This window comes from Pleurodeles waltl, unplaced genomic scaffold (genome assembly GCF_031143425.1).
Source record: "Pleurodeles waltl isolate 20211129_DDA unplaced genomic scaffold, aPleWal1.hap1.20221129 scaffold_70, whole genome shotgun sequence".
NCBI lineage: Eukaryota > Metazoa > Chordata > Amphibia > Caudata > Salamandridae > Pleurodeles > Pleurodeles waltl.
Window position 1 is genome coordinate 697,266 of NW_027150391.1, and position 72,089 is coordinate 769,354.

Here is a 72,089-nt window from a genome sequence, read left to right on the forward strand (position 1 = left end):
GGAGTGTGAGAAAACACCAAGGGTGTAAAGGAGACCCCACCCCAAGGCCCTGGAAAGTAGAAGTAAAGTACTTCTATTACCCCAAGAACACACTAAAGTAGTGATAAAGGATTTTGCGAGGACCACAACAGACTGCACAGCACTGAAGACAGATTCCTGATTCTGAAGACCTGCAAAGGAAGGGGACCAAGTACAAGAGTCGCTAAAGTGTCCAGGGGGCAGGAGCCCACTAAACCCAGGATGAAGGTGCAAAATCGCTGCCTCCGGTTGGAAGAAGCTGCAGGTTTTGCAACAACGAAAGGAGGTAGGAAGTTCTTCTTCATGCAGAAGATGTTCCATGGTGTGCTGGAGAATGCAGAGTTGTTTCCTTGGCAAAATACCACAAACAAGCCTTGCTACCTGCAAGAGTTGCAGTTGGAGAAAAAGGGTGCTGCCCGGGCCCAGGAAGGACCAGGATGTCGCCACTTGGGAGAGGAGACAGAGGGAGCCCTCACCAATGTGAAGAGCTCATGGACAGAAAGGAAGCACCCACAGAAGTTCTTGAATACGGGTACAAGAAGTCTGAACATGGTGGTCATCTCAACACTGCAAAGAGAGGTCCCACGACACTGGAGGTCAACTCAGGGAGCTGAGCATCACAGGACAGACTTCTGGGGACCTAGGCTCAGCTGTGCATGCAGGATTTCTTGGAAATGAGCACAGAAGCCCTTGTAACTGCAAATCACACAGTGCACAGGATTACTGTCTTCGGAGGGGAGGCAAGGACTTACCTCCTCCAAATTCAGACAGGTGGACCACTGGACAGTCTGGATCACTTGGGTCCACCACCTGTGTTCCAGGGGCCACGCTCGTCAGGATAAGAGGGGACCCAGAGTACCAGTGAAGCTGAAGTTTGGTGCCTGCTGGAGCAGGGGGAAGATTCCGTTGACCCACAGGAGATTTCTTTGTGGCTTCCAGTGCAGGGGGAAGGCAGACAGCCCCCAGAGCATGCACCACCAGTAAACAGTCGAGAAAGCCGGCAGGATTAGGCGCTACAATGTCGCTGGTATCTTTTGGCTACTTTACTGCAGTTTTGCAGGCATCCTGGAGCAGTCAGCGGTCGATCCTTGGCAGAAGTCAAAGGTAGAAGTGCAGTGGAACCCTGATGAATTCTTGCAAGTCGTAATCTGAGGAAAAGCCCACTGAAGAGACCCTAAATAGCCCTCAGAGGAGGATTGGCCACCTAGTCAGGTATGCGCTATCAGGAGGGGTCTCTGGAGTCACCTGCTGTCACTGGTGACTCAGTGGCCTCCCGAGTGCCCCCACACCTCTGAAAACAAGATGGCAGAGGTCTGAGACACACTGGAGGATCTCTGGGTACCACCCCTAGGGTGGTGATGGACAGAGGAGTGGTCACTCCCCTTTCCTTTGCCCAGTTTCGCGCCAGAGCAGGGACTGGGGGTTCCCTAAACCGGTGCAGACTGGCTTATGCAAGGAGGGCACAATCTGTGCCCTTCAAAGCATTTCATGAGGCTGGGAGAGGCTATCCCTCCCCAGCCTTTCACACCTATTTCCAAAGGGAGAGGGTGTAACACCCTGTTCCCAAAGGACATGCTTTGTTCTGCATTCCTGGGACTGGGCTGCCCAGACCCCAGGAGGACAGAACCCTGTCTGTGGGGTGGCAGCAACTGTAGCTGCAGAGAAAACCCCAGATAGCTGGCTTGGCTGTACTGGGGGTCCATAGTGGATCCCCCAGTGTGCATGGAATTGGCTCCCCAATACCAGATTTGGAATGGAGGGACAATTCCATTATCTTAGACATGTTACATGACCATATTCGGAGTTACCACTGTGAAGCTACATATAGGTATTGACCTATATGTAGTGCACACGTGTAATGGTGTACCCGCAATCACAAAGTCTGGGGAAATTGGCCCTGAACTATGTGGGGGCACCTTTGCTAGTGCAAGGGTGCCCTCACACTTAGTAACTTTGCACCTAACCTTCTGCAAGTGAAGGTTAGACATATAGGTGACTTATAAGTTACTTAAGTGCAGGGAAAATGGCTGTGAAATAATGTGCACGTTATTTCACTCAGGCTGCAATGGCAGTCCTGTGTAAAGGTTTGTCTGAGCTCCCTATGGGTGGCAAAAGAAATGCTGCAGCCCATATGGAGCTCCTGGAACCCCAATGCCCTGGGTACCTAGGTACCCTATACTAAGGACTTATAAGGGGGGGGTCCAGTATGCCAATTGAAATTGGTAAATGTAGTCACTAGTCTATAGTGACAAATTTACAGACAGAGAGAGCATGAGCACTGAGGTTCTGATTAGCATATCCTCAGTGACACAGTTAGGCACTACACAGGCATACACATTTAGGCCACAGACTATGAGCACTGGGGTCCTGGCTAGCAGGATCCCAGTGAGGCAGGCAAAAACATACTGACATACATGTAAAATTGGGGGTAACATGCCAAGAAAGATGGTACTTTCCTACAACAATGTAGTTAGGTTCAGATTTTACATGCAGAAAACCATAGTAATTCAACAGTTTAATTATACTTATCTCAAGAAGCTATAACTCGTGCCATAAGGCAACTATAACTCACACCCTTGCCATGCACTGCTAATTACCCTGCATATTACATCAGTAATTACCTCTTTTATGACATCATTCATAATATAACTGCAGCATTTGCAATAAAATCATTGATGCGAAAATTGTGAATGTCGGGGATGCGAGTTATTGTTACCTTAGTGCACGAGTAATAGTATAACTATTACTGTTGAATATATATATAATATATATCAAAACAAAACCCTTTCAGGTTTAGAGTGATGCATAAATTATACAAAAGAGAAGAGATTTAGGTGGAGAGCTGCTCCAGTATGGAGCACCCTACAACACCAGCGACACTCTACGTTTGCTCACCTCAAATGTCTGTTTTTGTAGCAAAGTTTTTTAAGCATGGGATTAGCACAGTGCCATCCATGCCGAGCTAGCAAATGACAAAATCTTTTGCCATTGATACAGCAAAGTCTTTAAGCATAGGATTAGCACAGTGCCATCCTTGCCGAGCTGTAAATGACAAAAGTCTTTCACCACTCCAGTCACAGTATTACAGCTTTGAATTGGTAAAAAACTATTCCATCCAACCTGGAATGTGCAAAAGCAACCCCTGACATGTGTTTCGCTAGCACTATAACTCTTCAGAGAGGTTTAGCTGAGCTCCACCTAAACCGGGAACTACCCAGAGTGCTCTCTTCTCTTTTGTGTGTGTATATATATCTATATGTATATGTACATATATATATATATATATATATATATGGAGAGAGAGAGAGAGAGAGAGAGAGAGAGAGAGAGAGAGAGCGAGAGAGAGAAAGAGATCTAGCACCCATTTGTTTCTGGTAGGTGAAACAAATTGTATGAAATTGTCAGGAGTCTTGTGTAAAATGAAAATTATACATTTTTTTCCTATACTAATAATTTTAAAAATATTTAGACAGCATTTAAACACTTTTTAACTTGATTTTTTCATGCGTTTGGCATTTTAAGTGCATGTTTTGAAATGGAAGAAATATCAGATATCACTGCTTTTCACATTGTTTTTACCAGCCTGGTCTTAGAAACACAGTGCAGGCTAATGAAATAAGAATTTTCAATGCATTAGGTCTTGCATTTTTAGGTCGAGCGTGCAAGTGCTCTGACGTGTTGTAATCTATCTGTGGGCTTTTAACCACGCCCACCGCATGCCCATCAATATCACTCATTCATGGTCTTGCCTTTCAAAAATCCTTTGTTATCATTGATAAATGCTTTAAGTTTGTCCCACCTTGGGGCAGTTTTGTTACCGTCTTGGCCATTGACCCTGTTACATGGATAATTGCACATTTGCCAATACGTTTGACTGCAAGCAAACGTCTTTTTCCTTTTGTGTCTCTCCTTTGCAGTCATGCTCATGGCAGCCGTGGCACTTTGAATCGGCTTGCTTATGTCAACTGTTTTACTTTTCATTTTCAATTTATGTGGCAAGAAAAGTCCTGTTTAGAATTTACAACACTAATAGCTCTAACTCAAGCAAACGCCTGCTTAAGGTTATGGCTATTGTCGTTGTAAATGACAATGTCTGTTACCATGAGTTTTAGTTTGGAGTGGATAATGCTTTAATTATACCACTGGCACAATCAGTCTCACATATATGCTTCAGTTTAAGTTAAAAAAAAAAAAAATTGCTTAGCAAAGCAAACACAGTAAACTTAATCAGACAATTAGTGACGTGGCCAAACTACATGTAAAAACAAGCATTTACAAAGCAACAGATCTCGCGTTTCATCAAGTTAGAGCTATTAGCGTTGGAAACTCCCAACCAGACTTTTCATGCCACATTAATTGGAAGGGAAAAAAAAACAAGCACGATCAGGCTGTGTATAACCCAGCACGACCGTGCTGCGAAATAAAGAGAAAAAGAAGTTCAGAAACCATATGGAAAACATGGAGCCTCGAATGTTTTCAGTAGTTGGTCGGTGCACTCGAGGAGGGCTAAACACCGGAAAAGGCATGACATATGCATTCCTTCCGCTAATGAAAGCAAGTGGATTTTAAAAGGTAAGCCCACGAACCAATGAAAGTGGCTGACATAACATGGGCACGGTTAGAAGCCCAAAGAGAGATTACAGCAGGGGGAGCGCTTTGCGCTCTACACTAAAAAAGATAGCAGCATTCCTATTAAAGACTGACCTCACCACCGCACTATTAACGTATTTCACAATCACGCCCAGGACATCAGATATCGGGAGCAACCTGATTTTATAGTGAATGATGATGATTTGATATCCCTGCTACTGCGAAAATACTTGTGAAGACTTCAGGCCTGCAACACACTAAAATGCTAAGCTCAAAACACCCAGCAGCAAAATAAAATATGACCAAAACCCTTTAAATACTCATTTTTGGAGCGTGCTTCAAATAAGCGATAATTCCAAACCTACTGCCAGAGCCTTCTTTTTATTCGCCTGCCTATAAAGAGTACTCCATGCCAGTGCTTCCCAATCTGTGGTCCAGGGTCCCCTGGGGGTCGCCGAAGCCTCGTCAGAGGGTCCGCGACTGCTTAGAAAATTAAATAATATTAACAGATTAGGTCTCCAGCTTTCAGTAATGACTCAGTAGGGCATCCCCGGATTCCAATAATGGATCAATGGGGAGTCCCCCGGTTCCAGTAATCATAAAGTGGGGGTCCACAGATGTCAAAGGGTTGGGAACCATTGCTTCATGCTATTCAGAAAGAGTTCTGTCATAAACACAGAAGCAGGGATCTGACAATTCCAGCTCAGGGAGAGAGCACAATTGTGTTACTTCCAAATCAGACAGCCGCTACTTCCACTGAAGCCATCATAGTAGCAACCTTAAAAGAGAACAGGGGCTCTAAAGAACATGCTGTGGGACTTAAAGTGGCAGGCACAGTTACAGAGAAGGATGAACGTGGATACTATAAACACTGGTTTAGTGGAAACCCATAAACCCTCACCATTTTGCCAGCAACAGCGGACCAAAGAGGACGAGACTAGCCCGGAAATGGATGTATATGTGCTTTCGAAAAGTGGCCTAGAAAAATAAATGAATCTGAGAAAAATAATATTGTAGAAACAGGAAATGCGAGTGAACAACAACGCGTAAGAACGCTAGACCAAACAAAATCACTGTGGACGGCACGATTTATACACATTTCACATAAAATGAATATTTATTGAGCTCACGCTTGTGCCACGTCCCCAATAAACAAATGTGATCTTGAGGGGTGGTTTAGATTGGAAAATATGCTGCATATAGTTCTCTATTCAAAACAAAATTTTGTGCACAACAATTTCTTAAAAGGAACATCTCTGCTGGAGTAAAATTCAAAAAATAGTTTTGGGAGATAATACAGTCTTAGCATAGCTGTTAATGAAAATGTACCTCTGCAACATGGCCTTCCTTTTAGGATTGTCTTAGTGACACCTAAAAACAGGGCTCAACTGTTAAAAAAAAACCACATACCTTCAAACATAAAGCACGGCATCGAGCCAAGATGAGAAAGGATTGCGGCTCGGAATAAAGGAAAAACTAAAACCAGGAGGAGGGGCCATCACATGCTGGAACAGGAGGAAGCCTGACGTAGTGTGATGGCCAAAATAATGTTCTCTTAGTGAATGCTCCCTGGATGGGAACTTAGCACGCAAAGGAGGGACATTTAGCACAATGCACCAATGAAAGTGAAGCATTTAAGACAAACACAACAAAGAACAAAAGGCGAGACTGTGCATGATTAAAAGCCCTTATTGAATACAACACGTCTTGCAGACAGCGCTGCACGCTGCCAAGCTCGCCCTAAAGCCGGCATGTGATAAGCAGTCACTGCACGCAGTGTTTGGGTCCATGACATGCCACCCACTGGGATGCAGAAGCACTTACAGAGTAACAACCTTACCCCAGCACCGGAAGAGCAGGGACAGCACAGTGCCACCATGCACTTCTGTTACCCACAGCTGTCATCATAAAGGGTGCAGAGCTGAAGAGACTCTAGTGCCAGTTTCGCTTTGATAGCTCTTATTGCAGACAAAATTAAAATTAAAAAAAGGCTTGTATCCTATGAGAAATTGGGTTGTTGGTTGAGGGGGTGAAATTCTACTCTACCAACAGCTACAATCCTTGTCAGAGTGAGCCCCAAAACAGACACTATATTAACCTGGGATTGACCCTCTGGTAGCTTGGCAAAAAAGGCAATCAGGCTTAACTTAGAGGCAATTAGTAAAATATTTGTGCAGCACGTGAACAGTAATAATGTGAAAACATGTCACCAGAAAAATCCCACACCAGTTTAGAAAAACAAACTTTTAATAAATCATTTGACAGCAAAATGACAAAAATCCAATCAGTAGAATCAGTTATGATTTTTTAAAGTTTCAAGTGAAAAATAGCACGTAAGAGATCAACAGCTAACATTTAGTCGCACAAGATCGGGGCTAAGTTGAAAGTTATTGCTGATCGCAATGGAGCACGGTTCAAATACACAAAGTGGATTGGGCCCGGTCTCCGCTTACCTTTGTACTTAGAAGAAATTTCAGAAAATGTCTGAGGAGGTAAAGTTCAGCTGGACAAGGCAGCCGGTGTTGTCCGAGGATGAGGTATCATTGTCGGGGAGTGTATGGAGGAGGTTGCAGTGAAGGTTCCTATGTTCTGACTTATTCTCTTGTACGGAAGTCATAAATGTCTAGCGGGATGAAGATGCAGGCTGTGTCCTACGAGGGCTCCGGGAGGTAGAATACCCTTCCAGAGAGAAGCCACTGAACAGGATGTGCTGCTGCAGAAAGGAACTCAGTGGGTGCTACTATGAAGTCAAGGTGACTGGCAATGCACCTTGGGAGGGCTCATGGACAGATTGGTTCCGGTTTCCTCTCGGTTCTTATAGCACGTTTTGGCAGAAAAGTTTTTTACGTCCCAGGTCTTGGATTTGGGCTATCTGGGCACGTTTAGCACCACTTCCAAGGCCCCAGGACTGAGGGGGCACCACTTGGAGGGTTGGGACTTACTCAGGCTGGTTCCTGGTGCAAGTTCAAGATGGTTACAGCCTTTCATGTCCCTGGGGTTCAGATCAGGAGGTCAGCCAACTAGGCCTTAGAGTCACTTTGATAGCCCTGGGTTCAAGCAGAAGAGTAGATCTCAAGAAGCAGGACAGTCCTCGGAGCGCACGGCGAATACTTCAGGCAGCAGGGCAGTTCTCTTGGTGTAAGAGGGCAGTTCTCTGAAGTACACAGCCATCCACAGGCAGCACAGCAGTTCTCTGAGAGTCCTCCCACGTCCAGAAGTGAACTGAAGAGTTGATTTGAGGGTCCTACTTTTATACCTCGTGCCAGCTTTGAAGTAGGAAAAAACTTCTGGAGTGTCTCCCCACAGAAGTGTCTGGAATTTCCTGACTCTTTACTCTTGTCCCAGGATGTCTGGGGTCACAAACGGCTAGTGTGAGTTCTTTGTGCTTGTGCTGAGGAAGTACATTTTAAGTGCAAGTGGTGATCTGCTCAACTGCACCGCTCTTCCTGTCAGCATGGTCCATCCTGCCAACACCCAGTCCTCTTTTGATGTGGCTGTATGGAAGGGATAAACGAAGACTAAATGCCAACTACACCTAGTCCTGTGACCCAGGAAGCAGGGTGCAGGTACCAAATGATTAGGAGAAGAAAATACTAACTTTCTAAAAGCATACAAAAATTGATGGATGAAATGCATGTCAGGGGGAGATAAAGTGGCAGGGAGTGCCTGTCAGTTATTTAAAGAGGCAGAAGGTGTTTTTAGAAGACCAGCCTTGGTATTTGGTGGCAGAAAGCTGTGTGTGTTCCCTCAGGGCAGGGGGCCAAGATATAAAAACAGCCCCTACCCTGAGGATACTGAGAGACATTTCTGTATTCAGTATGACCAGACCTGACGCAAACATTACCCTTTTAATAAGTACTGGCAGACACCTAGAGCAACCCCACTCCCTCATGGGGTTTGTTCTACTTCAGGACACCCTCCAGCTGTTTTTCTAAGTGTAACATCACAACAGCATACTATTTTCTATAAACTTTGGGGCATATGTACAAGCCCCGTAGCGCAGGGCAGCGCAGGGAGTAACCGTGCTGTGCTTCCCTGAGCCACAGGGGAATGGCAGACATGCACTTAATTTACGAAATACTGTGCATTTCTGTGGTGTCCCCCTGCGCTGGCACCCTTTTGGCTGCATAGTGCTATCGCAGGCACCCACTCACCATGATGCATGGGTGTCTGCGTTGTGAAAAGGACTCTTCCTGCACAAAAACAGTCCATTGAGCAGAGTGCAGCGCAAATAGAAAGAGGAAAAAACGAGGAGAAATAAAGATATTTTGTCTTGTTACGCCTTCCCTGGGAGGCATACGGTTTTGACGCATTCCCATGTTTACAAGTCCTTGTAAATCTGAGAACGTGTCAAAACCCATGTGTGTTGCATGAGAAAACCCAACGCAACACCCATGGACCGGCCTCCAGATGCAGAATAAGGCAACGCAGCGACTTGCGTGCCTTGCCTTACTCCATATCTATGAGGTCATGAAAAGCCATGCAACGTGGCCTCACGTTGCCTCGTAGGTATGGGTCTACAGTCTGCGCCACGAGCGCATCACAAGAAGGGACGCTTCGGGGGCACCCGGGGCTTGTGTATAAGGCCCCATTGTCTGTTCCTTGAGACCACACGGCAGAGGCTACTGGGCTCCGCCTGTGCCCCCTGGAGTTGCTGTCACTGCTGCCCGGGACCTGTTACTAAGGGACCTTTACCTGGTCACTAGGATAGCGCCCTGGGTGTAAAGGAATGAGACGCCCCCTCTGGTGAATTCAGTGAGGCAGCGGGGGACACAGCGGTGACTGGGCTCTGAACCCCCACATCTCAACCCCCCAAAGCCTCCCCCCACCAGATCCCTGAGTCACTCACAGCTCTGCCACTGCTGACAAGTTATTGTTTGGGGGGTGATGTGTGGCGGGAGGGAGTGAGAGGGAGATGGGAGGGTAAAGAAAGGGCCTCATGGTGTGTTAGAAGCAGGACCTGTGGCATATGGAAAAATGATGAAACGCTTTAAAAATGGAATCACTCACAGCTATGTCAGTGCTGACAAGTTATTGTTTGGGGGGTGATGTGTGGCGGGAGGGGGTGAGAGGGAGATGGGAGGGTAAAGAAAGGGCCTCATGGTGTGTTAGAAGCAGGACCTGTGGCATATCGAAAAATGATGAAAGCGCTTTAAAAATGGAATCACTCACAGCTCTGTCAGTGCTGACAAGTTGCCGGGTGGGAGGTTGTTGACTGTGACAGGGGTGAGGGAGATGAGAGGGTGAGGGGAGAGTCTGATAGGGTGTTAGAAGCAGAGACAGGTTAAAAGTGATTACATGACTTTAAACTGAACCCCCGCACCGAGGGAGAGGGCTGCTGTGCACTGAGCTCCGCAGAGATGGACAACCGCTCTTATTTCTAGACTCAGAATCCCGGCTCCGCTGTGACAAGCGCCGCGCACAGCACATGGACAGAGGGTCTGATGGTGGAAGTTAGATGGAGGGAATGTCTCTCTCACGCCCGAGACCTCAGATGGTTTTAGATGACGAGTTTCCTCGGCAGCCGCAGCACCTGTTCCCGTCTCTAAAAATGCATTAAAACCTCAGATCGGTGAACGCGCAGGTTACACTGAAAACAGAAACTGTTCTGAGCATTAAAGACACTGACGAAGAGGAGGAGTCCGCAGGGGGGATGAGGAAGGGATGAGGTGAGGAAGGAGGGTGGACAAGCGACAGGGGGTGGAATAAGAAGAATGATGGTTTGGAAGCGGAGAGGGAGGGGCAGGAGGGACGATGCAAAACCAGAGGGGAAATAAATGAGGGAAGTGTGGAGGAAATTATATATAAATACCAAAAAAGTCACAAAAGTGTCCCTGCTGCCGAAACCCGGGATCGAACCAGGGACCTTTAGATCTTCAGTCTAACGCTCTCCCAACTGAGCTATTTCGGCAGATGGGATAACACTATAGATGCAGCCCTTGTAGCACTAAGCAATGAGTGATGTGATGTATTCTGTGAGGTGTCACTGAGGGGTGATCTGCTCCCCTGTAAATCGCTGTTAAATCCTTTTCATTGCGGTTATTAAGGGGGCTCCGGGTCTGCCCAGGATCAACCAGCGCCGGATGCAGCGCTCTGTACCAGCACCTGGCACCTGAAGCGGCTACACAAAGACTCCTTTTCCGCCCAAATTACATGAGAGAGACGAGAAATTGCAGGAGAGAGAGCGCAACACAGAAACAGAAAGGAAAGAGACAGAGAGAGCAGCACAGAAAGAGAAAGAGCAGAGGAAAGCGGACGAGAGAGATAGAGAGAGAGAGAGAGAGATAGAGAGAGAGAGAGCAGCGGTCTCTGATGAGACACTCCGCAGCTTCCTTCTCCGTGACCCCCGCGGGGGTGAGAGCGGGGGGGGGGGGGATTGATAATAAATGCGTTTTCGCGTCAGACGGATAATAACGATAACATAACGCGCAGCTCCAGACCCCGCTTAGGAGAATCATTGGAAAAAGTCTTCAGTGGGGCGGAAATATGAGTGAGTGGAATAACTGACGCCCCAGGAGACAGTCATTGAACCGCGAATAATCTTTATAAAATAATAACAAATACACCCGGCAGTGGTGCCCTTGTCACCGATGCCAGACACCAGCAAACCACAGACATCCTGCGGCCCCGTGGCCCTGTGGATAACTCGTTGGACTTATAGGGAGCTTTGGAGACATTGAAGGGTCGTGGGTTTGAGTTCCACCACTGTTACTTTTACACAGATTTCCTCAGATCATGGCTGGAACGGTAAGTATTCACCTTGAATCCGTGCAAGTAATTCTCCCAGGTATTAAACTCTCCCACCATGGCCTGTATTACAGATACAGCCGGAGGCGCAACAGGCGCGTGAGCTCCTTTTTAGCGCCCTTGGGGCACTATGGGATTACAGAGGGGGCTGCAGATGCTGGAGACCCCCCTCAGTGGTACTGACAGTGGTACTCTGCGGCCAGCGCTATCTCCAGAGTGTGATCTTTCCACATTCATGTGATTTCAGACTTTTTCACCTGTGACATAATGTTTTACTTATGATTTTTTTCAAAGAATGCTTGATGGGTGCTGTTTTAATTTAACATTTCCAGTCTGTAATACCTTTAAGGCGTGAGCTACAACCCTTGTTAGGTTTGTTCTTTCTACCAGTTCATAGTGAGCTGCTGCATGAAGCTGGGCTCTGGCTGTCAGTGCAGCTTCAGAGAAGTAAAGGTGACTGCTGACAAACTCACTCTTGTCACAAATCATGACTGCAGCTCCCGGGGTCAGCCTTGTAAGACCCCCAATAAAAGCTTCCGGTGCGCTCGTGCATGTTACCTCTCAGTCCAACCTGGAACCGGATACGGAAAATGTGGCTCTTTCCAGAGTCACCGATTTATGTTTTTCAAGTTCTACAAAGAAACGTGATCTCACAGGTGCTCGTCACTCACAAACACCAGGGGGCGCTGCACTATGATTTCCTCACTTGAAAAAACATAACGAGATTATATCTATTTCAGATAAAAGAATGCTACACTTGGGTTTTTTGTAGACACAGCGGATATTCAGTAACAACGTGATGATTTAGAAGCAAGATTTGGCTAAGAATAAAATCTCTACCAGAAGTGGGGCTCGAACCCACGTCCATTGGATCTTAAGTCCAACGCCTTAACCACTCGGCCATCCTGGTGACTATATACCCGTCACACAAGTCTTTCTCACAAGTTTCATAGCTGTATGTGAAGCACTGGTGTTGTATAGGTGTTACTGTTGTTGTAGTTCAGCTGTCACAGCATGAGCTCTGCTCCTGCTGTGACGTCTGCTGCATGCTTACATCATTAGGTTCTCTGCAGCAGCACGTTCTGTTTATTTTCAATAGCGTGTGTTGTCTCTGATGAGAATCTCGTGAGTTTCAGTTTGTTTCCTGGTTGTTGAAGCTGATGGCTCGTGTGCAGGCAACATGTTGTATTTTGAATGGCACAACCGGTTTTGAAAATGTAAGTGTGACATCGGTTGTCCAGTTTTCTCCTTGTTACCTGTGCTCATGTCATGCTGGTTGTGAGCTCCTATTTTGAGGCAAATTAAAGAACTTTTTCACAGGAATCCTGCTTGGCCTGCCTCAATTTATTTCTATTTCAAGGCACTTGCAACAACTGGTTTCCCATAATTTTGTTGTTGTTAGAGTAAAGAAGTACCCATTCCCCACAGGAGGTAACACCAGGTAGGTCCACGGAGGGTAGTGTTGATCGGACAACAGCCATTTCACAAACTAACACAGCTGAATTACACTCAGTCACTGAGCAGCATTTCAGGTGTGAGCTGTGTGTACCTGATGGAATTGTGGCGCTTGGAAGGCTCAGCACCGGCGCTACACCGCTTCACTAACTTGCACTCTACCCCGTGTGTAAACAAGATCCTGTCCGGTGACTCCCCTGAGGCCTCCCCCTCTGAGCACCGGGCCAGGAGCAGGACCTGTCAGATGTGGCAATTACACATGAGATACAAATCTGACACTGAGGTGCTCTGACTTTATTGGGTGCAATGATTACGCCATATTAAAGTTTTTGGGCAATATCTCCCAGAATCCGTTTGTGCATTAATACCGTTCCCTTTGCCCTTGTTAAAGTCCGGAGGCTGGACCTGCCACAGTTAAATGAAGGGTGTGAGCTTTATCACAAAAATACTGGGTGCACAAACCTAGCACAACTTGTACCTGCGGCTGTAATCAGGCCCAGAGCTGTAATAAAGCAGGAGGCAGGTGATGGTACCTGGGGGAGGGAGGAGCCTGGACTCGGCCTCACATCAACTCAAACATGTCCACTGATGCGGAAGTGACCGAAGTTTAACAGTGGGGTCACTTTTAGCTGTCGGAACAGATTCGTTAGATGATGAAATGTGAGGGGCCAGACAGGAAACTAAACTCACTCGTGGCAAATAATATTTAAGCCATCTCATGGCAGCTCAACCAGCTCCAAAAGCGGCCCTGGAGCCTGCAGTCCGCCGGGAAGATGCCAGAGTAGCGGAAAGGAGGAGGGGGTCACCTCCAACCCACCGCCCCATGTGATGGAAAGACGAGCCACACCTGAAAAAACAAGGTTTGTGAACTTTCAAAGCCATCTTAGCGTTGGAGACTCCAGCAGAAAAGGAAGGTGATTTCTCTGGCATCAAAAAGGGATGACGACCTTGAATTTCCCCCATTATTTTAGCAGCAGTGACTGACACCCCAGAGCTTCATTGGAAAGAGGTCAGAAATAATCAGTCCAGCGGGTGTCAGGGCCCTGCAGTCCAGGAATGAAAGCTTCCGGTGGGGGTGACAGTTTCAGCCGGTTCCATGGTGTAATGGTTAGCACTCTGGACTCTGAATCCAGCGATCCGAGTTCAAATCTCGGTGGGACCTGAGGTTTTTATTTCTCCATAATTCTACTTCACCCCACACCAGTGTTGACAACGATCACTAAATAATGACAGACCTTTCACCTATCTATTTCGCTGGAAGCTGAACAGGTTGTCTTTTAGAAGCTGAAACTTTTATGGAGTGCAGTTTATAGAGTTCAAAGGTCGCCGTGTGAAGTTCCTCCTCTGAAACCTTCACACAAGCGGCCAAATACCAGGGCTTAGTTTTCAACCTGATGCACCTGCCCTTGTTTTTGGGGACCCGCACAGATTTGTCTCCACCAGATATTTAGGAGCGGAGGAGCTTGAAAACTCAGAGGGGGGCGGGGGAAGAGAAAGACGCCAAAACCATCACAGAGGAACAAAGCAGGAGCCTGCCAGGGGGAGATAAGGTGGCAGGGAGTGCCTGGCAGTTATTTAAAGAGGCAGTAGGTGTTTTTAACAATACCAGACTTGGTATTTGGTGTCCAGAGAACAGTGGTTAATTTGTAAATAAACTTACTGGTGCCCAAAGCTCTCCTTGAAAACATTGAGCTGTTGTAATTAAATGTGCGCACACAGACTACTGAGGCAGCGTAATCCTAAAACCATCTCAGACCTCTTTAATCCATTTACAGCCACTCCCGGCCCCTTCAGGTCACGCTTGCAGCTTTCTGCTTTCTTCCTTTGTGACGTTTTTTCGTTTTTCTCTTCCTCTGTCTTTCCTATATGCATCTTTTGCTCGCAGTAAATGCTTGAGGCAGAAAAATAAGTGAACGGAATTACACCAAATTTTGAACAAAGCTAGATTCTGTTCCGCAGATTACACTTTTTGTGGTTTCATGTGAATCCATTCAGAAGTTTTGGAGTAATTTAAGGCCAGAAAATTTAGATATCTAGGGACATGACTCCTCTGCAGATCCAATTGTCCCCGTGCTGATATCTAATTGGCTGCTAATACTTCAACAAGGAAGTGTTGGTAGCCATCATGGGACGCAGCTTCACCGAGTCCCAGAAAAAAAATCCCCAAAAAAGAAAAGGGGCCAGGGTAAAGTCACCCTGACTTCCTACCCTGGTGCTGGGGTCCCTGAGGGACCCTGCCAGGGCTAAAAATCATATATTTTCTATTTGTTTTTCCCGCCGGTGGGCCGGTTGCTGGGGCATTTGGGGCTTAGTAGAGGAGGGAGTCACACAAGGCCCCCCTCTTTGGACTTTAATAAGCTCCGGGGACCACCACCTTCCCAGGACATTTTTGCAAAATTGGCGGGGGATCGCACAGCCCCCGCCCCCTGGGGACCATCAACTTACTGGGGCAGAATTATTTTTTAAGGTTGGGGAGGCCAGGTGGCCTCCCCTACAGCCCCGGGGACCACCACCTCCCCGGAGCTTCATTAATATTGACGGGGGGCTGTAGCCCTGGTGACCACCACCTAAGTCCGCATTAGAGGGGGGCTGCGCAGCTCCCTTGAGGAGCCATTGATGGCCCTGGGGACCGCCACCCGCCAGGGCCAGCTCCTGCTTTGTCCTGTGGTGCTTACCCCCGGGACATAGCTGTTTGCTGTGGCTTGGCTACAGCTTTGAACTGCAGACAAGCCACAGCAAACACTGCGGTTTCTGAAAGTGGGACCTGTCAAGCAGGTCCTGCTGTCACAGAGTGGGGTTTTCATGCCTGTTCCCTGAACACAGGTATGCATGCAGGGAAAGGAGATGAAAGGTTTGCTTGAGCAAAATAAGGAGTTGCTGTTAAAAGCAGCTCCTTGCTTGCTGAAGCAATGGGACCGCAGGCTTCCCCCATAGTCCCAGATAGCCCATAAAGAGCATGTACTAAGAAAAAAATATAATAGTCAGGAACCTCAGGGGAGGCCTTGAGGCTTCCTCTGCTGTCCCAGATAGCCCATAAAGGGCATGTACTAAGAAAAAACAAATAGTCAGAGACCTCGGGGGAGGCTTTGAGACTTCTCCCACAGTCCCAGATAGCCCATAAAGGTCAGATTTAAAAATTAAAAAAAATATGTAGGGACTGTGGCTCCCTTGTGGCCCCAGATAGGCCAGAAGGGCTAAAACAAAGAGCATATTCAACAACAAAAAAACAATAGCTCATGTGAAGGTCACAGACCTTCACACTGTCTGTTGAGGGTTTGAGTTCACCCAGACTCATTTCCCTCCTTTAATGTTTTTTTAGGTAGACATTTTTAAGTCTGATAATAAAGGTGATCGTACACTTTTTACATGACAAATACATTTTTGTTTTAAAAATGTGCAGAAATATCAAATTTTAAGTATATCATACATCAAAGCCTAAAAACGTCTCTATCTCTCTCTCTCTCACTCACTTTGTCTCACTCTCTCTTTCAATCTTGTTCTCCCACTCACAGACCCACTCAGACACTTACGCATCACTCACAGACCCACTCAGACACTCATGCACCCACTAACAGACGCACTCAGACCCTCATGCACCCAGTCACAGCCCCAGTCAGACCCTCACGCACCCACTCACAGACCCACTCAGACAGTTACGCACCCACTCACTGACCCACTCAGACTCTCACACACCCACTCACAGACCCACTGACACCCTCATGCACCAACTCACAGACCCGCGCACACACTGACGCACCCACTAAAACACTGATGTATACACTCTCACACCCAGACACTCCCACAGCCAATCTCACCCCCAGATACTCCCTCTCACACCTATTCTAACATCCAGGCACAAGTTATAGTTACCTTGAGGCACAAGTTATGGATACCTGAGCTAAGTCTAACTATAACTGGTGAAATTCTATGGTTTTATACATTTAAAATATGTGCCTAACTATAACATCCCTGTAACCTTTGTTTTTTTCCAGTGAACATATATATATATATATATATATATATATATATTTTTTTTTTTTTTTCTTTTTTTTTTTTTTTCTTCTCACTAATGTTGATTTCATCAGTACACTAAAGGATTTAATTATAGGAGACATATAAATGCAACCATGTCAAAATTCTTATCATCTGAGCCTCATGAATAACACAATCATAATGTGCCAAAATCATACCTTAAATGATATGTATATAGAATGAGTACTTCCACCATATATGTTGAAGTAGAATGAATGTACTTCTTTACATAATGATTATCTCTGCACATGTACGTAAAGTTATCTCCAATCTACGTTCAAAAATTAAGTTTAAAAAAGATAACAAGGCTAATGTTACTAAGGGAAGGAGGGGCCACATTCACCCACCTTCTTTGACCCCAGGGACCACCACCACCCTGGGTCTAGGCTGATTTTCAATAGTGGAAGGTGGGGCTGCGCAGACACCCCTCCTGGGCTGTGTTTGGCCCCTGGAACCACCACCCACCACCTCCCCGGGGCCAGGCCATACAAGTACAAAAGAGGGGACCATGTGCTCCCACCGGAGCCTTTAATGGCTGTGGGGACCACATTTCCCGGACCTGTTCTCTATGTCCCTAGGTGCACACCCTTGAACATAGAGCACAGTGTAAGTCTGAACACAGCAGGTGGAAGCAGGAAACTGTTTTTGCCCGCTGGGAGCAGACTTTTTATCTGTTTCCCTGCCCACTGTCAAGTAGGCCAGAAAACAGATGAAAAAATTGCTCCCACATGCAGGGAGCAGCATTTTTTGCTGCTCTCTGCATGCAGGAGCATTGCTGGCTCCCGCTGGAGGCAGAGAGCTGGCATGGATCAGTGGGGCAATCAGGGTCAGCCCACGCCCCCCAACAGTGCACACTGGTTGCCCTCGCTGGGGCCAGGAAAACCAGCAAGAAGTCGCCAGGTCCTGGCGGTATGGTGTCCCTGGGGCCAAAATCGGCCCGGGGGTGGGAACTGAATGCCCCCTTCCCTTTTACTAATTGGCTGGGCCCCACTGAATGTGTTCCTGGCCCTGCTGCCACACCCCGCCGCACACAGCTGTTTGTGGCATGGGTCTGGGTGACTATGAAGGGGTTTCCGCAGGGCTTGGCCGAAGGCTGTGCACGCCGGTGGATGGATTAATGTAGGGTAATTAAATTTTACTTAACATTTAAAAAAAACAGGAATTCATTGCAAAAACCAAGGTTACAGGGATGTGATAATTAGGAAATAGAATTAAAAAAAACATTCAAAATTCACTAAAAAAGCAAATGTTAGAGGGACATTATAGTTAGGTTCAGATTTTACACTCACAAAACCATAGCAATTCAACAGTTTATTTATACTTATTTCAAGAAGCTATAACTCGTGCCATAAAGCAACTATAACTCACACCCCTTCCTTGCACTGCTAATTACCCTGTACATTACATAAGCAATGACCTCTTTTATGACATCATTCATAATACAACTGCAGCATTTGCAATAAAATCATTGATGCGAAAATTGTGCATGGCCGAGATGCGAGTTATGGTTACCTTAGTGCACTACCTATAGTTTCTTGAGCTAAGTATAACTATTACTGTTGAATATATATAATATATATCAAAACAAAACCCTTTCAGGTTTAGAGTGATGCATAAATTATGCAAAAGAGAAGAGAGAATTTTGGGTGGCTCCCAGATTTAGGTGGAGAGCTGCTCCAGTATAGAGCACCCTACAACACCAGCGACACTCTACATTTGCTCACCTCAAATGTCTGTTTTTCTAGAAAAGTTTTTAAGCATAGGATTAGCACAGTGCCATCTTTGTCAAACTGTAAATGACAAAAGTCTTTCACCACTCCAGGCACAGTATTACAGCTTTGAATTGGTAAAATGCTATTCAAGCCAACCTGGAATGAGCAAAAGCAACCCCTGGCATGTGTTTCACTAGCATTGAAACTCTTCAGAGAGGTTTAGCTGCGCTCCACCTAAACCGAGAACTACCCAGAGCAACCCCTGACATGTGTTTCGCTAGCACTATAACTCTTTAGAGAGGTTTATCTGCACTCCACCTAAACCGGGAACTACCCAGAGTTCTCTCTTTTCATATATATATATATATGGTTTTCAAACTTGTTAATGCCGCGCCCCCCACCCCCCAGTGGGAAAAAATATATAATTGGGCCCCCCATTAGAATTTTCCATCACTATTCAATTAAATTGGCAATGTTTAAATATGTCTGGACTTATTTTGAACTACCCAGAGCGGTCCCTGACATGTGTTTCGCTAGCACTATAACTCTTCAGAGAAGTTTACCTGCACTCCACCTAAACCGGGAACTACCCAGAGTTCTCTCTTCTCATATATATATATATATATATATATATATATATATATATATATATATATATATATATATATATATAGATATCAAACCAAGGCCCTTTCAGGGTTAGAGTGATGCATAAATTATGCAAAAAACAAAGGAGAACTCTGGGAAGTCCCCAATTTTAGGTGGAGAGCTGCTCTAGTAAGGAGCACCCTGCAACACCAGCGACACTCTAAATTTGCTCACCTCAAATGTCTGCTTATCTAGCAAAGTTTTTAAGCATAGGATTAGCACAGTGCTATCCTCGCCGAGCTAGATAGTGGCAAAGTCTTTTGCCTTTTGTACAGCAAACTCTTTAAGCATAGGATTGACATAGTGTCATCCTCACCGAGCTGTAAAATGACAAAAGCCATTTACCACTCCAGGCACAGTATTACAGCTTTGGACTGGTCAAATACTGTCCAAGCCAACCTGGAATGAGTAAAGCAACCCCTGACACGTGTTTCGCTCTCATTAGAGCTCTTCAGAGGGGTATAGCTTTGTCCAGACACAAGGGAGCACCCAGTGTAAGTCAAACCAAGGCCCTTTCAGGGTTAGAGTGACGCATAAATTATGCAAAAAACAAAGGAGAACTCTGGGAAGTTCCCAATTTTAGGTGGAGAGCTGCTCTAGTAAGGAGCACCCTGCAACACCAGCGACACTCTAAATTTGCTTTTTTGCATATATATATTTATATATATATATGGTTTTCAAACTTGTTAATGCCGCGCCCCCCAGTGGGAAAAAATATATCATTGGCCCCCCATTAGAATTTTTCATCACTATTCAATTAAGTTGGCAATGTTTAAATATGTCTAGACTTATTTAAACATATGCAATAAACATTTTTCTCCTTAAAACAAAGCACTATTATCTTTATAATCCTTCCTTTGGTCAGAGACTGGTACCCCCGCTGGGATCACTTGGGGCCCACCCCCCAGTTTGAAGACCCCTGATCCCCTGACATATATATATATATATATATATATATATATATATATATATACCTATATATATATATATAATATATATATTGCAAACAAAAGTGTCCTCAGTGAAAGATCACTCCCAACAGGTAAAAATAGGGAAATAACGAAGTCAGTAACTCACAATTAATTCCTTTAAGAATTTTTGTTATTCCAGGCCTTATCTCAAAAAATCATCTCTGGACACGTGTTTCTTGGTTAATCCCATCATTAACAGAGAAAAACTAAAAAATATATCACCCTCGTAGGTGCAGCCATTGCTGGAAGTGTTACAGACATCTCTTTCCTTTTTAAAGACCACGTGCATGGCTCATTCAGCTAATTCAATTGCAGGCACCTGATCAACCTGTTTAGATACCAGCTCAAGTGCATGTTGGTTACGGTAGTCCTGCACATTTGTATTGCGCCATAAGGGGGTTGGTGGAGCCAAACAAAATAATGAGAAAAGTACTTAACCTCAGTAGGTGAATTCAAAGTGAATTTCCAAATTAACTGTGAATGTCCCAACCTGCTGCTCAAAGTGTGACAATCCATTTTAGTCACAACAACCTGCTCAGAACGCAGTGGTGCTGCTTTCCCTGCAGGACAAGATGGTGATTTATTGCAAACAAAAGTAAACCGGGAACTACCCAGAGCAACTCCTGACATGTGTTTCGCTAGCACTATAACTCTTCAGAGAAGGTTAGCTGCACTCCACCTAAACCGGGAACTACCCAGAGTTCTCTCTTCTCATATATATATCTATATATATATCTATATATATATATATATATATATCAATGGTTTTCAAACTTGTTAATGCCGCACCCCCCCTTGGGAAAAAACATATCATTGTGCCCCCCATTCGAATTTTTCATCACTTTTCAATTAAGTTGGCAATGTTTAAATATGTCTAGACTTATTTAAACATTGAACTTAAGTTCTGTTACCTTTTTACAAATGCAATAGACATGTTTCTCTTTAAAACAAAGCACTATTATCTTTATAATCCTTCTTTTGGCCAGAGCCTGGCACCCCGCTGGGATCACTTGGGGCCCACCCCTCCAGTTTGAAGACCCCTGTTGTCAGGATTCTTATGTAAAATGGAAATTATACATTTTGCTGTAATAATCATTTTAAAATTATTTAGACAGCATTTAAACACTTTTAAACTTGATTTTTTCATGCGTTTGGCATTTTCAGTGCATGTTTTCTAAGTGAAGAAATAGCAGATTTCACTGCTTTTCACATTGTTTTTACCAGCCTGGTCTTAGAAACACGGTGCAGGCTAATGAAAGAAGCATTTGCAATGCGTTAGGTCTTGCATTTTTAGGTCAAGAGCACAAGTGTTGTAATCATCAGTGGGCCTTTAACCACGTCCACTACATGCCCATCAATATCACTCGTTCATGGTCTTGCCTTCCAAAAATCCTTTGTTATCATTGGTGAATGTTTTACGTTTGTTCTTCCTTGGGACAGTTTTGTCACTGCCTTGGTCATCTACCCTGTCACATGGATAATTGCACGTTTGCCGATACGTTTGACTGTGAGCGAACTTCTTTTTCCTTATGTGTCTCTCCTTCATGCTCATGGCGGCCGTGGCACTTTGAATCGGCTTGCTAATATCAACTGTTTTACTTTTCATTTTCAATTTATGCAGCAAGAAAAGTCCAGTTAGGAATTTACAAGGTTAATAGCTCTAACTCGAGCAAACGCTTGCTTATGGTTATGGCTATTGCCATTGTAAATGACAATGTCTGTTGCCATGCGTTTTAGTTTTAAGTGGAAAATGCTTTAATTGTACCACTGGCACAGCCAGTCTCCCATGCAAGAGTATGCACCAGTTTTAAGTTAAAAAAAAATATTGCTCAGCAAAGCAAACACGGTAAACGTAATCAGACAATTAGTGACGTGGCCAAACTACATGTAGAAACAAGCATTTACAATGCAATGGGTCTCGTATTTTGTTGAGTTAGAGCTATTAGCGTTGTAAACTCCTAACCGGACTTTTCTTGCCACGTTAATTGTAAGAAAAAAAATGAGTGCAATCTCGCTGTGTAAAACCCAGCATGATCGCGCTACGAAATAAAGAGAAAAAGTAGTCCAGAAACCATACAAAAAACATTAAACCTCAAATGTTTTCAGTACTTTGGTCAGTGTGCTCGTGGAGAGCTAAACACCGGAAAAGGCATGACATATGCATGCCTTCCACTAATGAAAGCAAGCGGATTTTAAAATGCAAGCCCACCAACCAATGAAAGTGGCTGACGTAACATGGGCGTGGTTAGAAGCCCAATGAGAGATTACAGCAGGGGGAGCGCTTTGCGCTCTACCCTAAAAGAGTTAGCAGCACACCTATTAAGGACTGTCCTCACCACTGCACTATTAACGTACTTCACAAAAACGCGCAGGACATCAGATTTCGGGAGCAACCGATTTTAAAGTGAATGATGATGATTTGATATCTCTGCTACTGCGAAAATACTTGTGAAGACTTCAGGCCTGCAAAACATTAAAACGATAAGCTCAAAACACCCAGCAGCAAAATAAAATATGACCAAAACCCTTAACATACTAATTCTTGTAGAGTGCTTCAAATAAGCGATAATTCAGAACCTACTGCCAGAGCCTTCTTTTTATTCGCCTGCCTATAAAGAGTACTCCATGCCAACTTCCCAGCCTGTGGTCCAGGGACCCCTGAGGGTCTGCGAAGCCTCCTCAGGGGGTCCGCGACTGCTTAGAAATAGAAATAATATTAACAGATTAGGTCCTCAGCTTTCAGTAATGACTCGGTAGGAAGCCCCGGATTCCCATTATGGTCCAATGGGGGTCGCCCGGTTCCAGTAATGATAAAGTGGGGTCCACAGATGTCAAAAGGTTGGGAACCATTGCTCCATGCTATTCAGGAAGAGTTCTGTCGTAAACACAGAAGCAAGGATCTGCCAATTCCAGCTCAGGGAGAGATCACAATTGTGTTACTTCCAAATCAGACCGCCGCTACTTCCACCGAAGCCATCATAATAGCAACCTTAAAAGAGAACAGGAGCTCTAAAGAACATGCTGTGGGACTTTAGAGTGGCAGGTACCGTCACAGAGGAAGGATGAACATGGATACTATAAACACTGGTTTAGAGGAAACCCATAAACCCTCACCATCTTGCCAGCAACAGCGGACCAAAGAGGACGAGACTAGCCCGGAAATGGTTGTATATGTGCTTTCGAAAAGTGGCCTAGAAAAATAAATGAGTCTGAGAAAAATAATATTGTAGAAACAGGAAATGCGAGTGAACAACAACGCCAAAGAACGCTAGACCAAACAAAATCACTGTGGACGTCACAATTTTACACATTTCACATAAAATGAATATTTATTGAGCTCACGCTTGTGCCACGCCCCCAAAAAACAAATGCAATCTTGAGGGGTGGTTTAGAATAGAAAAGATGCTGCGTATATAGTTCTCTATTCAAAACAAAAATGTGTACACAACAATTTCTTTACAGGAACACCTCTGCCGGAGTAAAGTTTAAAAACTAGTTTTGGGAGATAATACAGTCTTAGCATAGCTGTTAGTGAAAGTGTCCCTCTGCAACATGGCCTTCCTTTTAGGATTGTCTTAGTGACACCTAAACACAAGGCTCAACTGTTAAAAAAAAACATACCTTCAAACATGAAGCACAACATCGAGCCGAGAGGAGAAAGGATTGCGGCTCGGAATAAAAGAAAAACTAAAACCAGGAGGAGGAGGGGCCATCACATGCTGGAACAGGAGGAAGCCTGAAGTCCAAAAAAATGTTCTCTTAGTGAATGCTCCCTGGATAGGAACTTAGCACGCAAAGGAGGGACATTTAGCACAATGCACCAATGAAAGTGAAGCATTTAAGACAAACACAACAAAGAACAAAAGGCGACACCGGGCATGGTTAAAAGCCCATATTGAATGCAACACGTCTTGCAGACAGCGCTGCACGCTGCCAAGCTCGCCCTAAAGCCGGCATGTGATAAGCAGTCACTGCACACAGTGTTTGGGTCCATGACATGCCACCCACTGGGATGCAGAAGCACTTACAGAGTAACAACCTTACCCCAGCACCGGAAGAGCAGGGCCAGCACAGCGCCACCATGCACTTCTGTTACCCACAGCTGCCATCATAAAGGGTGGAAACTGAAGAGACTCTAGTGCCAGTTTCGCTTTGATAGCTCTTATTGCAGAACATTTTAAATTAAAAAAAGGCTTGTATCCTATGAGAAATTGGGTTGTTGGTTGAGGGGGTGAAATCCTAGTCTACCAACAGCTACAATCCATGTAAGGGTGAGCCCCACAAAGACACTAAATTAACTTGGGATTGACTCTCTGGTAGCTTGGCAAAATAGGCAATCAGGCTTAACTTAGAGGCAATTAGTAAAATATTTATGCAGCACTTACAGTAGAATCAGAGTTATGATTTTTTAAAGTTTAAAGTGAAAAATAGCAGGTTAAAGATCAACAGCTAACATTTAGTCGCACAAGATCAGAGCTAAGTTGAAAGTTATTGCTGATCGCGATGGAGCACGGTTCAGATACACAAAGTGGATTGGGCCCGGTCTCCGCTTACCTTTGTACTTAGAAGAAATTTCAGAGAAAAATGTCTGAGAAGGTAAAGTTCAGCTGGACAAGGCAGCTGGTGTTGTCCAAGGAGGAGGTATCGTCATCGGGGAGTGTATGGAGGAAGTTGCAGTGAAGGTTTCTATGTTCTGACTTAGGCGGTCATTATGAACATGGCGGTCTGGGCCGCCATGACGGCGGTGGTGGTAATTACTGCAACCGGTATGGCGGCCCAGGCCGCCATATAATATACCTGGCAGAACTGCCACTGGAGCAACTCCGCCACAGCCAGGCTTCCACCGCCAGACAGCCTGGCGATGGTGGAGTTATATATCCGACAGGGCAGCGCTGAAAGCAGCGTTGTCCGCTGGATAATGTACCTGATTCCACCGGCCTTGAAAGGCTGGCAGAATGGGTGCCTCCGGCCCCCTTGGGGGCCCCTGCACTGCCCAAGCATTTGGCATGGGCAGTGCAGGGGCCCCCGTGCACAGCCCTGTCGCGCATGTCACTACCCGATATACCGGCAGTGATATGCGCGACGGATGCTGCTGCACCCGCTGCACTGCAACATTGCCGCTGGCTCCATGTGGAGCCAGTGTCAATGTACAGGCCCTGCATTCAGCTGGGCCGGCGGGCAGAAACACTGTTTCCGCCCGCCACCCCAGCTGAATTATCATAATTTGGCTGGTGGGATCTTCTGCGCGCTGGCGGTCTTTTGTTGACCGCCAACGCCGAACTCGGCGGGTTTTCCCGCCAAGTTTATAATGAGGGCCTTAGTCTCTGATATGGAAGTCGTAAATGTCTAGCAGGACAAAGATGCAGGCTGTGTCCGATGAGGGCTCCGGGAGGCAGAATACCCTTCCAGAGAGAAGCCACTGAACAGGATGTGCTGCTGCAGAAAGGAACTCAGTGGGTGCTACTGTGAGGTCAAGGTGACTGACAATGCACCTTGGGAGGGTTCGTGGACATATTGGTTCCGGTTTCCTCTTGGTTCTCAGAGCACGTTTTGGCAGAAAAGTTTGTAAGTCTCAGGTTTTGGATTTGGGCTATCTGGGCACCTTTAGCACCACTTCCAAGGCCTCAGGACTGAGGGGGCACCACTTGGAGGATCAGGACTCACTTAGGCCAGTTCCAGTTGCAAGTTCAAGATGCTTAGAGCCTTTCATGTCCCTGGGGTTCGGATCATGAGGTCAGCCAACTAGGTCTTAGAGTCACTTTGATAGCCCTGGGTTCAAGCAGGAAAGCAGGTCTCAAGCAGCAGGTCAGTTATCTTGGTGTAGGAGGGCAGTTATTTAAGTACACTGCCATCCACAGGCAGCAGGGTATGTCCCTGGGGTTCGGATCAGGAGGACAGCCAACTAGGCCTAAGAGTCAGTTTGATAGCCCTGGGTTCAAGCAGGAAAGCAGGTCTCAAGCAGCAGGCCAGTACTCTTGGTGTAGGAGGGCAGTTCTTTGAAGTAAACAGTCATCCACAGGCAGCAGGGGAGTTGTCTTTCATGTCCCTGGGGTTCGGATCAGGAGGTCAGCCAACTAGGACTTAGAGTCACTTTGATAGACCTGGGTTCAAGCAGGAAAGCAGGTCTCAAGCAGCAGGGCAGTTCCTTGAAGTACACAGCCATCCAAAGGCAGCAGGACAGTTCTCAGAGAGTCCTCCCACATCCAGAAGTGAACTGAAGAGTGGATTTGAGGGTACTAATGTTATACCTGGTGCCAGCTTTGAAGTAGGAAAAACTTCTGGAGTTTCTCCCCACAAAAGTGTCTGGAATTTCCTGACTCTTTGCTCTTGTCCCAGGATGTCTCGGGTCACAAACGGCTAGTGAGTTCTTTGTGAGTGTGCTGAGGCAGTACATTTTAAGTGCCAGTGGTGCTCTTCTCAACCCCACCGCTCTTCCTGTCATCATGGCCCATCCTGCCAACATCCAGTCCTCTTTTGATGTGGCTGTATGGAAGGAATAAACGAAGGCCAAATGCCAACTACACCTAGTCCTGTGACTCAGGAAGCAGGGTGCAGGTACCAAATGATTAGGAGAAGAAAATACTAACTTTCTAAAAGCATATAGAAATTGATGGATGGAATGCATGACTTAACCTCAGCCACTGGTACTCACTTGGAGCCACAACCCAATCCATTGTTACTTGTCACACCATGCCACCTCAGTTTGGAGCCAGACGTACAAATCAGTCACAACTCTTATCCAATGAGAGTAGCGCAGCCTGAACTGCCAGGCCAGGTTCTTCCTGAACCCAAAACACAAGCAACCCAAACCTGGTTTTGTCCTTGTTATGGGGTCAGAATTTTGGTATGGCTTGGTTCCAGTGACTCAGTGTGCACGGGACTCACTTCTGGGTATAGCTGCATAAATTAATATTATTCACTGATAATCACCCTGGGCCACATCCCAATCCATCATTATTGTGCACACCCTGCTACCTCAGTTTGGACCCAACCATATGCAAATCAGCCTTCAACCTGCTCCTCATGGGAACAGTCCAGCCTGAACTGCCAGGCAAGGTGGATCCTGAACCGGGGTCATTGGCTGTATGGCTGAATTGTATATGGCCTGAAGGTACATAAAGAAGAAACATAGAATGTAGTGTCCTCTATGGGCTCTTTCTATGGCTTCATATTATGTGGCCAGGAAGTTGTGCCCTCTAGGGGCTGTTCGTATGGATGCATTGTATGTGGTCTGAAAGTATATAAAAAGCACACTGATGCCTGCTATGTTCAGTTTGAAATGTATTATTGATATAAATATGTTGATTGTGATTACTGATGAAGGTAGCTATGCTTTATTAATATTAATAATTGCATTTACCCATGTTTATGATTGAATATTGCATTTTCTCACAAATTGATAGTGTTTTAACATGTGGTTTGTTGTTTTTGTAATGTGATGACCCTTTATAGAGCTAATAGGCCACTTTATTTATAATGATGCCCTCCTATATCATGATGTGTTATCTAGTATAGGTCGGGAGTATTGTGATTTTGGGGGTCATGACCCATTTTGCGGTTAAATGAGATTTCATAATGTCATCTAAGGTACTTTCTGTCTGCCTTATGTACATATTGTAAATTAATGCATAATATTTAGCAATGCTTGTGTGAGAGATTAGTTTATGTTTCCTTTTTTAAAGGAAAAGCAAAGGCTGGACAATCATTTATTGATTCGTATTGTTGCGTGCCAGCAGAGGTAGAGTGCAGGAGCTGTCCACAGGCCTGGCCCTGCACTGCACCTTCCCAAGTGTTCAAATCCACTCTACATGACCTTGGTGATGCGCTGAAGGGGAGGAGTGCAGGTCCTGATGAGCTCTGGCACTGCCCCTCACCACCCATGAGCAGTGGGCGTGGTGCACATGGCCACACCCCACCCTCTGCGGGCATCTGACATGCACTATACACTGCCTATTGCTCTATGCCGCAGGGGTGGGCGCAGAGGTTGGTCTCCAGGTTTTGGCCAGGTTCTGGGCTCCACCCCTCACTGGTGCCAACCTCAGCTGTTATTGGTTTTTGTTATGTGCAATGGGGGTGGGCCACAGGCACCAAAGTTTCTATCTTTTGGTAATCTTCAAGAGGTCTTTGCGAATTACCTGTCCAAGTATCTTTAAAATTTGACCTCATTATGCTCAACCTTTATATATTTTTTAATTGTTATTTTTCAAAATACTCAACAGATTTACACCAAAACAACAAAAAAGTGCAGTCCTTGAATAAGGTTCTACATTCATGCTAAATTTAGTGCAATTCTGTTTATTCATTTTTGCTCTGTGTTGAAGACCAAAAAATCCTATTGGGTTCAAATTGCCATTTTTGGGACAGCTCGTTTCTGTTGTTCCTTGCTTAATGGATTGCTTGAATACTTGCAATGAGCAAACCAAAGTAGTTGAACTTTTTTTTAAAGTTTCATACAAATACGTCGAACGGAACTGGAGTTAATAAGAAAACTACATTTTCTTTATATAAAGACTCTGCCTAACTTACTTTCGCCAGTAGGTAGCAGTTGCAGAATCTCTGAAGTGTGCATCTCAGTGGCTTGTAAGTAGTCACATTTCCTAAGGTATCAAACCACGGATGCCAGCTCTAAAGGGTTGGGTGCCACTCTAGGTCTGGGGTCAACGCCACGGCACTGGATGGCCCAGTAGACTGGTTTGTCTTTCAACTGGAGAGATTTGATGGACGTTTGGATGAGTCTGCTTTTGTGATTTGCTCAGCTCAGCGGAAGAGTTCTATTGGTCAGGACGGACAGTCAGGCTGCAAATTCTCACATAAATTGACTGACAAGGGGAACTAACTTTCAGAGTCCTTCCTTTGGCACATTCTCTTCTCTTTTCAACAAAGGCTCACATCTCACTTCATTCAATAGACTTATCTTCTGGACATGGAAAATTATCAGGTGTCTATGAGTTATCATGAGAGTGGATACAAAACAAGGAACAGGCTTTTTTGAAGCCACCAATCAGAAGTCCAGCTGACCCAGCATTTATGAATGAGTTATTTTCTAGTTCCTCTAATGGGGATAGCAGAGTGAAGCCTTCTGTGATCCCAAATGCGAGCAGAAACTTATATCAGTGCGTATTAGATATATTAGCAATTCATCGTTTTTTATATTTATAAAGTGTCAGTAAGGACATATACATGGAGCCCTCATAGCTGAAGTTATAGAGGATTCTGATAGTCATTGTGTTGTCAGTAAGGTCTATGGTGCGTCTAAAAGGGGAGAGAGAAAAGCCCAGGAGCTGGGAAAACAGAAAAATCCAGAGTATTGTTTTCCCGTCCTGCTCTTTGAGATAAGATCATTTTCTCATTACCAAAGCTCAAGGCTCATCCTTTAAGCTGGTTCCTGAGTCCCTCCAAGTCTTCGGTGTGCTCTGTGGCGGTACTTGGTGCAGTGAGTGTGCATAAAGAGCCCTAATGTGAAAACATGAACGCTCCCTTGAAACAAAGACAGGTGGTAAAAAAAAAAAACCCTTGTGCAAAGAATAAAGAATGTGTGTCCTGGGACAAAGCCAGTGCTTAATTTGTGCTTGTTGTTTCCGGTGCTGAGCAGTTATTTTTGAGGGCAGAACTTATTTTCTGCCTCAGTCATTTACTGCAAGCAAAAGACACATATGGGAAAGATGGAGGAAGAGAAAAACAAAAAAGCGTCACAAAGGGAGAAAGCAGAAAGTTGCAGGAGTGAGCTGAAGGAGCAGGGAGTGGCCATTCCACAAAACAGATTAATCCGTTTTTTTTTTAATCCCATGATCGCTTGTTTTCTTTCACGGTAAACCAGTTCTTTGTTGGTTATGTTGTAGCCACAACTGAGAAAAAACACACGATGAGGTTTGTGAACTTTGAAAGCCATTTTAGTGTTGATGATTTAAGGGCCCGGCTGCTGGAGAGAGCTGCGCCCCTCGGGGCTGAAAAGGAAAATGATTTCTCTGCCAATACGAAGGGATCACAACCCTGAATTTAGGACGTTACTCTAAGAGAAGCGCAGTGACTGACACCCTCAGAGTACAGGGGAGCGGGTTTAAATGGACTGAGATTATAGTCAGCACTTCCGGGGGTCTGATCCTGCTCAGCAATGAACCCTCAGGAATGAGGCTGCAGCCGGTTCCATGGTGTAATGGTTAGCACTCTGGACTCTGAATCCAGCGATCCGAGTTCAAATCTCGGTGGGACCTGAGGGTTTTATTTGTTCAAAAAAGCGTGTACCCCACAGTGATAAAATAGTTCACTCAACAATAGCATCTGGGGACATCTTGTAAAAGCTCAGAGTTCATGGAGTGACGTGGATACAGATTAAGTGAAGCACCTGGGTTGAGAGAGCCTCGTGCAATCGGCCAAAGACCGGGGCTTAGCTTTGAGCTGCTATTAGTCAGACACTTGGGAAAACACAGAGAGGGAGCAGGGGCGTAGGAGACAATACATTTCTGGGGGGGACAGGGACAGCCTTGGGGAATTTCAATCAACCCTATACAAATTGCTCGTTGTTTACAAACTGCAGGCTCCGATAAATATACACAATCATATATAATGGAAGTGAAATAGGAAGAAAGGAAGGCATGTTTACCCAGTCTGAAAGTATCTTTTATTGTTATTTATATTCACAAAGTAATTAGCTCAATTGTGAAGATAACATGTTGATTAACCTTGCATCTTCATGCACCAAGCAAATCAAGGTAGGAGGGTAAAAAGGAAGAACATACCCGTTGCGCCCCACACCCACCATGCCCCTCGCCTCATGCCAATTGGAACCGCACTGGAGATATCAAAAGCGATTAGGTACAATAGTTGTAAACTGTGCTCGGAAACCATAGTTCTAATAACACTTCTACTCCTGTGTGTGATCTTGGGCAGCTCAGCTCCACATCAGTCATAACTAGAAGCATTTCAACTGAAGAAGCTCTTGGAGTTACAGTCTATATAAACATGGATTCTCTAATCTCTGTATAAACTGCAGTCACTAATTTCTTTAGAAATGGCTGTTTGTGATGCACCAAGTCACAGCGTGTAAAGAAAAGACATTCACTGATTATAAAGAAAAGACATCAGAAAATGACTATGATAGGGTTATTACAGTCGAGTTCTGACATTACAATGCCTTCTGCCAGAGCTAGCAGCCAAGGTAAAAGGCAGATCAAGTCAAGGAGCATAATTAATAAAGCTGTTTAAAGCAAAAAATTGAATGTTGCTTTTCTTTCTTCTGCTCTACTTTAATAGCTTGGAATGACAGAACCTATGCACTAAGGTTTTAAGTGGTTTGTGGGAAAGTTGGTGTGTGACCATGTATTATATGGGGTAAAATACCCCCTGTGTACATAAGTATATTTCAAGTCACCTTAAAGTTCATACCTTAAAAAACAAGCAGTGGCAAAGCCAATAGGTCTTGCCTATGTAAGTTCTGTTGCCTTTGCCAATGTGTTTTAGCCATGCTGTACACTAGTGAGACTACTATTCAGCATGGTTCAAAGTTAATGGCATAAAGGAGAATGATGTGTCATCGTCTGGTGTGGCGTAGTATCATGGAGTAAGTAGAGTGTCCTAGAATGGAGCCGTAGACTTAACTTTGAAGGAACAGGGGTCCCTTGAAAAAAATGCAACACCACTCCCATAAACAATGATAATAAAGTAGTATGCAAATGGAATGTTTTATGCATTCATTCAATCAAAATATAAAAGATCAAATGTAGTGGGAAAACATCAACAGGGGAAATCGAGAAAGACTGGTATTCTGGCATTACACAAGTTATCTGGATGACCCAATGTCGCCAATTACAAGAAAAATGTAAAAAGTAACCTATATAGTACAGTGGTTTGGAGGAGGCTGGCCTGGTTTGTAGTGGGTACCTATGGTACTTACACCTTTTACCACATCCAGTTATCCCTTATTAATGAAATGTAGGCAGTGCCTAGACGCCAGGCTCTCTAGGGGTGGCTGTAGCCAAGGCTTATCTAGGAGACATTCAAAGCTCATGCAATACCACTGTAGTCACACAGTACTCACACACATGAAAGAAAATACTCAGTGTTACAAAAATAAAGGTACTTTATTTTAGTGACACAAATGCCAAAAATACCATAGAGACTATACTCCCTTAGGAGGTAAGTAATACACCAATTATATACACTAGTATGCAGCAATAGCAATAAAAACAGAAAACAGTGCAATTAGTGAAAATCACAATGGTTAGAAATGGGCCTAGGGGAAACACAAACTATGTACTAAGAAAGTGGAATGCGAATGTCGGTTTCCCACCTAGGCAAGTGTGGTGTGTAGAGGGGCGCCGGGAATATTAGAAAATACCAAAGGTAAGTAATAGATCCCACCTCAGAGCCCAGGAAAGCAGGAGTAAATCACAGTAACTTTCCCAGAACACACAAGAACACGAGAAAGAAGATAATGCAAGAACCAGAAGATACTTCAAGACACAAAGGGTGGATTCCTGGACCTAAAGACCTGTGGAAGAAGGGGACCAGATCCAAGAAGCACAGAAGAGTCCAGGGAGGACAGGAGCCCCTGCTAACCCAAATCAAGGTGCAAAAGAAGAACCACTGGTGAAGAACAACAGTTAGTACTGCACCCAAGAAGATGGATGCGGGTTGGTGCAGATGATATCCCACACCGGATGGATGATTGCAGTCTGGTTTGCATCGCTGGATTCCACCAACAAGCCTTGGCACAGGCAAAGCTCATGGTTAGTGGAAAATGGCACTGCCAGGGACCAGGAGGGACCTGGTGGACTCTACCCAGGAGGAGTAGTCAGAGGGGGCTCTCAGCAACTCGGAGAGCCCACAGAATACCAGCCAGCACACACAGGAGTCCCCCAGCATGGGGACAAAGGAGTTGCAAAAGGAGGCCCACGCAGCACAAAAACAAAGGATCCCACACCGCCAGAGAAGCACTCAGGAAGCTGTGCATCTCAGGAAGGAGTGCTGGGGGCCAGAGCTACATTGTGCACAAACAATTTCATAGCAGGATGCCACACGCCTTGGCAACTGAAAAACATGTGGTGCACGGGGTACTGTCTTGCGTGAGAAGGCAAGCTCTTACCTCCACCAAAGTTGGACAGTAGGACGTCAGGACCACCGGGACCACTTCAGTCTACCACCCGTGATGCAGGATCCATGCAACTCGTCAGGAGAGGGGACCCATGCAGATGGTCATCATTGCAGAGAGGTGCCTGCTGAAGCAGGGGAGTGACTCCTTCACTCCAACGGAGATTCGTTCATTCTTCTGGTGCAGACTGAAGACAGGCTGTCCTCTGAGGATGCACGACCGGGAAACAGCTGCAGTTGCTGGCAGGAGCTGAAGTTACAATGTTGCAGAAGTCGTCTTTGCTTCGTTGTTGCAGTTTGTGGATTTCCTGGAGGGTCCAGATGCAGTTTCTTCGGTGAGAAGGTGAAGTAAAGGATGCAGAGGATTCCTGCTGGAGTCTTGCAATCTGAATTTGAAGATCCTCCCAAAGGAGAGACCCTAAATAGCCCTGAAAGGGGGATTGGTCAGCTATACAGGTAAGCACCTATCAGGGGACGGCTCTGACACCACCTGCTGGCACTGGCCACTCAGATGCTCCCAGAGTTCACTGCCAACTTGGAATCCAAGATGGCAAAACCCAGGGACCCTCTGGAGGAGCTCTGAGCACCACCCCTGGGGTGGTGATGGACAGGGGAGTGGTGACTCCCCTTTCCTTTGTCCAGTTGCGTGCCAGAGCAGGGACTGGGGGTACCTGAACCGGTGTGGACTGGATTATGTAAAGAGGGCACCAACTGTGCCCTTCAAAGCATTTCCAGTGGCCTGGGGAAGGAAGCTAGGCCTTCCAAACCTATTTCCAAAGGGAGAGGGTGTAACACCCCTCCCCCAAAGGAAATCCTTTGTTCTACCTTCCTGGGCTTGAGCTTCTCAAGCAACAGAAGGGCAGAAACCTGTCTGAGAGGTGGCAGCATCTCGGGCTGCTTGGAAAACCACAGAAGGATGGAATGGCAACACTGGGGGTCCTCTAAGGAGCTCCCAGAGTGCATGAAATCATACAACCAATGCTTGCAAAAGCCTTGGGGTATGATTCCAACATGTTTGATACCAAACATACCTATGTTCGGAGTTACCATTATGTAGCTGGGAATAGGGAGTGACCTATTTCCAGTACACGTGTAAAATGGCATCCCGCACTCCTGAAGTATGGGAAAATAGTCCTGGAGGTCGTGGGGGCACCTCTGCTAGTGGAGGGGTGCCCTCACACACAGGTACTCTGCACCCTGCCCTCAGGGCTGGAGGGCCTTCTATAGGGGTGACTTATAAGTGACCTGGTGCAGTGTAACTGGCAGTGAAAGGGTGCATGCACCTTTTCACGCAGGCTGCAATGGCAGTCCTGCAGAAGCCTTTGCATGGGCACCCTATGGGTGGCAAAAGAAATGCTGCAGCTCATAGGGATCTCCTGGAACCCCAATGCTGTGGGTACCCAAGTACCATATAATAGGGACTTATAAGGGGGCACCAGTATGCCAATCTTGGGTGAAATACTGAGTTACCAGTATGCAACAACCATAATTTAAGGGAGAGAGCATAACTGTTGGGGTCCTGATTAGCAGGATCCCAGTAGACACACTCAAACACACTGGCAAACAGGCCAAATGTGGGGGTAACCAAGCTAGAAAGAGGCTACTTTCCTACAAGGTTAGCATCCACAATAATAATTTACAAGCTTTTATACACCCACTTTTACATGAATGACTCAAATAGTGAATCAAGAAGTCATTAGCTCATAGTACCTATGCTTATGCCAACTTATGTACAATATCACAAATTCAAGTCAAGGTACTTTGGCCGATTATATTTCGATCCCCTAGACAAGTATCAGGATCATCCTAAGCCTTTGTTAAGCTTGAGTTAAAAGGGTTACAGAGTGCTTGTAACTAAAACGGCCAAGATAAATCTGACTCACGTCTCATATGAGTGACAAGGCAATCAATGGAGATCTGAATCTCTAATCAAGGGCCAATGCCATAAAGTAGTAGTAGAGTGGAGTAGTGTCACAGTGTAATAGAGTGTCATAGAGTGGAGTGGCAGAGTGTCGTAGAGTGGAAAGGCATAAATATGAGTGAACTGGAGTAGAGTGAAGTAAAGTAACGTGAACTTGCATAGAGAAAGTTGGGTAGAGTGCTGTTGAGCATAGTACATTGTTGTATAGTGGAGTGGCATAGAGGGTTGTGCAGTGGCGTTGAGTAGAGTATCGTAGATTGAAGTGGCATAGAGTGGTGTGGAGTGGCATAGAGAGGAGTAAAGTGGAATGGAGTGGCGTATAGGGAGTTATGTAGGGAGTTACAGAGTGGAGAAAGTGTTAGAGTTTAATGGAATAGAGTGTCAGAGTCTAGTATCATGGAGTGTAATGTCAGAGTGAAGTGTCATAGAGTGGAGTTGGGTGGTCTAGAGTGAAGTGGCATAGAGTACAGTGGTGCAAAGTAGATTGGTGTACAGTGTGGTGGTATAGAGTGCGTTGGTTTTGAGTAAAGTGGTGTAAAGTGCATTGACGAAGACTGCACTGGTTTAGCTCTCAGTGCAGTAGCGTAGAGTGGTGAAGAGTAGAGGGGAGCAGAGTGGAGTGGCACAGCATAGATTGCAGTGGTTCAGAGTGATGTGTCATAGAGTGATGTGGTGCATGGTAGAGTGGAGTGGTGCAAGGTAGAGTAGACTGGTGTAGAGTGCAGTGATGCAGAGTAGAGTGGCATAGAGTGTAGTGGCATATAGTACATTGGTGTAGAGTGCAGTAGAGTGGCATATAGTTGAGCGGTGCAGAGTAGAGTGCCGTGGTGCAGAGTAGAGAGGAGTATAGTTCAGTGGCAGAGTGCAGTGTTACAGAGCAGAGTGTCATTAAGGGCAGTGGTGTAGAGTAGAGTGGCATAGAATGCATTGGCATAGAGTGCAGTGATGTAGAGTGATGCAGAGTAGAGAAGAGTGGCTTAGAGTACAGTGGTGCAGAGTAGAATAGAGTTGCATAGAGTGCCGTGGCATAGAGTAGATTGCTGCAGACTACAGTATAGTGGTGAAGAGTAGATTATTGCAGAGTGGAGCATACTGATGTAGAGTGCAGTAGCATAGAGCAGTGCAGAGCAGATTGGAGTGGCGCAGGGTACATTGGAGTGGTGCAGGGTAGATTAGACTGGCATAGCAAAGAGTGGAATTGCGTAGATTGCAGTGGCATAGAGGAGATGATTTCAAAGTAGAGTGAAGTGCCTACAGTGGAGTGGTGTAGAGTAGAGTAGATTTGAGTGCCGTGGTGCAGAAAAGAGTGCATTGGGACAGAGTACAGTGGCATTGAATGCAGTGGTGCAGAGTAGAGTGGCGTGGAGTTCAGTGGCAGAGTGTAATGTTGCAAATTAGAGGGTCGCAGAGTACAGTGGTGTATTGTAGAGTGGCATAGAGTGCAGTCGCCTAGAGTGCCGTTGCGCAGAGTACAGTGGCATTGAAAGCAGTGGAATAGAGTGCTGTGGTGCAGAGTAGATTGGCATAGAGTACAGTGGCATAGAGTGCATTGGTTTTGAGTAAAGTGCTGAACAGTGCACTGGCAGAGTACAGGGGCGTAGTGTACAATGGTTGGAGTAGAATAGCATAGATTGCAGTGGCGTAGTGTAGAGTGCTGCAGAGGAGAGTGGTGTAGAGTGGAATGGTACAGCATAGATTGCAGTGGCGTAGAGTAGCACAGAGTGGAGAAAAGTGGTGTAGGGTGCAGTGGCATAGGGTAGATTGTTTCAGAGTAGAGAGAAGAAAAGATAAAGAAAAGATAATATACTTCAATATGCTTAAGTATGTAACGATAACAACAACATAAATAATAAAGCTAGGTATTACGACCCAAAATGAAATATGGCTTCTCCCTGTTAGCCAGCTGTAATCAAGCCCTTCATTACCTAGATAAAAAAGCATTAAGCATAAATCTTAGAGAAATATACTTCTAATACCTAAATTTTTGTGGGAAAGGGTAAAATCTGGGCCCAATTTCGACTTCACTGTTTCACCAACTGGTGTGATCTTAGTCAAATACAAATATTGTGTTTCACAGAGTCTCTTTTCTAGCCTGCAGGCACCAGGCTGAGTGGGACTCTGTTTCCTCTTTAGATCTTCCTTATTGTCCTGCAGCTCCTCTTGAAGGCCTCCTGCAGTGCTCCTCTTCAAGGCGGCAGCAGGTGATGCAGACAGTAGTCATCCAAAACTCTTCTCCTCCTCGTGCCCTTTGTTCTTATGAGCACCCTTAATGCCCACAGCTGTGAACAGGAGAAACAAAACGGCAGAGGCCCTCCTGACTCACCTTCATTCTGTTACCATCAGATTGGAGGATGGTCCCTACAGGGCTATTAAAAGTAGCGCTTTTGTGCGCTAATGGCCCTCTGAATAATAGATGTAAAAGGGGAAATTATTTTGTCCCCTTGTCGCCCCCCACCTTCGTCCCCCGCATCCCCCATCTTCCAAAATCTGTGAGGTATACGTCCCCCGCGTCCCCCACACTTCCTACGCCCATGGCTGTCGGTCTTCCTACCTCTGAACCTGTCGGAATTGGAGACATCACTCAGAACAAGGCACCCAGTGATCCCGCCCCTCGCTCCCTCAGCTTCTGTTCCTACCTTTCCACACATAAAGTGTCAGAAGTGTGTACATCCGGTGGTAGCGTGGCCGAGCGGTCTAAGGCGCTGGATTTAGGCTCCAGTCTCTCCGGAGGGGTGGGTTCGAATCCCACCGCTGCCAGCGGCATTTTCTTCCTACCACATCCCCAAACAAACTAGAATTGAATACCTATTCCCGCGATGCTCCTTCCAGGGCACCACACAGGTGTTTTGCTCTTCCTGGCTGTCTCAGCTAGGTGTGCTATATATATTCTACATATTAATGAAAAAGCTGCTGCTCTGCTAGCAAGAAAAAATATCTGAAGGTTTTATACAGCCAGTGAGTTAGAAAAGAAAAAACGCTAGTTCTCATAGCAAAATAAAACTATCTCTTTAAATGTCTAACTGCAGGGTATTCTTTTTTGCTACTTAATTATGCTTTTGTCGAATTTGCCAAATAATGCATCAATTGCTGCCTAATTTGCATACGTTAATGAACAAAATTGTTTCTCCCCGTTCTGAGCATTAAAGGTTCATCCAGCTGATGAAGAGGAGGAGTCCGCAGGTGGATGAGGAAGGGCTGAGGAGAGGAAGGAGGGTGGACACAAGGACAGAGGGTGGGAAAGAAGAATGAAAGCGGAGAGGGAGGGGGCAGGAGGGGCGACGCAAAAACAGCGGGAAAATAAATGTGGGAAGTGCGGAGGAAATTATAAATAATAAACAGTCATTCAGCGTCCTTGCTGGGATCGAACCAGGGAGCTGTGGAGCTTCAGTCTCTCCCAACGGAGCCATTTCTGCTGCTCTCACACATTTTGAAAAAGAAGTCACATCAAAGTTACTGCTGCCAAGTTATAGGTTTGGGGGGAGGGGTGCTTGGCTGCCTGGGGTGACAGGCGGATGGGAGGGTAAGGAAGGGGGCCATGGGGTGGAAAAAGCAGGACCTGCCTAGAAATGATTAAAGCGCTTTAAACTGAATCACTCACAGCTCAGCTCTGGCGGGTGGGGAGGGGGGCAAGGAAAGCGGCTGATAGGGTGTTGGGAACAGAAACAGAGGGGTCCTTAAACACATGATTAAAGCACTTTAAGCTGAATGACTGCAGCCAGGGCAGAGGGCTGAGCTCTGGAGAGATGCACAACCGCTTTAAAGAGACATCTCACTCTGATGTGACAATTATATGTGATGTGCACATTAATAACAAGCGAGTGATGATGGGAGGGAATGTCTCTCTCACGCCTGAGACCTGAGATGGTTTTAGATGACGAGTTTCCTCGGCAGCCGCAGCACCTGTTCCCGTCTCTAAAAATGCATTAAAACCTCAGATCGGTGAACGCGCAGGTTACACAGAAAACAGAAACTGTTCTGAGCATTAAAGACACTGACGAAGAGGAGGAGTCCGCAGGTGGGATGAGGAAGGGATGAGGTGAGGAAGGAGGGTGGACAAGCGACAGGGGTGGGATAAGAAGAATGATGGTTTGAAAGCGAGAGGGAGGGGGCAGGAGGGACGACGCAAAACCAGAGGGGGAATAAATGTGGGAGTGTGGAGGAAATTATATGAATATCAGAAAGTCACAAAAGTGTCCCTCCTGCCGAAATCCGGGATTGAACCTTTAGATCTTCAGTTTATCACTCTCCCAACTCAGCTATTTCGGCAGATAGAAAGAGGAGGTCGATGCAGCCCTCATAACCCCAGGTGATGAGTGATGTGATGTATCCTGTAACATGTCACCGAGGGGTGATCTGTCCCCCTCTAAGTCGCTGTTAAATCCTTTTCATTGCGGTTATTAAGGGGGCTCCGGGTGCCCAGGATCAACCAGCGCCGGATGGAGGCTCTGTACCAGCACCTGGCACCTGGAGCGGCCGCACAAAGCCTCCTTTTCCGCCCAAATTACATGAGAGAGATGAGAGGGTGCAGGAGAGAGAGCAGAGAGAGAGAGACCAAAAGAGAGTGACAAAGAGAGCAGACAGAAAGCAGAAGAGAGAATGCAGGAAGGGCAGAGAGAGCACACGAGAGAGAGAGAAGGAGAGACCAGCAGAGAGAGAGAGCAGCACAGAAACAGAAAGGAGAGAAAGAAAGAGCAGAGAGAAAGCGGACGAGAGAGAGAGCAGCAGTCTCTGATGAGACACTCCGCAGCTTCCTTCTCCGTGACCCCCGCGGGGGTGAGAGCGGGGGGGGGGGGGGGTTGATAATAAATGCGTTTTCGCGTCAGACGGATAATAACATAACGCGCAGCTCTAGACCCCGTTTAGGAGAATCATTGAAAATAGTCTTCAGTGGGGCGGAAATATGAGTGAGTGGAATAACTGACAAATGTCCCAGGAGACAAAGTCATTGAACTGCGAATAATCTTTATAAAATAACAAGAAATACACCTGCAGTGGTGCTCTTGGAGGGGCCCGCGGAGAGAAAGAGCCCGCTCTAGTCTCTCTGTGGGCTCTTTCGGGAAGTGGAAGTGACGGTGCCGGGACGGGATTGGTTTTCAGATAAGTGGGGGTGGGCTTTGAGGGTGGGTATAAAAGGGGTGTAGGGGGAGGGACCGGCCTCTTTCCGCACAGCCCATTGCGCGGTTAGTTTGGCCGGTCCCTGGGGTGAAGTTATTGCGGGCAAGTGTGAGTTTGGGCAGGGCCGGAGGAGCCTATTTTGTTTAAAAATTCGGTTGACGAGCATTTCCCTGCTCGTTGACCAAGTGTCTATTTCTGGGCATAAGTGGCGGCGCGCTGTCTAAGTATGCGCCGTCCGCCAGCGCACACGTGCTCTTTTTGCCGGGCCAGGTTCGCGGCCTTCAGGAAATTTATTTTGGAATAATTCGGTGCGCATGACGGCCGACGAGCATTTTGGGCACCGCTCGTCGACCGGGATCACATTATTGGGCATAAGCGTCGGCGTGTTTTAAAGCCAACGTTAGGGCTCACGTGAGTTTCTGTCAGGCCGGTTAACGGCCTTAAACGTTTTTGCAGGAATTTTAGGGATAAGAGAGTCTCCGCTCCGGCGCCATGGCAACCAGCCATGACGCTGAGGCGGTGAAGGCCGCGCTTCGCATATTAGGCGAAGCCGACGATCTGACCTCCTCAGGCCTGGGGTTTTGGACCAGGCCTGGGTGGGAATGGTGCAGTTGTACATCACCTAAAAGGGCCAAAAAGCCCAAGAAAGCGGCGGTGGGGCAGGCGTGTGGCGCAGCTTCCCCCACCAGCCAGATGGGAGAGGGTGAGGGACCCGCCAGTGAAACAGAGGCAACAGAGGAAGGGGCAGCACCAGACCAACAGGAGTGGGGCATTGAGGCACAACAGGAGCAGCCATTGGGGGATGGGCCCCCCTTGCAGGATTTAGTGGTGCAGGAGCTCCCGGGCCCCAGTACAGAGATGGCACCTATGGACATGTCCCTCCCCAGAGAGGGGGCCAACACAGCAGGGGCCCACGTGACAGCAAAAAAGAAGGGCAAGGGCCCCAGTCAGGGGGGTGGCTCGGCAAAAGATAAGGCCAGCAAAGTGCAAACCAAGAAAGCCGGGGGGGAGGTGGAGCGCCCGAGCCCCTTACAGGACTGGGGCAGAGTGGCCCCAGGCTCAGCAGGCTGGACATGGTCGAAGCATGGGACTTAGAGGCCAGGATTCGGGAGCAACGCCGCATAGTGGCAGAAACAGAAGACAAGTGGGCCCAATTATGCATGGAGCTTGAGGTGGCAGCGCCATACGGTCAGCAACTAAAGAGGCCAGCAGAGAGCGCAGGGAGTGCAGGGAACATGCCACAGGAAGCTAGCAAGGGCAGCTGGGTCTGGGTACCGAGCGGTAGGGGCCAGGTGCGGCCGGTGATTAAGGTAGCGCGATGGGAGCCAGTGGCGCACATGGTCACGATTGGCGCGGAAGGTCGATGCCAACACACAAGGTTGGCAGAAAGAAGGCGATGCCAACGGGGCGCAACACGGCCCGAGCACGTTGGTCTGAAGCGCTAGAGGGGTCTTTGGCCGCCTTCTCTACTCCGCAGGATCGGGGTTTCCACAGAGATGGTGGGCGCCATGAGGGACAAGACGATGTTTCAGCTAACTACATGATGATGAGTGGTGGTGTTGATAATAGGTTGGATGTGGGCGAAGAAGGTTGGATGTGGAACTCGACTATGAGGAGGATCTGGATGAATGGGGAGATTCGGGAGGCAGAGGTGAGCAGCGTGAGAGGGAGGGGGAGAGGACGCAGGAGCGGTGCAACCCCTCTTTCCGTTTCTATTTTTCAGGATCGGGCTATCGGCGGAGAACAACAAGAAGGGAGGCAAGGGCAGGCATGTGGCCGAGGGGCCCGGAAGGTTTTGCAGCCTTTGGGAACACAAGGAAGAGGTAAAGGGCAATGGTGGTCAGTTTGGGGGGATGGCATAGGGGGCGGAGATGCCCCAGTACGGAAGTCCATTGGGGTAGGTGATTGTTCTATTCTTGACACACTATCGGACAAAGACTCTCAGGGCGGTGAGAAGGGGAAGGAGCTGCAAGGCAGTGCTTCAGCCGAGGGTGAGAGCGGGGCCAAGGTAGCGGGGGGAAAATACAGGGGCAGAGGATAAAGAAGGCGGAAGTCACAAAAAGAGGCTTTCTTATATGGGGCTGGCTATGCCCTTGGGATCGCATGTGGCAAATAAAACAAAGTCGAGAATATGGAGACAAGAGTATGTAGATGTTTTTAAACTCTTGCATAGGGACATACAAGCCAAAGAGGGTTCCAAGGACGAAGAGTGGGAACTAGCACGTAGACCAAGGGTCCCAATTACAATGGATAATTGGACATCTGCATTCTTGATTTTCACAAGCATATATTGCAAGAAATACCCAGACAGGGCCATAGCACTCTTTAAGTATATGGACATCATTCGGAAGGCGCAAATGCACTTTGGGGGTTTTGCCTGGTTGAGTTACGACAAGGAGTTCAGGGACCGAGTGAGTGTCAATCCCGACAAGCCATGGGGTGATGTAGATCCAGAATTATGGATGCAATGGATGGCGTCATCGCAATTCACGGCGTCTACCCATACGGCCAGTGGCCTGCCTGTGGTTTATAAGCCATTTCAGGCACGTCCCGCCCAGGGAGGGGTGGACGTGGGGCAGAGAACCTCGACTACCACGACGGGAGCTTGCTGGAACTTCAACAAAGGTTTCTGTTCTAGACAGCCTTTTAAATGTAAACACGATTGGTCCAAATGCAGGGGCCGTCACCCGGTTACGCAGTGTTTTTCGATCTCCAGTCCAGCAGAGCAATGGAGAGCATCCAAGGGCAGAGGCACACAGGGCGCTCCTGCTCCAGAGGGGGCCTACTCCAGTTAAGATAGACTTTCTCATACCCTGGCTACACAGATACCCTGATAGGGCCACAGCGATTAAGCTAGCAGAGGATTTTCAGGAGGGTTTTAGGGTCAGCTACCAAGGTCCACGTACGAGGCGATGGGAGACAACTTGCGGTCTGCAAAAGAATTGCCACAGGTAGTAAGGAGCAAGCTGGATAAGGAAGTGTCACTGGGCAGAATTGCAGGGCCTTTTTATGATTGGCCAAGTCAAACTCTGATGATCTCCCCGTTAGGAGTAGTACCGAAGAAGGCCCCGGGTGAGTTTAGGTAGATAGATCAGGGTGATAGGTCGCTGGAAGTCAAGGTGCTGTGAACGTTATGTGAGGCCCTGAAGGGCGGGGAACGACAACAGTTTCTTGGGGGGGGGGGGGCTGTTATGTAAACACATGTTACAGTTATTTTTTTATTACAGGAGATGCGTCCGGTCCATCGCATGGCAAGATGGTCCCGTAGCTTGTAGGCCATTCATTTATCCACTGGGCAGTGACGTTCGCGGAGAAACAAATCTATGGTCGGGCCCTGGGACTTTCCAGTAAACAGCACAAGGTGTTATGGTGGGGGAAGAGCGGCATGCGGTGGGGTAACCTGCTTCCTTTCATCACATCTAACTTACTGAACTGGGGGTGTCTGGATTTGTTAATCATTCACTTGGGTGAGAATGATCTTGTTAAACTATCACGACTCGCGCTACTGCAACACATGCAGAGAGACTTAGAAACTATCAAGCAGAAATTGCATGGCACCTGCTTGGTGTGGACGGAATTTGTACCTCGTAGGGTGTGGAGAGGGGCAGTCAAATATGGAGCCATGGTGCGGGCTCGCAGGAAACTTAACAGAGCTATGAGAGTTTTTTGCTGGGCGCAGGGGATACAAATCCTGGAACATGAGGACATTACAGAGCAGGATGTGGCGCTCTTTAGGGATGATGGTGTACATTTGTCCACGTTAGGGAACGCATACTATTTGATGGATTTGAGACTGTTGGTTGGGGATTTGAGGGGGAAAACATGTGGGTCAGGAGTAAGGAGTGAGAAGGTCAGGTTGCTTGCTGCCCCACCCTCGCGTGTCTGCGAGGGTGGGGCAGCAAGACGTCAAATGGGTTTGTGCTGGTTGGCAGTAAATGGGGGAGGGTGGTGAGTCAGATGCGGGCTTGGCCACCCTTCCAGGGAATAAACAAGCAGGTGAAGGCTGTGAGTGGGGGTACGCACGAACCAAATGGGGCATGAAAGGAAAAAGTGAGTGTGTAGGGGAATGGAAATGAAATGAGGGTTTGGAGTGGAAGGATGAGCGAGATGATGTAAAAGGGAGGGCGTTATTAAAGTTGCGGTTTTCGGAGTAAAAGTTACGTTTTATGTTGCTTGATGCAATCCTGTCCTAATAAATGACCTTTTACACTAAATGGATGTCACTGAATTATTTCCTGATGTCACTGATGAAAGAAACCGGCAAAATGCAGATATTGTGTGGCCCCGTGGCACTGTTACTTTTACACAGATTTCCTCAGAACATGGCTGGAACAGTAAGTATTCATCTTGAATCCGTGCAAGTAATTCTCCCAGGTATTAAACTCTCCCACCATGGCCTGTATTACAGATACAGTCCGGGGGCGCAACAGGCGCGTGAGCTCCTTTTTAGCGCCCTTGGGGCACTATGGGATTACAAAGGGGGCTGCAGATGCTGGAGACCCCCCCTCAGTGGTACTGACAGTGGTACTCTGCTGCCAGCGCTATCTCCAGAGTGTGATCTTTCCACATTCATGTGATTTCAGACTTTTTCACCTGTGACCTAATGTTTTAGTTATGATTTTTTTCACAGAATGCTTGATGCGTGCTGTTTTAATGTAACATTTCTAGTCTGTAATACCTTTAAGGAGTGAGCTACAACCCATGTTAGGTTTGCTCTTTCTACCAATTCATAGTGAGCTGCTGCATGAAGCTGGGCTCTGGCTGTCAGTGCAGCTTCAGAGAAGTAAAGGTGACTGCTGACAAACTCACTCTTGTCACAAATCATGACTGCAGCTCCTGCGGTCAGCCTTGTAAAAACCCCAATAAAAGCTTCCGGTGCGCTCGTGCATGCTACCTCTCAGTCGAGCCTGGAACCGGATGCGGAAAATGTGGCTCTTTCCAGAGTCACCGATTTATGTTTTTCAAGTTCTACAAAGAAACGTGATCTCACAGGTGCTCGTCACCCACAAACACCAGGGGGCGCTGCACTATGATTTCCTCACTTGAAAAAACATAACGAGATTATATCTATTTCAGATAAAAGAATGCTACACTTGGGTTTTTTGTAGACACAGCGGATATTCAGTAACAACGTGATGATTTTGAAGCAAGATGTTTATTTGGCTAAGAATAAAATCTCTACCAGAAGTGGGGCTCGAACCCACGCGGACACATGTCCATTGGATCTTAAGTCCAACGCCTTAACCACTCGGCCATCCTGGTGACTATATACTCCTCACACAAGTCTTTCTCACAAGTTTCACAGCTGTATGTGAAGCACTGGTTTCCCATTTTTGTTGTTGTCAGAGTAAAGAAGTACCCATTCCCCACAGGAGGTAACACCAGGTAGGTCCACGGGGGATAGTGTTGATCGGACAACAGCCACTTCACAAACTAACACATCTGAATTACACTCAGTCACTGAGCAGCATTTCAGGTGTGAGCTGTGTGTACCTGATGGAATTGTAGCGCTTGGAAGGCTCGGCACCGGCGCTACAGCGCTTCACTAACTTGCACTCCACCCCGTGTGTAAACAAGATCCTGTCGGTGATTCCCCTGAGGCCGCCCCCTCTGAGCACCGGGCCAGGAGCAGGACCTGTCAGATGTGGAAATTACACATGAGATACAAATCTGACACCGAGGTGCTCTGACTTTATAGGGAGGCAGGTGATGGTACCTTGGAGGAGGGAGGAGCCTGGACTCGGCCTCACATCAACTCAAACATGTCCACTGATGCGGAAGTGACCGAAGTTTAACAGTGGGGTCACTTTTAGCTGTGGATTCTTCATGTGATGAAATGTGAGGGGCCAGACAGGAAACTAAACTCACTCGTGACAAATAATATTTAAGCCATCTCATGGCAGCTCAACCAGCTCCAAAAGCGGCCCTGGAGCTGCAGTCCGCCGGGAAGAGGCCACAGTAGCGGAAAGGAGGAGGGGGTCACCTTGAACCCACCGCCCCATCGGATGGAAAGACGAGCCACACCTGAAAAAACAAGGTTTGTGAACTTTCAAAGCCATCTTAGCGTTGGTGACTCCAGCAGAAAAGGAAGGTGATTTCTCTGGCATCAAAAAGGGATCACGACCTTGAATTTACCCCATTATTTTAGCAGCAGTGACTGACACCCCAGAGCTTCATTGGAAAGAGGTCAGAAATAATCAGTCCAGCGGGTGTCAGGGCCCTGCAGTCCAGGAATGAAAGCTTCCGGTGGGGGTCTTCTACCAGCCGGTTCCATGGTGTAATGGTCAGCACTCTGGACTCTGAATCCAGCGATCCGAGTTCAAATCTCGGTGGGACCTGAGGTTTTTTATTTCTCCATAATTCTACTTCACCCCAGTGTGGACAATGATCACTAAATAATGGCAGACCTGTCACCTATCTATTTCGCTGGAAGCTGAACAGGTCGTCTTTTAGAAGCTGAAAGTTTTAAGGAGTGAAGTTGATAGAGTTCAAAGGTCGCCGTGTGAAGTTCCTCCTCTGAAACCTTCACACAAGCGGCCAAATACCAGGGCTTAGTTTTCAACCTGATGCACCTGCCCTTGTTTTTGGGGACCCGCACAGATTTGTCTCCACCAGATATTTAGGAGCGGAGGAGCTTGAAAAGCTTGAAAAGGGGGGAAGAGAAAGACGCCAAAACCATCACAGAGGAACAAAGTAGAAACCTGCCAGGGGGAGATAAGGTGGCAGGGAGTGCCTGGCAGTTATTTAAAGAGGCAGTAGGTGTTTTTAACAATACCAGCCTTGGTATTTGGTGTCCAGAGAACAGTGGTTAATTTGTAAATAAACCTACTGGTGCCCAAAGCTCTCCTTGAAAACATTGAGCTGTTGTAATTAAATGTGCGCACACAGACTACTGAGGCAGCGTAATCCTAAAGCCATCTCAGACCTCTTTAATCCATTTACAGCCACTCCCGGCCCCTTCAGCTCATGCTTGCAGCTTTCTGCTTTCTCCCTTTGTGACGCTTTTTCGTTTTTCTCTTCCTCTGTCTTTCCTATATGCGTCTTTGCTCGCAGTAAATGCTTGAGGCAGAAAAATAAGTGAACGGAATTACACCAAATTTGGAACAAAGCTAGATTCTGTTCCGCAGATTACAGTTTTTGTGGTTTCATGTGAATCCATTCAGAAGTTTTGGAGTAATTTAAGGCCAGAAAATATAGATATCTAGGGACATGACTCCTCTGCAGATCCAATTGTCCCCGTGCTGATATCTAATTGGCTGCTAATACTTCAACAAGGAAGTGTTGGTAGCCATCATGGGACGCAGCTTCACCCGAGTCCCAGAAAAAAAATCCCCAAAAAAGAAAAGGGGCCAGGGTAAAGTCACCCTGACTTCCTACCCTGGTGCTGGGGTCCCTGAGGGACCCTGCCAGGGCTAAAAATCATATATTTTCTATTTGTTTTGCCCGCGGGTGGGCCGGTTGCTGGGGCATTTGGGACTTAGTAGAGGAGGGAGGCACACAAGGCCCCCCTCTTCGGACTTTAATAAGCTCTGGGGACCACCACCTTCCCAGGAAATTTTTGCAAAATTGGCGGGGGATCGCACAGACCCCGCCCCCTGGGGACCATCAACTTACTGGGGCAGAATTATTTTTTAAGGTTGGGGAGGCCAGATGGCCTCCCCTACAACCCCGGGGACCACCACCTCCCCGGAGCTTCATTAATATTGACGGGGGGCTGTAACCCTGGTGACCACCACCTAAGTCCGCATTAGAGGGGGCTGCGCAGCTCCCTTGAGGAGCCATTGATGGCCCTGGGGACCATCACCTGCCAGGGCCAGCTCCTGCTATGTCCCGTGGTGCTTACCCCCGGGACATAGCGGTTTGCTGTGGCTTGGCTACAGCTTTGAACTGCAGACAAGCCACAGCAAACACTGCGGTTTCTGAAAGTGGGACCTGTCAAGCAGGTCCTGCTGTCACAGAGTGGGGTTTTCATGCCTGTTCCCTGAACACAGGTATACATGCAGGGAAAGGAGATGAAAGGTTTGCTTGAGAAATTAAGGAGTTGCTGTTAAAAGCAGCTCCTTGCTAGCTGAAGCAATGGGACCGCAGGCTTCCCCCATAGTCCCAGATAGCCCATAAAGAGCATGTACTAAGAAAAAAATATAATAGTCAGGGACCTCCGGGGAGGTCTTGAGACTTCCTCTGCTGTCCCAGATAGCCCGTAAAGGGCATGTACTAAGAAAAAAATATAGTCAGAGACCTCGGGGGAGGCTTTGAGACTTCCCCCACAGTCCCAGATAGCCCATAAAGGTCAGATTTAAAAATTAAAAAAAAATATGTAGGGACTGTGGCTCCCTTGTGGTCCCAGATAGGCCAGAAGGGCTCAAAACAAAGAGCATATTCAACAACAAAAAAACAATAGCTCACGGGAAGGTCACAGACCTTCACACTGTCTGTTGAGGGTTTGAGTCCAGCCAGACTCATTTCCCTCCTTTAATGTTTTTTAGGTAGACATTTTTAAGTCTTATAATAAAGGTGATCCTACACTTTTTACATGACAAATACATTTTTGTTTTAAAAATGTGCAGAAATATCTAATTTTAAGTATATCATACATCAAAGCCTAAAAACGTCTCTATCTCTCTCCCTCTCCCTCACTTTGTCTCACTCTCTCTTTCAATCTTGTTCTCCCACTCACACACCCACTCAGACACTTGCACATCACTCACAGACCCACACAGACACTCATGCACCCACTAACAGACGCACTCAGACCCTCATGCACCCAGTCACAGCCCCAGTCAGACCCTCACGCACCCACTCACAGACCCACTCAGACAGTTACGCACCCACTCACTGACCCACTCAGACTCTCACACACCCACTCACAGACCCACTGACACCCTCATGCACCAACTCACAGACCCGCGCACACACTGACGCACCCACTAAAACACTGATGTACGCACTCTCACACCCAGACACTCTCACAGCCACTCTCACCCTCAGATACTTCCTCTCACACCTATTCTAACATCCAGGCACGAGTTAAAGATAATTGAGCTAATTCTAACTATAACTGGTGAAATTCTATGGTTTTATACATTTAAAATATGTGCCTAACTATAACATCCCTGTAACCTTTGTTTTTTCCAGTGAACATATATATATATATATATATATATATAATTTTTTTTTTCTCACTAATGTTGATTTAATCAGTACACTAAAGGATTTATTTATAGGAGACATATAAATGCAACCATGTCATAATTCTTATTATCTGAGCCTCCTGAATAACACAATCATAATGTGCCAAAATCATACCTTAAATGATACGTATATAGAATGAGAACTTCCACCATATATGTATAAGTAGAATTAATGTACTTCTTTATATAATGAATATCTCTGCACACGTACGTAAAGTTATCTCCAATCTACGTACAAAAATTAAGTTTAAAAAAGAAAACAAGGCCAATGTTAGTAAGGGAAGGAGGGGCCACATTCACCCACCTCCTTTGACCCCAGGGACCACCACCTCCCTGGGACTAGGCTGATTTTCAATAGTGGAAGGTGGGGCTGCGCAGACACCCCTCCTGGGCTGTGTTTGGCCCCTGGAAAAACCACCTCCCCGGGGCCAGGCCATACAAATACAAAAGAGTGGGCCATGTGCCTCCCCCCCCCCCGGAGCCATTAATGGCTGTGGGGACCACATTTCCCGGACCTGTTTCCTATGTCCCTAGGTGCCCACCCTTGAACATAGAGCACAGTGTAAGTCTGAACACAGCATGTGGAAGCAGGAAACTGCTGTCGCCAGCTGGGAGCAGACTTTTTATCTGTTTCCCTGCCCACTGTAAAGCAGGCCGGAAAACAGATGAAAAAATTGCTCCCACATGCAGGAAGCAGCATTTTTTGCTGCTTTCTGCATGCAGGAGCATTGCTGGCTCCCGCTGGAGGCGGAGATTTGGCATGGATCGGCTGGGCATTCAGGGTCAGCCCACGCCCCCAACAGTGCACACTGGTTGCCCTCGCTGGGGCCAGGAAAACCAGCAAGAAGTCGCCAAGTCCTTGCGGTATGGTGTCCCTGGGGCCAAAATCGGCCCCATATATACTGTATATATATATATATATAAAATTATATATTGATTCTTGATTGATTGATATATATATCAATGGTTTTCAAACTTGTTAATGCCGTGCCCCCCACCCCCCAGTGGGAAAAAATATATCATTGGGCCCCCCATTAGAATTTTTCATCACTATTCAATTAAGTTGGCAATGTTTAAATATGTCTAGACTTATTTTGAACTACCCAGAGCGGCCCCTGACATGTGTTTCGCTAGCACTGTAACTCTTCAGAGAAGTTTAGCTGCACTCCACCTAAACCGGGAATTACCCAGAGTTCTCTCTTCTCATATATATATATATATACATATATATATATATATATATATATGTATATATATATATATAAATATATATATAAATGGTTTTTAAACTTGTTAATGCCACGCCCCCCAGTGGGAAAAAATATATAATTGGGCCCCCCAATAGAATTTTTCATCACTATTCAATTAAGTTGACAATGTTTACATATGTCTAGACTTATTTAAACATTGAACTTAAGTTCTGTTACCTTTTTACAAATCCAATAAACATTTTTCTCCTCAAAACAAAGCACTATTATCTTTATAATCCTTCTTTTGGCCAGAGCCTGGCACCCCGCTGGGATCACTTGGGGCCCACCGCTCCAGTTTGAAGACCCCTGATATATATATATATATATATATATCAGTACATGAGCAAGGCTGCGGCTGAAACCGCGTTGTACTGGGAGGAAGCATTGGTGAATAAACATTTTGGACTTCCATTTGGTGTCCGGGAACTCTCTGTATGGTATCAGAAGTATTTTTGAAATAAGTAGTGGATGGCTAGGTCCACGGCCGGACCGCTACTGAATTAGCAGCCTCGGATGTCTAGCAACGTTTTGTGATTTATATATATATATATATATATATATATATATATATATATATATATATATAGATGTGTGTATATATATATATATATGTATATATATATATATATATATATATATAGATGTATAAATATATATATATATATATATATCTATCAACCATTTGTTTCTGGTACAGCTAAGAGCTGGTAGGTGATTTTTTTTTATAGAATTGTCAGGATTCTTATGTAAAATGGAAATTATACATTTTTAATTATTTAGACAACATTTAAACACTTTTTAACTTGATTTTTTCATGCGTTTGGCATTTTAAGTGCATGTTTTCTAAGTGAAGAAATAGCAGATTTCACTGCTTTTCACATTGTTGTTACCAGCCTGGTCTTAGAAACACGGTGCAGGCTAATGAAAGAAGCATTTGCAATGCATTAGGTCTCGCATTTTTAGGTCAAGCACGCAAGTGTTGTAATCATCAGTGGGCTTTTAACCACACCCACTACATGCCCATCAATATCACTCGTTCATGGTCTTGCCTTCCAAAAATCCTTTGTTATCATTGGTTAATGTTTTACGTTTGTCCCTCCTTGGGACAGTTTTGTCACTGCCTTGGTCATCTACCCTGTCACATGGATAATTGCACGTTTGCCGATACGTTTGACTGTGAGCAAACTTCTTTTTCCTTATGTGTCTCTCCTTCATGCTCATGGCGGCCGTGGCACTTTGAATCGGCTTGCTAATATCAACTGTTTTACTTTTCATTTTCAATTTATGCAGCAAGAAAAGTCCAGTTAGGAATTTACAAGGTTAATAGCTCTAACTCGAGCAAACGCTTGCTTATGGTTATGGCTATTGCCACTGTAAATGACAATGTCTGTTGCCATGCGTTTTAGTTTTAAGTGGAAAATGTTTTAATTATACTACTGGCACAGTCAGTCTCCCTTGCAAGAGTATGCTCCAGTTTTAAGTTAAAAAAAAATATTGCTCAGCAAAGCAAACACGGTAAACTCAATCAGACAATTAGTGACGTGGCCAAACTACATGTAGAAACAAGCATTTACAATGCAACGGGTCTCGTATTTTGTTGAGTTAGAGCTACTAGCGTTGTAAACTCCTAACCGGACTTTTCTTGCCACATTAATTGTAAGAAACAAAAACGAGCGCAATCTCGCTGTGTAAAACTCAGCACGATCGCACTACGAAATAAAGAGAAAAAGTAGTCCAGAAACCATACGAAAAACATGAAACCTCAAATGTTTTCAGTTCTTTGGTCAGTGTGCTCGTGGAGAGCTAAACACCGGAAAAGGCATGACGTATGCATGCCTTCCACTAATGAAAGCAAGCAGATTTTAAAATGCAAGCCCACGAACCAATGAAAGTGGCTGACGTAACATGGGCGTGGTTAGAAGCCCAATGAGAGATTACAGCAGGGGGAGTGCTTTGCGCTCTACCCTAAAAAGGTTATCAGCACACCTATTAAGGACTGACCTCAGCACCGCACTATTAACGTATTTCACAATCACGCGCAGGACATCAGATTTCGGGAGCAACCTGATTTTAAAGTGAATGATGATGATTTGATATCTCTGCTACTGCGAAAATACTTGTGAAGACTTCAGGCCTGCAAAACAAAAAAACGATAAGCTCAAAACACCCAGCAGCAAAATAAAATATCACCAAAACCCTTTAAATACTAATTTTTGGAGCGTGCTTCAAATAAGCAATAATTCCAAACTTACTGCCAGAGCCTTCTTTTTATTTGCCTGCCTATAAAGAGTACTCCATGCCTGTGCTTCCCAATCTGTGGCCCAGGGTCCCCTGGGGGTCGCCGAAGCCTCCTCAGGGGGTCCGCGACTGCTTAGAAATTGAAATAATATTAACAGATTAGGTCCCCAACTTTCAGTAATGACTCAGTAGGAAGCCCCGGATTCCCATTATGGTCCAATGAGGAGTCCCCCGGTTCCAGTAATGATAAAGTGGGGGTCCACAGATGTCAAAGGGTTGGGAACCATTGCTCCATACTGTTCAGAAACAGTTCTGTCGTAAACACAGAAGCAAGGATCTGCCAATTCCAGCACTGTAGGAAAGTACCATCTTGCCTGGCATGTTACCCCCATTTTTCACTGTATATATGTTGTTTTAGTTGTATGTGTCACTGGGACCCTGCCAGCCAGGGCCCCAGTGCTCATAAGTGTGCCCTGAATGTCTTACCTGTGTTATGACTAACTGTCTCACTGAGGCTCTGCTATCCAGAACCTCAGTGGTTATGCTCTCTCATTTCTTTCCAAATTGTCACTAACAGGCTAGTGACCAATTTCACCAATTCACATTGGCATACTGGAACACCCTTATAATTCCCTAGTATATGGTACTGAGGTACCCAGGGTATTGGGGTTCCAGGAGATGCCTATGGGCTGCAGCATTTCTTTTGCCACCCATAGGGAGCTCTGACAATTCTTACACAGGCCTGCCACTGCAGCCTGAGTGAAATAACGTCCACGTTATTTCACAGCCATTTACCACTGCACTTAAGTAACTTATAAGTCACCTATATGTCTAACCTTTACCTGGTAAAGGTTAGGTGCTAAGTTACTTAGTGTGAGGGCACCCTGGCACTAGCCAAGGTGCCCCCACATTGTTCAGGGCAAATTCCCCGGACTTTGTGAGTGCGGGGACACCATTACACGCGTGCACTACACATAGGTCACTACCTATGTGTAGCTTCACAATGGTAACTCCGAATATGGCCATGTAACATGTCTATGATCATGGAATTGCCCCCTCTATGCCATCCTGGCATTGTTGGCACAATCCCATGATCCCACGCGTCTGTAGCACAGACCCGGGTACTGCCAAACTGCCTTTTCAGGGGTTTCACTGCAGCTGCTGCTGCTTCCAACCCCTCAGACAGGTTTCTGCCCTCCTGGGGTCCAGCCAGGCTTGGCCCAGGAAGGCAGAACAAAGGACTTTGTCAGAGAGAGGGTGTTACACCCTCTCCCTTTGGAAAAAGGTGTTAAGGCAGGGGAGGAGTAGCCTCCCCCAGCCTCTGGAAATGCTTTCATGGGCACAGATGGTGCCCATTTCTGCATAAGCTAGTCTACAACGGTTCAGGGACCCCTCAGCCCTGCTCTGGCGCGAAACTGGACAAAGGAAAGGGGAGTGACACTCCCCTGACCTGCACCTCCCCTGGGAGGTGCCCAGAGCTCCTCCAGTGTGCTCCAGACCTCTGCCATCTTGGAAACAGAGGTGCTGCTGGCACACTGGACTGCTCTGAGTAGCCAGGGCCAGCAGGTGACGTCAGAGACTCCTTCTGATAGGCTCCTTCAGGTGTTGCTAGCCTATCCTCTCTCCTAAGTAGCCAAACCCTCTTTTCTGGCTATTTAGGGTCTCTGCTTTGGGGATTTCCTTAGATAACGAATGCAAGAGCTCATCAGAGTTCCTCTGCATCTCTCTCTTCACCTTCTGCCAAGGAATCGACTGCTGACCGCGCTGGAAGCCTGCAAAACTGCAACAAAGTAGCAACGACGACTACTGCGACACTGTAACGCTGATCCAGCCGCCTTCTCGACTGTTTTCCTGGTGGTGCATGCTGTGAGGGTAGTCTGCCTCCTCTCTGCACTAGAAGCTCCGAAGAAATCTCCTGTGGGTCGACGGAATCGTCCCCCTGCAACCGCAGGCACCAAAGAACTGCATCACCAGTCCTCTGGGTCTCCTCTCAGCATGACGAGCGAGGTCCCTTGAATCCAGCAACTCTGTCCAAGTCACTCCCACAGTCCAGTGACTCTTCAGTCCAAGTTTGGTGGAGGTAAGTCCTTGCCTCCCCACGCCAGACTGCATTGCTGGGAACCGCGTGTTTTGCAGCTACTCCGGCTCGTGTGCACTTTCTGAGGGAATCCTTTGTGCACAGCCAAGCCTGGGTCCACGGCACTCTAACCTGCATTGCACGACCTCCTGAGTTGTCCTCCGGTAGCGTGGGACTCTCTTGTGCAACTTCGGGTGAGCACCATTTCACTCCACTTTGTAGTGCCTGTTCCAGCACTTCTGCAGGGGCTGCCTGCTTCTGAGAGGGCTCCTTGTCTTGCTGGGCGCCCCCTCTGTCCTCTGACGCAATTGGCGACATCCTGGTCCCTCCTGGGCCACAGCAGCATCCAAAAACCCCAACTGCAACCTTTGCAGCTAGCAAGGCTTGTTTATGATTTTTCCGCAGGAAAATACTTCTGCACGACTCTCCACGGTGTGGGACATCTATCCTCCAAAGAGGAAGTTTCTAGCCCTTGTCGTTCTTGCAGAATCCTCAGCTTCTACTGTCCAGTAGCAGCTTCTTTGCACCCACAGCTGGCATTTCCTGGGCATTTGCCCACTCTCGACTTGGTCGTGACTTTTGGACTTGGTCCCCTTGTTCCACAGGTACCCTCGTCTGGAAATCCATCGTTGTTGCATTGCTGGTTTTGGTCTTAACTGCAGAATTCCCCTATCACGACTTCTGTGCTCTTTGGGGAACTTTAGTGCACTTTGCACTCACTTTTCAGGGTCTTGGGGTGGGCTATTTATCTAACCCTCACTGTTTTCTTACAGTCCCAGCGACCCTCTACAAGGTCACATAGGTTTGGGGTCCATTCGTGGTTCGCATTCCACTTTTGGAGTATATGGTTTGTGTTGCCCCTATCCCTATGTGCCCCCATTGCATCCTATTGTAACTATACATTGTTTGCACTGTTTTCTAATACTATACTGCATATTTTTGGTATTGTGTACATATATCTTGTGTATATTTGCTATCCTCATACTGAGGGTACTCACTGAGATACTTTGGCATATTGTCATAAAAATAAAGTACCTTTATTTTTAGTATATCTGTGTATTGTGTTTTCTTATGATATTGTGCATATGACACTAGTGGTACTGTAGGAGCTTCACTCGTCTCCTAGTTCAGCCTAAGCTGCTCTGCTAAGCTACCATTATCTATCAGCCTAAGCTGCTAGACACCCTATACACTAATAAGGGATACCTGGGCCTGGTGCAAGGTGTAAGTACCCCTTGGTACTCACTATAAGCCAGTCCAGCCTCCAACATTGGTTGTGCAGCGGTGGGATAAGTACTTTGCAACTACTTACCACTCTTGTCATTGTACTTTTCATAAGAGAAAAATATACAAAACAAGTTCAGTGTATGTACAACTAACCAAAAAGTTTTGCTTTTCTTTTCTCACTTCTTTTCTAAGTGCTGAAAAGTACCTCTAAACTTTCTAAAAAGTTCTTAAAAAGTTTAAGAATTCTTTTTCTGTCTTTCCAAAAGTACTGAAAAACTTTCTAAAATGTCTGGCACAGGCCAAACTGTTGATCTGTCCAAACTTGCTTATGATCACCTTAGCTGGAAAGGAGCAAGGATTTTCTGCATAGAAAGAGGTTTAAGTGTAGGGAAGAATCACTCTAGAGAACTGTTGGTTAATATGCTTGTTGAACAGGATAAGGCCAGAGGTGGCACTTCTGTTGAGAAATTAGCTGATGGTTCCCAATCTGACCCTGGGGCACCCCTAGCAAAAGATTTAGAAAGGAAACTTCCTAGCCTGCCCATTAGCAGACAACCTAGCATAGCTGGTACTGATGTAGAGTCACATCACACTGATAGTGTTGTCTCACATCACAGTAAGAGTATTCCTTCTCATCATAGTAGAAGTGATGTTTCTGTTAGCCAAGCTGTTAGGGTGCCATCTGTTAGGACCAGGTCTCCTTCTGTTCATTCTCAGCATACTTCTGTTTCTAGACATGCCTCTCCCACCCACCCTGATGACAGAATGTTAGAAAGGGAGCTCAATAGATTGAGAGTGGAACAAACCAGGCTGAAGCTCAAGAAGCAACAGCTGGATTTAGATAGGCAGTCCTTAGAAGTGGAAAGAGAAAGGCAGAAATTGGGTTTAGAAACCCATGGTGGCAGCAGCAGTATTCCCCATAGTCATCCTGCTAAAGAGCAGGATTCTAGGAATCTGCATAAGATAGTTCCCCCTTATAAGGAGGGGGATGACATTAACAAGTGGTTTGCTGCACTTGAAAGGGCCTGTGTTGTACAGGATGTCCCTCAAAGGCAGTGGGCTGCCATCCTATGGCTATCATTTAGTGGAAAAGGTAGGGATAGGCTCCTCACTGTGAAAGAAAGTGAAGCCAATTATTTCAAAGTTCTTAAGAATGCACTCCTAGATGGTTATGGCTTAACCACTGAACAGTACAGGATGAAGTTCAGAGAAACCAAAAAGGAGTCTTCACAAGACTGGGTAGACTTTGTTGACCATTCAGTGAAGGCCTTGGAGGGGTGGTTACATGGCAGTAAAGTTACTGATTATGAAAGCCTGTATAACTTAATCCTGAGAGAGCATATTCTTAATAATTGTGTGTCTGATTTGTTACACCAGTACCTGGTGGACTCTGATCTGACCTCTCCCCAAGAATTGGGAAAGAAGGCAGACAAATGGGTCAGAACAAGGGTGAACAGAAAAGTTCATACAGGGTCACAAAGATGGCAAGAAGAAGGATGGTAAGTCTTCTGACAAGGGTGGGGACAAATCTAAAAATGAGTCTTCATCAGGCCCACAAAAACACTCTGGTGGGGGTGGTGGGCCCAAATCCTCTTCAAATCAAAACAAAGAAAAGAAACCATGGTGCTATTTATGTAAAATAAAAGGCCATTGGACAACAGATCCCAGTTGTCCAAAGAAAAGCACCAAGCCTCCTACCACTACAACCCCTACTGCTACACCTAGTGTCCCTTCTAATAGCAGTGGTGGTGGGAGCAAACCTACTAATAGCCAATCCAAGGGATTAGCTGGGCTCACTTTTGGTAACTTAGTTGGGGTTGGTCTAATTAGGGAGACCACAGAGGCTGTGTTAGTCTCTGAGGGGGCTATTGATTTAGTCACCTTGGTTTCTTGCCCCCTTAACATGGATAAGTACAAGCAACTACCCCTAATAAATGGTGTTGAGGTTCAGGCCTACAGGGACACAGGTGCCAGTGTTACAATGGTAATAGAGAAACTGGTCCACCCTGAACAACACCTACTTGGTCACCAGTACCAAGTAACAGATGCTCATAACAACACCCTTAGCCACCCCATGGCTGTTGTGAATCTCAACTGGGGTGGGGTTACTGGCCCAAAGAAAGTTGTGGTTGCCTTAGATTTACCTGTAGACTGTCTATTAGGAAATGATTTAGAGACATCAGCTTGGGCAGAAGTGGAGTTGGAGGCTCATGCAGCAATGCTGGGCATTCCAGGGCATATTTTTGCTTTGACCAGGGCTCAGGCCAAAAAGCAAAAAGGACAGGGTGACTTGGATCCTGGAAGAATGGACCAAGTGCTCCCTAAAGCTAGGGCTAGTAGAAGTAAAGCACTACTTACTATCCCTCCCTCTACAGTGGATTCTAATTCTGAGGAAGAAGAATTTCCACCCTGTGCAGAACCTACACCAGAGGAGCTGGAAGCGGACACTGCTGAGATTTTGGGTGAAGGGGGACCTGCCAGGGAGGAGCTGAGTGTGGCACAGCATACCTGTCCCACACTAGAGGGTCTAAGGCAGCAAGCTGTCAAACAAGCAAATGGGGATGTCAGTGACTCTCACAGAGTTTATTGGGAGGACAACCTCTTGTACACTGAAGCAAGGGATCCAAAACCTGGAGCTGCCAGGAGATTGGTGATTCCTCAGGAGTACAGAAAGTTCCTCCTAACTCTAGCCCACGACATTCCCTTAGCTGGACATTTGGGGCAAATGAAAACTTGGGACAGGCTTGTTCCCTTGTTTCATTGGCCTAGAATGTCAGAGGACACAAAGGAATTTTGTAAGACCTGTGAAACCTGTCAAGCCAGTGGCAAGACAGGTGGCACTCCAAAGGCACCCCTTATTCCACTACCTGTGGTTGGGGTTCCCTTTGAAAGGGTAGGGGTTGACATAGTTGGCCCCCTTGACCCTCCTACTGCTTCAGGCAATAGGTCTATCTTGGTGGTAGTGGACCATGCCACCAGATATCCTGAAGCAATTCCTCTAAGGACCACTACAGCTCCTGCAGTGGCAAAGGCCCTCCTGTGAATCTTTTCCAGGGTGGGCTTCCCAAAAGAGGTGGTATCAGACAGGGGAAGCAATTTCATGTCTGCTTACTTAAAGGCCATGTGGAAGGAGTGTGGTGTTACATACAAGTTCACCACACCCTATCATCCACAAACAAATGGACTGGTGGAGAGATTTAACAAAACTCTCAAAGGCATGATTATGGGACTCCCTGAAAAACTCCACAGGAGATGGGATATCCTGTTACCTTGCCTCCTTTTTGCTTACTGGGAGGTACCCCAAAAAGGAGTGGGCTTCAGCCCCTTTGAACTCCTATTTGGTCACCCTGTGAGAGGTCCTCTAACACTTGTTAAGGAGGGTTGGGAAGAACCTTTAAAAGCTCCAAAGCAAGACATAGTGGAATATGTACTTGGCCTCGGATCAAGGATGGCTGAGTACATGAAAAAGGCCAGTAAAAACCTACAGGCCAGCCAAGAGCTCCAAAAGCAATGGCATGACCAGAAGGCTGTTTTGGTTCAGTACCAACCAGGGCAGAAAGTGTGGGTCTTGGAGCCTGTGGCCCCAAGAGCACTCCAAGACAAATGGAGTGGACCCCACATAATTGTTGAGAAAAAGGGTGAAGTCACCTACTTAGTTGACTTAGGCACTGCCAGGAGTCCCATTAGGGTGCTCCATGTCAATCGCCTGAAACCCTACTATGACAGGGCTGATCTCACCCTGCTCATGGCAACAGATGAGGGACAGGAAGAAGAGAGTGACCCTCTCCCTGATCTCTTCTCTTCCACAGAACAAGATGCTCTAGTGGAAGGTGTAGTTTTGGCAGATTGTCTTACTGCTGAGCAGAAAGACCACTGCATAAATCTCCTGGGTCAGTTTTCTGAACTCTTCTCTACTGTGCCAGGTACCACTTCTTGGTGTGAGCACACTATAGATACTGGAGACAGCTTGCCTGTCAAAAGTAAGATCTATAGGCAGCCTGACCATGTCAGAGACTGCATAAAGCAAGAGGTGCAGAAAATGCTTGAACTAGGAGTGGTTGAACACTCTGAAAGTCCATGGGCTTCTCCTGTGGTACTTGTACCAAAACCTCATTCCAAAGATGGAAAGAAGGAAATGCGGTTTTGTGTAGACTACAGAGGTCTCAACCAGGTAACCAAAACTGATGCTCACCCTATACCCAGGGCAGATGAGCTAATAGATACACTGGCATCTGCCAAGCATCTAAGCACTTTTGATTTGACTGCAGGGTATTGGCAGATCAAATTATCAGAAGATGCAAAAGCAAAAACTGCATTTTCAACCATTGGAGGCCATTACCAATTCACAGTAATGCCTGTTGGATTGAAAAATGCACCTGCCACTTTTCAAGATTGGTGAATACAGTCCTGCAAGGGCTGGAAGCTTTTAGTGCAGCATTTCTAGATGATATAGCTGTCTTTAGCTCCAGCTGGGATGATCACCTGGTCCACCTATGGAAAGTTTTGGAGGCCCTGCAAAAGGCAGGCCTCACTATCAAGGCTTCAAAGTGCCAGATAGGGCAGGGGAAGGTGGTTTATCTGGGACACCTGGTAGGTGGAGAACAGATTGCACCACTTCAGGGGAAAATCCAAACTATTATAGATTGGGTTCCCCCTACTACTCAGACTCAGGTGACAGCCTTTTTAGGCCTCACTGGGTACTATAGGAGGTTCATAAAGAACTATGGCTCCATTGCAGCCCCTCTTAATGACCTCACATCAAAGAAAATGCCTAAGAAGGTATTATGGACAGCAAACTGTCAGAAAGCTTTTGAGGAGCTGAAGCAGGCCATGTGCTCTGCACCTGTCCTGAAAAGCCCCTGTTACTCCAAGACATTCATTGTCCAAACTGATGCATCTGAATTAGGGGTAGGGGCAGTCTTATCACAACTTAATTCTGAGGGCCAGGATCAACCTGTTGCTTTTATCAGCAGGAGGTTGACCCCTAGAGAAAAGCGTTGGTCTGCCATAGAGAGGGAGGCCTTTGCTGTGGTCTGGGCACTGAAGAAGTTGAGGCCATACCTGTTTGGCACTCACTTCATTGTTCAGACAGACCACAAACCTCTACTTTGGCTAAAACAAATGAAAGGTGAAAATCCTAAATTGTTGAGGTGGTCCATATCCCTACAGGGAATGGACTATACAGTGGAACATAGACCTGGGAGTACCCACTCCAATGCAGATGGACTCTCCAGATATTTCCACTTAGACAATGAAGACCCATCAGGTAATGACTAGTCTTATTGTCCTTCGTTTGGGGGGGGGGTTGTGTAGGAAAGTACCATCTTGCCTGGCATGTTACCCCCATTTTTCACTGTATATATGTTGTTTTAGTTGTATGTGTCACTGGGACCCTGCCAGCCAGGGCCCCAGTGCTCATAAGTGTGCCCTGAATGTGTTACCTGTGTTATTACTAACTGTCTCACTGAGGCTCTGCTATCCAGAACCTCAGTGGTTATGCTCTCTCATTTCTTTCCAAATTGTCACTAACAGGCTAGTGACCAATTTCACCAATTCAAATTGGCATACTGGAACACCCTTATAATTCCCTAGTATATGGTACTGAGGTACCCAGGGTATTGGGGTTCCAGGAGATCCCTATGGGCTGCAGAATTTCTTTTGCCACCCATAGGGAGCTCTGACAATTCTTACACAGGCCTGCCACTACAGCCTGAGTGAAATAACGTCCACGTTATTTCACAGCCATTTACCACTGCTCTTAAGTAACTTATAAGTCACCTATATGTCTAACCTTTACCTGGTAAAGGTTATGTGCTAAGTTACTTAGTGTGAGGGCACCCTGGCACCAGCCAAGGTGCCCCCACATTGTTCAGGGCAAATTCCCCGGACTTTGTGAGTGCGGGGACACCATTACACGCGTGCACTACACATAGGTCACTACCTATGTGTAGCTTCACAATGGTAACTCCGAATATGGCCACGTAACATGTCTATGATCATGGAATTGCCCCCTCTATGCCATTCTGGCATTGTTGGCACAATCCCATGATCCCACGGGTCTGTAGCACAGATCCGGGTAGTGCCAAACTGCCTTTTCAGGGGTTTCACTGCAGCTGCTGCTGCTGCCAACCCCTCAGACAGGTTTCTGCCCTCCTGGGGTCCAGCCAGGCTTGGTTACACCCTCTCCCTTTGGAAAAAGGTGTTAAGTCAGGGGAGGAGTAGCCTCCCCCAGCCTCTGGAAATGCTTTCATGGGCACAGATGGTGCCCATTTCTGCATAAGCCAGTCTACACCGGTTCAGGGACCCCTCAGCCCTGCTCTGGCGCGAAACTGGACAAAGGAAAGGGGAGTGACCACTCCCCTGACCTGCACCTCCCCTGGGAGGTGCCCAGAGCTCCTCCAGTGTGCTCCAGACCTCTGCCATCTTGGAAACAGAGGTGCTGCTGGCACACTGGACTGCTCTGAGTGGCCAGGGCCAGCAGGTGACGTCAGAGACTCCTTCTGATAGGCTTTTTCAGGTGTTGCTAGCCTATCCTCTCTCCTAAGTAGCCAAACCCTCTTTTCTGGCTATTTAGGGTCTCTGCTTTGGGGATTTCCTTAGATAACGAATGCAAGAGCTCATCAGAGTTCCTCTGCATCTCTCTCTTCACCTTCTGCCAAGGAATCGACTGCTGACCGCGCTGGAAGCCTGCAAAACTGCAACAAAGTAGCAACGACGACTACTGCGACACTGTAACGCTGATCCAGCCGCCTTCTCGACTGTTTTCCTGGTGGTGCATGCTGTGGGGGTAGTCTGCCTCCTCTCTGCACTAGAAGCTCCGAAGAAATCTCCAGTGGGTCGACGGAATCGTCCCCCTGCAACCGCAGGCACCAAAGAACTGCATTACCGGTCCTCTGGGTCTCCTCTCAGCACGACAAGCGAGGTCCCTTGAATCCAGCAACTCTGTCTAAGTCACTCCCATAGTCCAGTGACTCTTCAGTCCAAGTTTGGTGGAGGTAAGTCCTTGCCTCCCCACGCCAGACTGCATTGCTGGGAACCGCGTGTTTTGCAGCTACTCCGGCTCCTGTGCACTTTCAGAGAGAATCCTTTGTGCACAGCCAAGCCTGGGTCCACAGCACTCTAACCTGCATTGGACGACCTCCTGAGTTGTCCTCCGGCGGCGTGGGACTCTCTTGTGCAATTTCGGGGGAGCAACGTTTAACTCCACTTTGTAGTGCCTGCTCCGGCACTTCTGCGGGTGCTGCCTGCTTCTGAGAGGGCTCTTTGTCTTGCTGGGCGCCCCCTCTGTCCCCTGACACAATTGGCGACATCCTGGTCCCTCCTGGGCCACAGCAGCATCCAAAAACCCCAACTGCAAGTGTTGCAACTAGCAAGGCTTGTTTATGGTCTTTCCACAGGAAAACACTTCTGCACGACTCTTCACGGCGTGGGACATGTATCCTCCAAAGAGGAAGTTTCTAGCCTTTGTCGTTCTTGCAGAATCCTCAGCTTCTACTGTCCAGTAGCAGCTTCTTTGCACCCATAGCTGGCATTTCCTGGGCATTTGCCCACTCTCGACTTGGTCGTGACTTTTGGACTTGGTCCCCTTGTTCCACAGGTACCCTCGTCTGGAAATCCATCGTTGTTGCATTGCTGGTTTTGGTCTTTCCTGCAGAATTCCCCTATCACGACTTCTGTGCTCTTTGGGGAACTTTAGTGCACTTTGCACTCACTTTTCAGGGTCTTGGGGTGGGCTATTTATCTAACCCTCACTGTTTTCTGACAGTCCCAGCGACCCTCTACAAGGTCACATAGGTTTGGGGTCCATTCATGGTTCGCATTCCACTTTTGGAGTATATGGTTTGTATTGCCCCTATCCCTATGTGCCCCCATTGCATCCTATTGTAATTATACATTGTTTGCACTGTTTTCTAATACTGTACTGCATATCTTTGGAATTGTGTACATATATCTTGTTTGATTTGCTATCCTCATACTGAGGGTACTCACTGAGATACTTTGGCATATTGTCATAAAAATAAAGTACCTTTATTTTTAGTATATCTGTGTATTGTGTTTTCTTATGATATTGTACATATGACACTAGTGGTACTGTAAGAGCTTCACTCGTCTCCTAGTTCAGCCTAAGCTGCTCTGCTAAGCTACCATTATCTATCAGCCTAAGCTGCTAGACACCCTATACACTAATAAGGGATACCTGGGCCTCGTGCAAGGTGTAAGTACCCCTTGGTACTCACTACAAGCCAGTTCAGCCTCCTACAAGCACGGGGCGAGAGCACAATTGTGTTACTTCCAAATCAGACAGCCGCCATCATAATAGCATCCTTCAAAGAGAACAGGAGCTCTAAAGAACATTCTGTGGGACTTTAGAGTGGCAGGCACCGTTACAGAGGAAGGATGAACGTGGATACTATAAACGCTGGTTTAGTGGAAACCCATAAACCCTCACCATCTTGCCAGCAACAACGGACCAAAGAGGACAAGACTAGCCCGGAAATGATTGTATATGTGCTTTCGAAAAGTGGCCTAGAAAAAGAAATGAGTCTGAGAAAAATAATATTGTAGAAACAGAAAATGCGAGTGAACAACAACGCCAAAGAACGCTAGACCAAACAAAATCACTGTGGACGGCACGATTTATACACATTTCACATAAAATGAATATTTATTGAGCTCACTCTTGTGCCACGCCCCCAACAAAAAAATGCGATCTTGAGGGGTGGTTTAGAATAGAAAAGATGCTGTGTATAGTTCTCTATTCAAAACAAAAATGTGTACACAACAATTTCTTTAAAGGAACACCTCTGCCGGAGTAAAGTTTAAAAACTAGTTTTTGGAGATAATACAGTCTTAGCATAGCTGTTAGTGAAAGTGTCCCTCTGCAACATGGCCTTCCTTTTAGGATTGTCTTAGTGACACCTAAACACAAGGCTCAACTGTTAAAAAAAAACATACCTTCAAACATGAAGCACAACATCGAGCCGAGAGGAGAAAGGATTGCGGCTCGGAATAAAGGAAAAACTAAAACCAGCAGGAGGAGGGGCCATCACATGCTGGAACAGGAGGAAGCCTGACGTAGGGTGATGGCCAAAAAAATGTTCTCTTAGTGAATGCTCCCTTGATGGGAACTTAGCACGGAAAGGAGGGACATTTAGCACAATGCACCAATGAAAGTGAAGCATTTAAGACAAACACAACAAAGAACAAAATGCGAGACTGGGCATGGTTAAAAGCCCATATTGAATACAACACGTCTTGCAGACAGCGCTGCGCGCTGCCAAGCTCGCCCTAAAGCCGGCATGTGATAAGCAGTCACTGCACGCAGTGTTTGGGTCCATGACATGCCACCCACTGGGATGCAGAAGCACTTACAGAGTAACAACCTTACCCCAGCACCGGAAGAGCAGGGACAGCACTGCGCCACCATGCACTTCTGTTACCCACAGCTGTCATCATAAAGGGTGCAGAGCTGGAGAGACTCTCGTGCAAGTTTCGCTTTGATAGCTCTTATTGCAGAACATTTTAAATTAAAAAAAGGCTTGTGTCCTATGAGAAATTGGGTTGTTGGTTGAGGGGGTGAAATCCTACTCTACCAACAGCTACAATCCATGTCAGGGTGAGCCCCACAAAGATACTAAATTAATTTGGGATTGACTCTCTGGTAGCTTGGCAGAATAGGCAATCAGGCTTAACTTAGAGGCAATTAGTAAAATATTTATGCAGCACTTACAGTAGAATCAGAGTTATGATTTTTTAAAGTTTAAAGTGAAAAATAGCACAGTAAAGATCAACAGCTGACATGTAGTCGCACAAGATCGGGGTTACGTTGAAAGTTATTGCTGATTGCGATGGAGCACTGTTCAGATACACAAAGTGGATTGGGCCTGGTCTCCGGTTTCCTTTGTACTTAGAAGAAATTTCAGAGACAAATGTCTGAGAAGGTAAAGTTCAGCTGGACAAGGCAGCTGGCGTTGTCCGAGGAGGAGGTATCGTCATCGTGGAGTGTATGGAGGAAGTTCCAGTGAAGGTTTCTATGTTCTGACTTAGGCGGTCATTATGAACATGGCGGTCTGGGCCGCCATGACAGCGGTGGTGGTAATTACCGCGAACGGCATGGCGGCCCAGGCCGCCATATAACATACCTGGCAGAACTACCACTGGAGTAACTCTGCCACAGCCAGGCTTCCACCGCCAGGCAGCCTGGCGATGGTGGAGTTATATATCCGTCAGGGCAGCGCTGAAAGCAGCGTTGTCCGCCGGATAATGTACCTGATTCCACCGGCCTTGAAAGGCTGGCAGAATGGGTGCCTCCGGGCCCCTAGGGGGCCCCTGCACTGCCCAAGCATTTGGCATGGGCAGTGCAGGGGCCCCCGTGCACAGCCCTGTCGCGCATGTCACTACCCAATATACGGGCAGTGATATGCACAACAGATGCTGCTGTACCCGCTGCACTGCAACATTGCCGCCGGCTCCATGTGGAGCCAGTGTCAATGTACAGGCCCTGCATTCAGCTGGGCCGGCGGGCAGAAACACTGTTTCCACCCGCCGGCCCAGCTGATTTATCATAATTTGGCTGGTGGGGTCTTCTGCGCGCTGGCGGTCTTTTGTTGACCGCCAGCGCCGAACTCGGTGGGTTTTCCCGCCAAGTTCATAATGAGGGCCTTAGTTTCTGATATGGAAGTCGGAAATGTCTAGCAGGACGAAGATGCAGGCTGTGTCCGATGAGGGCTCCGGGAGGCAGAATACCCTTCCAGAGATAAGCCACAGAACAGGATGTGCTGCTGCAGAAAGGAACACAGTGGGTGCTACTGTGAAGTCAAGGTGACTGACAATGCACCTTGGGAGGGTTCGTGGACATATTGGTTCCGGTTTCCTCTTGGTTCTCAGAGCACGTTTTGGCAGAAACGTTTGTAAGTTTTGGATTTGGGCTACCTGGGCACCTTTAGCACCACTTCCGAGGCCCCAGTGCTGAGGGGGCACCACTTGGAGGATCAGGACTCACTTAGGCCGGTTCCAGGTGCAAGTTCAAGATGCTTAGAGCCTTTCATGTCCCTGGGGTTCAGATCAGGAGGACAGCCAACTAGGCCTTAGAGTCACTTTGATAGACCTGGGTTCAAGCAGGAAAACAGGTCTCAAGCAGCAGGGCAGTTATCTTGGTGTAGGAGGGCAGTTCTTTAAAGTACACTGCCATCCACAGGCAGCAGGGCATGTCCCTGGGGTTCGGATCAGGAGGACAGCCAACTAGGCCTTAGAGTCACTTTGATAGACCTGGGTTCAAGCAGGAAAGCAGGTCTCAGGCAGCAGGGCAGTCCTCTTGGTGTAGGAGGGCAGTTCCTTGAAGTACACAGCCATCCACAGGCAGCAGGACAGTTCTCTGATAGTCCTCCCACACCCAGAAGTGAACTGAAGAGTGGATTTGAGGGTACTAATTTTATACCTGGTGCCAGCTTTGAAGTAGGAAAAACGTCTGGAGTTTCTCCCCAGAAAAGTGTCTGGAATTTCCTGACTCTTTGCTCTTGTCCCAGGATGTCCTGGGTCACAAAGGCTAGTGAGTTATTTGTGAGTGTGCTGAGGCAGTACATTTCAAGTGCCAGTGGTGCTCTGCTCAACTCCACCGCTCTTCCTGTCATCATGGCCCATCCTGCCAACATCCACTCCTCTTTTGATGTGGCTGTATTCAAGGAATAAACGAAGGCCAAATGCCAACTACACCTAGTCCTGTGACTCAGGAAGCAGGGTGCAGGTACCAAATGATTAGGAGAAGAAAATACTAACTTTCTAAAAGCATACAAAAATTGATGGATGGAATGCATGACTTAACCTCAGCCACTGGTAATCAATTGGGGCCACACCCCAATCCATTGTTACTTGTCACACCATGCCACCTCAGTTTGGAGACAGCCATGTGCAAATCAGTCACAACTCTTATCCAACAGTAGCCCAGCCTGAACTGCCAGGCCAGGTTCTTCCTGAACCGAAAACACAAGCAACCCAGACTTGGTTTCATCCTTTTTATGGGGTCAGAAGTTTGGTATGGCTTGGTTCCAGTGAGTCAGTGTGCACGGGACTCACTTCTGGGCATAGCTGTCTCACTTAGGCTGACACAAAAAAGTATACAAAAAAGTGATGGATGGAATGCATGAATTAATATTATTCACTGATAATCACCCTGGGCCACATCCCAATCCATCATTATTGTGCACACCATGCTACCTCAGTTTGGACCCAACCATATGCAAATCAATCTTGACCCTGCCCCTCATGGGAACAGTCCAGCCTGAACTGCCAGGCAAGGTGGATCCTGAACCGGGGTCATTGGCTGTATGGCTGAATTGTATAGGCTTGAAGGTACATAAAGAAGAAACATAGAATGCAGCATCCTCTAGGGGCTCTTTCTATGGCTTCATATTATGTGGCTAGGAAGTTGTGCCCTCTAGGGGCTGTTTTTATGGATGCATTGTATGTGGCCTGAAAGTATATAAAAAGCACACTGACGCCTGCTATGTTCAGTTTGAAATGTATTATTGATATAAATATGTTGATTGTGATTACTGATGAAGGTCGCTATGCTTTATTAATATTAATAATTGCATTTACCCATGTTTATGATTGATTATTGCATTTTCTCACAAATTGATAGTGTTTTAACATGTGGTTTGTTGTTTTTGTAATGTGATGACCCTTTATAGAGCTAATAGGCCACTTTATTTATAATGATGCCCTCCTATATCATGACGTGTTATCTAGTATAGGTGGGGGGTATTGTGATTTTGGGGGTCATGACCCTTTTGCGGTTAAATGAGATTTCATAATGTCATCTAAGGTACTTTCTGTCTGCCTTATGTACATATTTGTAAATTAATGCTTAATATTTAGCAATGCGTGTGTGAGAGATAAGTTTATGTTTCCTTTTTTAAAGGAAAAGCAAAGACTGGACAATCATTTATTGATTCGTATTGTTGCGTGCCAGCGAGCGCTGATTACCAGCCCCACGCCACATCCCTTGAGCAGGCCTTGGACTGCTGTGATTCGCTGCCCTGAGATATTCTAGCAGTACAATGGGGTGCTTGGCTCCCAGTAAGGGGAAATTGTGGACCTATTACTTGCACAGACCTCACATCCTGCACAACTAATACCCCAATTACCTACGGTGAGGTTGCCTTGGTGTTACAGTACCAGGCTTGAGAATCTTGAAGGTACCGCAGGACTAACATAGGCGTCTGCCCCGCTGCTTATGGCTTTGACGGTGAGCAGCAGAGGTAGAGTGCAGGAGCTGTCCAGAGTCCTGGCCCTGCACCTTCCCAAGTGTTCAAACCCACTCTACATGACCTTTGGTGGTGCGCTGAAGGGGTGGAGTGCAGGTCCTGATGAGCTCTGGCACTGCCCCTCACCACCCATGAGCAGTGGGGTGGTGCACATGGCCACACCCCACCCTCGGTGGGCATCTGACATGCACTATACACTGCCTATTGCTGTATGCCGCAGGGGTGGGCACAGGGCTTGGTGGCCAGGTTCTGCGCTCCACCCTTCATTGGAGTCCAACCCCAGCTGATATTGGTTTTCGTTATGTGCAATGGGGGTGGGCCACAGGCACCAAAGTTTCTAGCTATTGGTAATCTTCAAGAGGTCTTTGCAAATTACTGGTCCAAGTATCTTAAAAATGTGACCACACTATGCTCAACCTTGACAGTTTTAAATTGTTATTTTTCAAAATACTTAACAGATTCACACCAAAACAACAAAAGTGCAGTCCTTGAATAAAGTTCTACCGTCAGGCTCAATTTAGTGCAATTCTGTTTATTCATTTTTGCTCTGTGTTGAAGACCAAAAAATCCTATTGGGTTTAAATTGCCACTTTTGTGACAGCTCGTTTCGCCTAATGGATTGCTTGAATGCTTGCAATGAGCAAACCAAAGTAGTTGAACTTTAAAAAAAAGTTTCATACAAATACGTCGAATGGAACCAAAGTTAATGAGAAAACTACATTTTCTTCGTATGAAGGCTCTGCCTAACTTACTTTCACCAGTAGGTGGCAGTGGCAGATTCTCTGAAGTGTGTATCTCAATGGTGGCTTGTAAGTAGTCACATACCCCAAGGTATCAAACCACGGATGCCAGCTCTAAAGGGTTGGGTGCCACTCTAGGTCTGGGGTCAGCTCAAGGGCACTGGATGGCCCAGTGGACTGGGATGTCTTTCAACTGGAGAGATTTGATGGACGTTTGGATGAGTCTGCTTTTGTGATCCGCTCAGCTCAGAGGAACAGCTCTATTGATCAGGACGGACAATCAGGCTCCAAATTCTCACTTAAACTGACTGACAAGGGGAACTAACTTTCAGAGTCTGACACTTTGGCACATTCTCTTCTCTTTTAAAAAAAGACTCACATTTCACTTCATTCAATGGACTTGCCTACTGGACATGGAAACTGATCAGGCAGACACATTGAGCAGGGTGTTTCCTTCTTCGATGAACTTCTGTCACAGGATCAAGGATTTATGGTGATTGTGGATCGGGGTAGACGTGTTCATGACATCAGGATGTTCTGCTGCCCCTGTTCTGCTCACTGGTAGGGAGCAGGGGGCTTGGAAAGTGAATTTCCAGTTGTTTCCTTGGCCTATGATGCTATTATTTGCACTTTCCCATTTCCCTTTGATTCTCACTAAGGTAATCAACACAAGAAGGGAAGGAAAGGTGAAAAAAACAGGTAAACAATTACAGGTGTCTGTGTTGAACATGCTCTGCACTGCCCCTACTGCAGAACACACAGCAGCAGTGGTGGGGGGTGGGATGGAGCAGCACCCAGGGCAGGGTCACCATCTCATGGTACTTCTGCCTGGCACCACATAACCAATAGTGTCACTGACTCTCTGCACAGAGATACATGCACCTGCCCTCTTAAGCCTAAAGCACTGTCAGCCATGCTGGTTCAGGCTGAGTCACGGTCATAAGATAATGCACTGTGCAAGCAACCATGCAGCCTTAGCAGGTCAACCATGAGCCATCCCAGTGCCGTGTCTCTGCTCCACGAATGAGTGAGTACAGACAATGAGTCCCAGCAATAATCCATGCACTGAAAACTAATGTGCTGTACTGGGATCAGGGGTCATTGTGAGAAAGCGCCTATTTTAACATGGTGAGCCCCCGCACTTTTTGCCTGGTATTTGATGTGGAATTTGGTCCGGCTGCTGTGTCAGTGGCTAGACAGTGAACTGGACATCACTGGTCTTTTGCTTCTTTGTTGCAGAGAGTGATGCCTTTACTCTGGATGGACATCTTCATTGATTTTCAGAAGAGTGAAGGGCCTCTGGGATTGTGTAAAGTCCGTCCGATGTCCATGCAACTCCTCAGTGGTGATTGTCGAGTCCTGGAGAACAAATCCTTCAAGTGTGGCAAGTTTGGTGCACTGCAACCTCCAGTGGCTGAACCATGCAACAGCCCAGGGGACCTGGACCTCGAACGCCGGATACCCAGAAGAAAAGTCCATTCCAGACTGTCCAAGGACCAGAAGCAAGCTCCAGTCGAGGGACTTCAGGACACATAAGAACCACCCCCCAGAGTGGCCCTTCTGACCTGCAATCCACCCTCAAAGAGACTTGCTTCCGTGTTCCAAGAGCACCTATCTGCTCTGCACCTGGCCTCCCTGGGTCCTGCACCAGAGAACCAGCTGTGCTCTAAGAGTCCCCCACCGCTTGCAACCTCTACACTCCAAGGAAACCCATCGGACTCAACTTGAAGTCTGCCTGTGCAGTGCTTTTCCAAGTTGTCCCCCGCAGTGGTCTTGCACCAGCTCCAAGGACTTTTCAGCAGCTGC

General features: G+C 46.6%; 7 non-coding genes across 7 annotated transcripts; 4 read left to right on the forward strand and 3 right to left on the reverse strand.

The window, feature by feature from the left end:
- Positions 1–10,446: 10,446 nt before the first annotated feature.
- On the reverse strand, positions 10,447–10,519 carry TRNAF-GAA (transfer RNA phenylalanine (anticodon GAA)). Its single transcript has one exon. It is a non-coding gene; the product is annotated as a tRNA-Phe (tRNA).
- Positions 10,520–12,192: 1,673 nt separating this feature from the next.
- On the reverse strand, positions 12,193–12,265 carry TRNAL-UAA (transfer RNA leucine (anticodon UAA)). The gene has a single exon. It is a non-coding gene; the product is annotated as a tRNA-Leu (tRNA).
- A 1,635-nt stretch (positions 12,266–13,900) lies between these two features.
- TRNAQ-CUG (transfer RNA glutamine (anticodon CUG)) lies at positions 13,901–13,972 on the forward strand. Its single transcript has one exon. It is a non-coding gene; the product is annotated as a tRNA-Gln (tRNA).
- A 16,340-nt stretch (positions 13,973–30,312) lies between these two features.
- Positions 30,313–30,384, forward strand: TRNAQ-CUG (transfer RNA glutamine (anticodon CUG)). Its single transcript has one exon. It is a non-coding gene; the product is annotated as a tRNA-Gln (tRNA).
- A 7,471-nt stretch (positions 30,385–37,855) lies between these two features.
- On the forward strand, positions 37,856–37,937 carry TRNAL-UAG (transfer RNA leucine (anticodon UAG)). The gene has a single exon. It is a non-coding gene; the product is annotated as a tRNA-Leu (tRNA).
- A 7,537-nt stretch (positions 37,938–45,474) lies between these two features.
- TRNAL-UAA (transfer RNA leucine (anticodon UAA)) lies at positions 45,475–45,557 on the reverse strand. The gene has a single exon. It is a non-coding gene; the product is annotated as a tRNA-Leu (tRNA).
- Positions 45,558–46,561: 1,004 nt separating this feature from the next.
- On the forward strand, positions 46,562–46,633 carry TRNAQ-CUG (transfer RNA glutamine (anticodon CUG)). Its single transcript has one exon. It is a non-coding gene; the product is annotated as a tRNA-Gln (tRNA).
- The last annotated feature ends 25,456 nt before the right edge of the window (positions 46,634–72,089 follow it).